The sequence below is a fragment of the Talpa europaea genome (genome assembly GCF_964194135.1).
Source record: "Talpa europaea genome assembly, chromosome: 7".
Taxonomy (NCBI): Eukaryota; Metazoa; Chordata; class Mammalia; order Eulipotyphla; family Talpidae; genus Talpa; species Talpa europaea.
The window spans coordinates 91,454,400-91,526,040 of NC_140074.1; the positions used below are offsets into that span (position 1 = coordinate 91,454,400).

Genomic DNA, 71,641 nt, shown 5'->3' on the forward strand with positions numbered 1-71,641 from the left:
CTGTATTTGTCTTTTTTAAAAAAAGATTTATTTATGTGTACAAGAACTGGGGTACAGGGCCTCCCTGGTGGCGCAAGGGATTAAGCACTGCACCATGATGCAATCCGCAGCCTCTGCAGCACAAGTTCGATCCCTGGCCAGCCAGGGAGAAACCCACATGGCGCAGCAGACCTCTCCTCTCTCACCACTGCTTCCCTCAGCAGTGTGTTTCAGTCAGTCTGCCTGTTCTGTTCCCCACTCTGTCTCTGGTGGATCCTCTCACCCCTTGCATCTCTGGCCTGTACCCCAGCTCTTGTATGCATAAATAAATAAATCTTTAAAAAAAAAAAGAAGTACTGGGGTACAGGCCAAAGGTGTGGGGGGTGAGAGGATTCACCAGAGACAGAGTATGGAGCAGAACAGGCAGATCTACTGAAATACACTGCTGAGGGGAGCAGCCAGCAGAGGTCTGCCAAGCCATGTGGCTAGCCAGGGATCAAACTCATGCCACAGTGGCTGGGGATAGCTTGATAGCACTGTCTTTAACCCCTGTGCCACCAGGAAGGCCCCCTTTGTCTTTTCTTTGTTGTACACTAATTGTATTAAAGTTTCTTTGCATTAAAGGTCTTACACAGTAGAGTACGTTTCATCTTAATGCGGCAGATGGCAGAACCTATTTAGAGTGGGGAGGTCCTGGGGCCCCTCTCCCTGCCCTGTAACAAAACAATGTGTGTACATGCAGATTCCTAAACTATCCATGGTTCCCTTTTTATCCTCCTCCCTAGCCATCCTTCCCATCATTACCATCCCTCTCCATCTTTTGCTCATGGAGCTAATATAGAACAGATCCCCAAGCTAGACTTCCTGGGTTTGACTCTCAGCCTTGCCATTTATTAGCCACTTGATTGTGAGCAAGCTAGTTGACCTCTCTGTGCCTCCATTTCTTCTTATCTAAAATGGGGAAGGGGAGAGTAGCAGGTTGTTATGAGGATGAAATGAGTCCCGTGTGTATACATGTCAGAACAAGGCCAGGAACATTTATGTGCAAACCCCTCTTACTGCAGTTTGACTCCAAGGAAGCTGGGCAGACCCTCTAGCCCTGCTGCCTTGCCCTACCTCGCTCCTTATACTTTCTCAAGGTCAAAGACCCACATTGGTCTGGTGAGTTCCCAGTAGAACTACATAGGTTCCACCTTGTGGTGGCTACAAAAAAGCAAAATGGAATTATTTTCTTTGTGGTGAGTGGTTTTCTTCACGTTCTTCAAAATTTATGAGACAATACTGGTCTTTTTTTTAACTCTAAAATGAGAAGGAAGGAGTCAAAATAAGTTTTGCTCATTAGCTCCTTCATACAAAATATTTATAGACACCTACCATGCCAGATGCCATGCTTAGGGCTGGAAATACAAATATGAATGATAGTTTCTCCCCTCTAAGCCCCCACAATCAAACTAGTGAAAAAGTGAAGTAAAGAAATCTCAATACAAGGAGAGGGACACAGATAACATAGAATGGTGCATGGGAGGAACTGACTCATTATACTGGAGCCTACTGGGAAGTCTTCACAGAAGTGGAGCCCTTTGAACTGGGTCTTGAAGGGTGAGTAGGAGTTTGCCAGATGGGTCTGTGGGCAGGGCCATTCCAGGCAAAGGAAGCAGCCTGTGGAAAATCACTAAGGCAGGAACCAGCTTGCCACATTGTTTATCTTTTGAGGAGCTGTAAAAAGCCACTGTGTGGAGAACAGAGTAGGAGAACAATGTAGGATGGACAAAGGCGAACCGGGCAGAGGGTCCCATCAAGAAAGGCCATGAAAGCAGATTAAGGGGCAGGCTTAGATATTTTCCAAGATTGATGATTCTCAGCTATCTCCACTATGTAGATTTCACTAATATTCATGAATAATGACAGGTGAATACAGAGGGAGAGAACTCATAACACAGTCAGAGGGGTCAGGAGAGTATGGGGTTATAGACCTTTTAGTGTAGGAAATTTGAAAGATCTCATTTTGTATTGGAAATTCATGGGGAATTTTGCATCTTATTTCATTCTACTTCATAATCTTGGATGCATATTTTCATAGGGAAATGATACTTGGAATAACTAAATTATTTAAGTGTTTCATCCACTGATGGTACAGCAAGGTCTTCCCCGGGAGGGACCTTCCCTGGGAGGTCGAGGTCGACCCCAACCACACTCACTGCCAATCGGCCTACATAAGAGCACTTCTTAGCCTTCACTGAAATCATCCATTTTTGTCTTTGCCTCTGAATCCCACCTCACGAGATCCTTGGAGGTAGGATCTTGCATTATCAGCCTTGACTCTGACATACAAAGTTGCCAAAGGTGAATGAAGACTCCCTAAATGGGATAAACACAGAATGAGGGACTCGTTGAATGATTGGCCCCAGGGAACTAATGCTCCACCGGATGTGGCGCTATGATAAAAAAGGGTTGCTGAGGGAGCAAATTAGTAATGTCTGCCTACATGGAGAAAACCCTCAGCAGGCGCTGAGCCCAGTTGAGTTCTTTCTTCCTCCTTTTCTTTCCTTTCCCCTTTTTCTTCCCTTCTTCAGCGAAGACAGCATAGAAGAAATGATTTAATGGACATGTGTTACATTCAGTCACAGATAAGAACAGACTTGTCCAGAATGTTCAAGGTCCATGGCAAAAGGCCAAAGGGACTGTTTTAGTGCGAGCAAAGTGGTCACAGTGATCTGATGGTATTGGGTGTTCTAGATTCAAGACAAGTTCTAACAGAAGCATGAAGTCCAATAGTTTGTATCAGTGCCTCTGGCCTCTGGCATTCCTCATTTTTGCTCCTGTGGCTTCCATGGGTACACAAACCAGAGGTTTTCTTGGACCTCTGTCTCATCTCTCTTCCTTGGCACTTCAGCCTGAGCATTCACTTCTGCCACTGGCTCTCATGGCACAGAGGCTTCTAAGAAGATGGCACCAAGACTGAGAGCCAGGTTGGGTCTTTGGGGAGATCAAATGAAAGGGTTAAGATCTGTGCACAATTTGTTTTGGGAAGACAGGGTCTGGGAGCATGTCTGTTTGTGAACTCTCAGTTGCTTTGGAGCTTTCTCATAGGAGCCCCTGAAGAAGGCTCTTGGGGGTCCTGAGGCCTACCTATGGGAAGCCCTGAATTGAGCCCAGTCATTCTCTGGAGGCACCCACTGGGCTCCCTCTACAGGAGGGAATGGGACAGGCAAGGGTAGATAGTGTTACCCTCAGGAAACTGTTCTACCTGAGGTACACAAAAATAGGAGGCTCTCTAGTTTTTGGTCTAGGTGATCTTGGGCTTCTAAGTATCTAATAGAGCTGCTTCTCACTCACCATTCCCCAGAATCATCTTCTCCAACTCACCCAGAGAACAGGCCATGGGAAGTCAGCATAGATCTCAAACCCCTAGACCCAGGGCATACAAATTGCAAGAAGAATATGACCCAGGAAACAGATGAGGACACAAAGCTCAGGGTTTGTGGTGCAGGGTCAAGCGAGCACATCTACGAGATGGAGGGTGGGTAATAAAGCAGGCAGGGAAAGTCAGCCACTCAGGGTAGTGGGGCTCACTGTGTGCCCGGACAAGTCTGCTTGGGTGAACACACATGAATGAAGATCTGAACTTGAACCATGAGTTGGACTGGGTCTAGGACTGGATAAGGGCCTTGCTGAGTCTGGAGCCAGGGTAGCCTGGGGTGGGGTTGAAGTTGGTACAGATGAGGCAGAACTGAGGCTAGAATTAAATTGGAGCCGAGACCTGGGGTGGGATGGGATGGGAGTCCTACATTACATCTCGCTTACCACTTCTGCCAAGTTGGACTCCCATCTCTCTTCCAATCCAGTCCCCATCTCTTCCCACTCTTCCCACCCCCCACCTCCTCAGTCCCCTTTCCTTGCCTGCCAAAGGTCTAGAGCCTCTCTCCTGGGTCTCTCCAGACATCCCTGTCTCCAGGACAGGGGGGGTCACGAGGGTGGGAATTACCCAACTAAAGCCTTTGATCCTGGCCTCGGTGGCTAAATATCCAAATGTGTCTTATTTGGCATTTTCTGGTTCTGTGACTTTGGCCTACATCTGTGTCAAGGTTCTTAGTTATAAGCTACGGACATTGACTCTGGCTTATTTCAGGAGAAAAATGATTGATTACAGGGCGCTAGGTAGTCTTCAGAACTACCAAGGATGTACAGCACAGACCAGGTTCAGAACACAATTTCACAGCCATTGCTGTTGCCACTGGACAGTAGGTGTCGCTGCTGGCCCTCTGTGACCACAGGCCCAGAAGCTGCTGCTGCTCAGAAATGTTCTCTGTTCCATTCACAAGCTCCAAGTCCAGGTCAGGGGCACAAGGGATACCAGGAAAGCGAACACTTGGTGTTTTCAGGATTCTGTCTCTCATCAAAAACAAAGTGGGACATCAATCAATACATTGGAATAATAATAGAAATTTCTTAAATAAAAGAGTACAAGATGTCCACTAAAATGTCCACGAAAAGCAGGTTATCAGGATGGGAATGGGGTTTGAACTGAAGGAGCAGTGTGCGTACATTCTGCAAAAGCAACTTGGACTTGATGAAGTATTAAGAGTTTAGTCCTTGAGGTCCAACTCTAACATTTTCTGGGTATCGATTTAAAGGAGGTAATTCTTCTTCAAAGGAATGTTGGTGAAACTTCACTGCAACGGACCTTGGAAAGGACCTAGCAGACGGCGGGCATTCTGCTCATGAAGTTCTTGTCTGTTTCATTTCCACCAATTTTCTAGTCATGGGTAGTTATCCCATCATTTCTACTCCAGGCCAATCTCTACTTCAGTTCTCTCTGTTCCTTATATCTTCATTGGAGAGGGGGAGCCACACCAAAAGGGGCCAGTGGTGATGTCTATCACTTCATTTCCTCCCTGCAGTAACCCACCTTTCAGCTACCGCTGGGGTTTCTGGACCCTCGGCCTGCCTTCCCAGAACCAACCTGGGACCTCACATCTAACTTAACAAACTCAGCCTCTTAGAGGTCTGACTGACAACCCCCAGACCTGCTATTCTAAGGCTGCCAGGGCCCTGCCAGGCTGGCATCTGCTTTCCAGATGAATAATGTCAACCAGGACTGGAAGCAAGGTGGGAGGAGACAGGGAGTCAGATAACAGCTTTTCCTGTAGCTATTGGGAGGCAAATTAGGCTTCCTAGAGATCTAACCCATGTAAGGCAGAGATTTCCAGACCAAGCAGAGGATCCCTGTTTTCTTTCCTTCCAGTGTCCACACTAGGGTGGAATATTTTTGCTGTTCAGCAAAATGAGGGTAGGAGTAGGGTGGGGACTGGCTGAGCCCTGGAAGAGTCACAGAGCTGCTAGGAGGGTCTGTGGGCTGAAGAGGCTGGCTGACTGCCGCTGGTAGTTTGTCCCTACCAAGGGGTGGGAGGAGGTCTATGCACACTCAGTACCCTGGTTTATAAACAGAATTCCTCTTGTCTGCTCAAGTAGACAGAATCTCCTTTGCTCTGGCTACAACTCCTTGTCAATTCCTCCACAAAGCCTTCTGCCGTTCCCCTACTTTGAAAGCATTTAAAATCTTAGGCAGCCTCTCTCCTAAGGCTTCCTTCTCTCTGTTCAGAAAAACAGCTTTATCCAGCTGTATCTACCTCTGTCTTAAGTTCTTGTCATCTCTCTTTTCTTGATTCACAACCAGGAGTCATTCCCAGTGAAGGTCACTTATGAATCTGGGTTCTAATTTTTTTTTTTTTAAGATTTATTTATTTAGGCATACAAGAACTGGGGTATAGGCCAGAGGCGTGGGGGGTGAGAGGATTCACCAGAGACAGTGTGGGGAACAGAACAGGCAGGCTGAGCGAAATATACTGCTGAGGGGAGCAGCGGGCAAGACAGGAGAGGTCTGCTGCACCATGTGGATTACCTCCCTGGCCGGGGATTGAACTCATGCTGCAGTGGCTGCGGATTGCTTCCTAGTGCTGTGTCCTAACCTCTTGAGCCACGAGGAAGGCCCCTCTGTTCTAATTTGAAGGAGGTGGTGGAACCTGACCTGGAGGAAAGTCACCTCTGGGTAGGCCCATAGCCAATTAGGTCAAGGCTTGGGCATCTGGTCATTCAGCCGCCTAGAAGGGGCATCCTGACTTAGGGGTCAACAGCTCACTGCTCCTGGGCTTAGGGATCTGGAAAGTGGAAGTTGGTGTCAAATGCTCAGGTATAGATGTTTCAGGATGGGGAGCAGTGAGTGGCAGGGTGGGGCCAGATCAGTGCCTAAACTCCATTACACAGAAAGCCTGGCTGTCCTTAGGTGACTTGTGGCTCTGAGTTTATTCCCCTAATGTCCTTGAGGAGAGCTGATTTATCTTACAGGGCTTGGGGCTAACAGCTTACCAAGTACTTACAGAATGTAATAGACCTGAAAAAGTTTACTGATTACTGGGCCTCCCTAGAGGCGCAAGGGGTTAAGACGCAACCTATGAAGCTATCCGCAGCCACTGCAGCAGTAGTTCTATCACCAGCTGGCCAGGGAGCAACCTACATGGCGCAGCAGACCTCTTCTGACTCGCCCTGTGCTCCCCTCAGCAGTGTACTTTGGTCAATGTGCCTGTTCTGTTCCCCACTTTGTCTCTGGTGAATCCTCTCACCTTCCGTATCTCTGGCCTGTACCCCAGCTCTTGTATGCATAAATAAATAAAAATCCTAAAAAAAAAAAGTTTACTGGTATCAGAATACAAAAAGAAAGCTATCTAAAATAGTGAATGCATGGTACTGGAATAAAAACAGACACACATTCCAATGGAATCAAATAGAAAACCCACAAATAAATGCACATATTAATGGAAACTAATCTTTGAGAAGGGTGCAAAGGAATATGCAATGGAACAAGGACAGTTTGTTAAATAAATGGTGCTGGGAAAACTGAACTGCTACATGCAAAAAAATGAAGCTAGACTACTACCTCACACCATGCATAAAAACCAACTCAAAATGGGTAAAAGACTTGGACATAAGACCTGAATCCATAAAATATATAGAAGAAACTATAGGCAAAACACTACATGACATACATCTCAGTAACATCTTTAAAGACACATCCCCCAAAGCAAAAAAAGTGAAGGAAAAGATGAACAGCTGGGGTTACATCAAATTAAAAAGCTTCTGTACAGCCAAAGAGACATTAGCCAAAACGAAGAGACACCCTACTTACTAATTGGGAGAAAATTTTTGCACTCCATACAACTGATAAGGGATTGATCACAAAGATCTACAAAGAACTCACACAACTCCACAAAAACAAAGTAAACAATCCAGTCCAAAAATGGGCAGAGGAGCTAAAAAGACACTTCTCCAAAGAGGAAATGCAAATGGTCAACAGGTATATGAAAAAATGTTCCACATCACTTGTAACCAGGGAAATGCAAATCAAAACCACAATGAAATACCACCTTATACCAGTGAGAACAGCACATATTAAAAAACAAAACAAAACAGGAAACAGCAAGTGTTGGTGAGGATGTGGAGAAAAAGCAGTTCTCCTACACTGCTGATGGGAGTGCAAACTGGTCCAACCACTGTGGAAAGCTGTCTGGAGGTTCCTCACCCTGCTAAAGATGAAGTTTCCATAGGATCCAGCAATTCCCCTCCTAGGAATCTACCCAAAGGACACAAAAACATTAATTCAAAAGGATACCTGCACCACTATGTCTACTGCAGCACTATATACAACAGGTAAGCTATGGAAACAACCCAGATGCCCCAAAATAGATGACTGGGTCAAGAAGTGTGGTACATATACACCATGGAATACTATTTAGCAATCAAGAAAGATAAACTCATGCCACTCACAGCAACGTGGATGGAGCTGGAAGGGATTATGCTGAGTGAAATAAGACAGAAGGAAAAAGAAAAATATCAGATGCTTTCACTTATAGGAGGACCCAAATAAGGGGGAGGACCCAAATAGGGGACCCAAATAAGGGATCAAGGGAAAAAATAATTACAGTAAATAAAAAAACAAAACTAGGGACTCCCTGGTGGCACAAGGGGTTAAGATGCAACCTATGAAGCTATCTGCAGCCACTGTAGCACTTGAGTTCGATCCCCAGCCAGGGAGCTACCCACATGGTGCAGCAGACCTCTCCTGACTCGCCAGCTGCTCCCCTCAGTAGTGTACTTCAATAAATCTGCCTTCTCTGTTCCCCACTCTGCCTCTGGTGAATTCTCTCACGCCCCACACCTCTGGCCTATACCCCAGTTCTTGTATGCATAAATAAATAAATCTTAAAAAAAAAAAACTAACAGGCAACTATTAATCAGAGACACTCTGCAGAGGAGAGGGAGGGAGAGGGATCAAAATGGGGGGGGGCTGGAGGGGGGCTGGGCAGGAATGTGTTTTTACACAAGGGACTATTATGATGGTGCAAGGGTGAATTGGTGGTGGGAATTTCATAGGAACTACACCTGAGAGGAGAAAGCATGCAGTGTACAAAAAGGAAGAATGATACATATATAAATAATAATAAATTTTTAAAATAATTAATGCATATATATATTTTTAAAGATTTATTTATTTATGCACACAAGAGCTGAGGTGCAGGCCAGAGATGCAGGGGATCAGAGGATTCACCAGAGACAGAGTGGGGAGCAGAACAGGTGGACTGACTGAAACACACTGCTGAGGGGAGCAGCGGGTGAGGCAGGAGAGGTCTGCTGCACCATGTGGGTTGCTCCCTGCCCAGCCAGGGATCCAACTCATGCTGCAGAGACTGCGATTGCTTCATAGTGTGGTGCTTAACCCCTTGTGCCACCAGGGAGGCCCTATATTTAAATAAATGTGTGTAAAACATAGCAGTCGATTAACTTCTTTGATAAATTTCCTATTTCTAATATTTTATTATATTGGCAAACAATTCATAGGTTAATTTTTCTCATTTCCCAGAATTTCCCAAATATTCAGATGGTTGCCAAGAAATCAGAGCCAATCATACTTTCAGACAATTCCTTATACGCAAATAACTTTTTTAAAATTCTTACAAAAATCTTTGTAAATATGGGTCTCCCCGGTGGCGCAGCGGTTGAGCGCTGGGCTGAGAAGCTGCCCGCAGCCTCTGCAGCGCCGGTACGATCCCTGGCCGCTGGGCAAGGGTCTCACATGGCGCACAGACCTCTCCTGCCGCCCGCTGCTCCCCTCAGCCGTGTACTTCGGTCTGCCTGTTCTGCTCCCCGCTCTGGCTCTGGTGAATTCTCTCACCCTCCCACGCTTCTGACTGTACCCAGTGCTTGTATAAATAAATCTTTAAAAAAAATCTTTGTAAATATAATATATTTATTTATTTATATATATTTTACATCATTGTTCATTTTTGTACAATGTATGCTTTCTCCTCTCAGGTGTAGTTCCCATAGAATTCCCACCACCAATTCATCTGTGCACCATCATAATAATCCCTTGTGGGGCCTCTCTGGTGGCGCAAGGGTTAAAGACAACGCTATCAAGCTATGGCCAGCCACTGCAGCACATGTTCAAACCAGCCAGCCAGAGAGAAACACACATGGCGAAGCAGACCTCTCGTGTCTTGCCTGCTGCTCCCCTTAGCAGTGTATTTCAGTAGATCTCTCTGTTCTGCTCCCTACTCTCTCTGGTGAATCCTCTCACCTCCCGGCACCTTTGGCTTACACCCCAGTTCTTGTATGCTTAAATAAATCTTTTAAAAAAATAATAATCCCTTGTGTAAAATCACATTCCCTTCCCTGTTTTGATCCCTTTCCCTCCCTCTCCCCTGCAGAGTGTCTCTGATTAATAGTTGCCTGTTAATTTTGTTTTTTTATTTACTGTAATTATTTTTTCCCTTGATCCCTTATTTGGGTCCCCTATTTGGGTCCTCCTATAAGTGAAAGCATCTGATATTTTTCTTTTTCCTTCTGTCTTATTTCACTCAGCATAATCCCTTCCAGCTCCATCCACGTTGCTGTGAGTGGCATGAGTTTATCTTTCTTGATTGCTAAATAGTATTCCATGGTGTATATGTACCACACTTCTTGACCCAGTCATCTATTTTGGGGCATCTGGGTTGTTTCCATAGCTTACCTGTTGTATATAGTGCTGCAGTAGACATAGTGGTGCAGGTATCCTTTTGAATTAATGTTTTTGTGTCCTTTGGGTAGATTCCTAGGAGGGGAATTGCTGGATCCTATGGAAACTTCATCTTTAGCAGGGTGAGGAACCTCCAGACAGCTTTCCACAGTGGTTGGACCAGTTTGCACTCCCATCAGCAGTGTAGGAGAACTGCTTTTTCTCCACATCCTCACCAACACTTGCTGTTTCCTGTTTTGTTTTGTTTTTTAATATGTGCTGTTCTCACTGGTATAAGGTGGTATTTCATTGTGGTTTTGATTTGCATTTCCCTGGTTACAAGTGATGTGGAACATTTTTTCATATACCTGTTGACCATTTGCATTTCCTCTTTGGAGAAGTGTCTTTTTAGCTCCTCTGCCCATTTTTGGACTGGATTGTTTACTTTGTTTTTGTGGAGTTGTGTGAGTTCTTTGTAGATCTTTGTGATCAATCCCTTATCAGTTGTATGGAGTGCAAAAATTTTCTCCCAATTAGTAAGTAGGGTGTCTCTTTGTTTTGGCTAATGTCTCTTTGGCTGTACAGAAGCTTTTTAATTTGATGTAACCCCAGCTGTTCATCTTTTCCTTCACTTTTTTTGCTTTGGGGGATGTGTCTTTAAAGATGTTACTGAGATGTAAATCCTTACAAAAATTTTAACTAAAAAATATTTAGTATGGAATGTGGGTGTTTTTTTAATACGCTCAGAGTTGAGTGTGTTATTATTGAGGAAATATAACCTGATGATAGGATCATGAACTCTGAAACCAGACCACCTGGGTTCAAATTCTGAACCCCACTTATCTACCAGCTCTGTGACCTAGAACAAATTGTTTAACTAACCAAAAATATGATGGTAAAATAGTAACCGATTCTGAAAAAAAAAAAAATGATGGTGATAATAATAGCACCTTGTCACTATTAACACAATTTGTTAGGTTTGTTGTGAGGATTAAAGAAGTTAATATTTGTAAAGGGTTTGGAAGAACTGCTAGCAAGAAGCAAGCATTATGTAAGAATTTTCTGAACAAATAAGCATGTGTAGGAGTGCTTTGGTTTCCTGAGTGTGTTAGCTTAAGTCGTTAAGAAAGTTCCATCCTGGTTCACCTGGGAGAGTGAACTAAGGGGAGGGTTACATGCAGCCTTAGGCCTCCCCCATCACAGGATACATGGGCCTTTGAGATAGAAGCAGAACAGTAAGGGCCCCAAGGAGAACGGAAAACTTGGAGCAGAGAGTTGCTGCCCAGTCTTGTGTTTCTCCCCGCCCTGGGCTAACCTAGGCAGTTTCCAGTTTGGTTTTATAAGCAAGTTGTCTTCCTTACTCCTCCCCAGCCTAGTTATTTATTTGGGCACTGACCTGCTTGACCCTTGAGCCGCCTTTGACTCTGCTGACCACTCTGCCTTAGACAGCTGCCTCCTGAGTCTCCCTGTTGCTTCTCGAGTCTCTGACAATCTCTTCCACTTTCAGCTTCATCTCTGTTTCCAGCTTAGGGTTCAGCATCCTGTGACACATTGGGGATGGTGATGAGAAGTGGCAGTGCCCAGAAAGCTCAGCGGGTGACAGTTTCGCATAATATCAGTCCTGGAAGGAAGGAAAGACTGAGCTGGCTTCGAGCCCCAGGCCCTTCAGGAGTAACTAAGCAGCATGTGCACTGGCAGCTCAAACCATCTCTGCCAGTTATGATGCATTTTTCTGGCTGCAGTATCAGAAGACTCCAATTCAGCTGGGCTTGAATGAAAGTACATTGCCTTATGTATCAATAAAGCTATTGATTTTATAGTCCTCCTATGAAGGGAGGATTACCCAAGCCTAGCTACATCATCAAGGAATCAGGTTCTTTCCATATTTTCAGCCTGTCGCCTTCAGACTGACTGAGGACTATGCGATTTCAAATATGGCAGCCAGGAAGGACAATGTGGAGAGGAAAATAAGCACGTCTCTTGCAGAGTGTCCCCCTTAACAGTAAGGAAAATTTTCCAACAGTCCCCAAAAGATAACCCCTCATCCATGGCCAGAATTGTGTCCCAATTACATGATTAACCAGCCCCTGATAAGGGGGTGCCTTCCTTTCATCACATCTTACCTGAGCCAGCCGCCTCCAAAGCACAAGACTATGTGGAGTACAGTGGTTCCTGAACACCAAGTAGGGTCAGGAAAAAGTAGGAATCAAAGTTGCGCAGGAAACCAAGAATGTTGGCTAAACTATCTGTGATCTCCCCATAGGTGCCTGAAGGAACTGGAAAAGTTGGAAAACCAAAGATTTCTCTAGAGGGGCCCATTCCTGGGACTCTGGATATGCATGGGGTGGGGAGGGTGTTTATTATTATTAATGTGATTTGTTTCTTCTGGTTTTTACCACAATCCCCTCCTTTTTCATCACAATGTATACACACACACACACAAAAGCAAAACAGGAAAAAACACCTACATGCTGTGTAAAGGACTTGCCATATTGTCTGGCACGAGGTGGGCATCAATATATGCATACCTCCCCTCTGGGTCTTGACGACCACACCACACCCTGACTGACCTCCCCTCTCAGGCTGGTCCCAACTAACCACTTGCTTCACTGTAACAGAGGGACTTTTTTTCAAAATTCACAGTTGACCTACCCACCAAGGCTCCCCACTGCCCTCAGGACAATTCCGGGCAGCCTAGTCAGGAGCACAAGGCCCTTTGTCTTTTGAACCCAAAGGGTCTTGTCTCCTTAGTTTCAGGCCTGAAGAAGGGTAAAGACCAGCAGAAAGAGGCACAACCTGGGTTAAAACTGGATGCAGCATACCAGTCACTTCTGAGGAGGTATTGATGAGTTTCAGCAAAGTGGCTAGATATGAGATAAATAAATGCAAAACAGGAACATTAAGTTCTTTTTCTAGCAATGGGCAGCTAAATTTCCTGATACTGTCCTCCTGGAGGTGCTGGACAGAAGGAAAAAAGTAGCGACTTAGCGAGAAGGAAAGTAGGGGACAGTCTTAGAGAGTAAGGCCTGCATGCAGAGAGGTAAGCAGGGCCAGAAGTAGACAGAACCTGAAGAGAGTGACAGCATAACACGGAGCTTCTAGCTGAATGCCCTGGTGGATGGCAAGTGACAAAGTCTTGGGTGTATATGAGGTGGGGAGTAGGAGCAGTACAGCACAGGAAGCATAACCAGAAAGATTAGAAGTTGGTCTTCTTGGCCTTGGTTCTGGGCACAGGAAAAAAAAGAAGATTTGGTTAAAATTCATAACCATAAGCCTGTTCACAAGTAAGATCTGGACACAGAGACCTGCCACATCTGAGGTCCCAGCAACGTCCAGCTGAGAGTTTAATTTAGAGTAGTCCTAGGGCCTCCCTGGTGGCACCCGGAGTTAAGCACAGCACTCTGAAGCTATCTACAGCCTCTGCAGCATGAGTTTAATCCCGGCCAGCCAGGGAGCAACCCACATGGCGCAGCAGACCTTTCCTATCTCACCTGCTGCTCCCCTCAGCAGTGTATTGCAGTTGATCTGCTTGTTCTGCTCCCCACTCTGTCTCTCACGCCCCGCACCTCTGGCCTGTACCCCAGTTCTTGTATGCATAAATAAATAAATCTTTATGTGTTAACTTGGAATTGACTGACTTTAGGCGTCTTGGCTATGCCTGTGTATAGCAGGCCTAGGTGTATTGCGGCCTCAGGCAGTGGCAGATAAATTTGTGGAAAGTGATAGAGTTAAAAGGGTTGTACCCCGCTTGTCCTGATTTATTTAATTGTGTTCTTTTCTCATTCTGAAACCTTTCTATCAAATGGCAATACACTGTTCCCATCCACCCCCACGAAGTAATCACACACCAGTGAGTAATACAATGGCATTGCTTTTTCACTTAATAAAACATAACCAGTGATGACTCATACTGACATTTCAAATTCTAAGAATTCTGGGGGCACTACTATAGGCGTTTGTCTTCCTTTCTAGCCAATGAATCACACATGTTCTTTATTCTGTTCAGATTCTTGTCCTTTCCCCCAAACCTGCAAGTAAGTCAGCTCTGAGAGGAGCTTCTATTTTCATTCCAGACGTGAAGCTGGACATGCCCAGCGCCTTACTCAGTGCAGAGCATTAAGCCAGTGTTGCAGCTGCTAAATACCCAGGTCCCCAGGGATCGTAGTAGCTTCCTCCTGCTGCAGCAGTTACATAAAGTCATGTTTTGCTAAATAATCAAGATACAGTCCGAGAAATGCCTCAGTAGGTAATTTTGTCACATGCAAACATCATACAGTGTACAAATTTCTTGCTTTGCTCGTAATAGTCACAGTGCTGGACCTCCCTGGTGGCATTAAGAAGGGGTTAAGAAGCAACCTATGAAGCTATTCGCAGCCACTGCAGCACGAGTTCCATCCCCGGCCAGAAAGCTACCCACATGGCACAGCAGACCTCTCCTGTCTCGCCCGCTGTGCCCCTCAGCAGTGTATTTCAGTCAGTCTGCCTATTTTGTTCCCCACTCTGTCTCTGGTGGATTCTCTCACCCCCCACACCTCTGGCCTGTACCTCAGTTCTTGAATGCATAAATAAATAAATCTTTAAAAAAAATAGTCACGGTGCTGGAAGGAGCCCAGTTCTGTGTCTGGGTGTCCATCCAGGTTCTTAGAAGTTTCTCCATAGCTTCTCAAATTTGCTTAGTCCCATTGCTTTCCGTGAAGGAGACAGTTTAACTTAGCTTCTTTACCTTCTGTCACGTGTTCTTGTTCTTCTCAATGAGCCACGGAAGCCTCTTCCTTTCCCTCTGCATTCTGTGTTTTTCTCAAGTCCATATTCCATGCCTCAGAGGTGGTTTTACCTCTGGTTTACTTGGTTCATGTTGTTCTAAGCTTATTTTAGAGCTTCAACTTTCTCTGTGGCTTCTTCCTCTACCTATAAATTTTCTTCTTTTTTTTCACCCTAAACTATGTAGGGTTTCCCAGAAGGCCATGGGACAACCACAAAGTTTTTTTCTTGTACTTTAGTGGAAGACAGGTGCTTTAATAAAGAGGTTTATTTGATGTGCTCCATATTCTTAATTATCGCTACACTATTTTCAGAGCTCTATGGAAAGAGCAGGCTAATCAAAAAGGAATTTCATCATCCTAGGTTAATTAGGTACTGGCAAAAAATAAATGATGTAGAGATTCTTCTGATTATATACTCTATACAATAGATATGAAGGTGCTAAAGATTTGTTAATGCCCTTGCTATTCATGAAATATACTTTTTATTTATTTTTTATTTTTGCGTAGAAGAACTGGGGTGTAGGCCAGAGGTGCAAGAGGGAAGGGTTCACCAGAGGCACAGTGGGGTGCAGAACAGGTAGATTCACTGAAATACACTACTGAGGGGAGGAGGGGATGAGGCAGGAGAAGTCTGCTGTGCTTTCTGTGGGTTAGCTCCCTGGCCAAGGATCAAACTCAGGCTATAGAAGTGATCATGCTGAGACTTAATCCATAGGCAACCAGGGAGGCCCTCTTTATAAAACATTCTTCCTCTTCAAGAAATCTTCATTAAATCATCATAAAATGGTTTTGTATTATGAACCATACTAGTCTCCTTCATTATGATTTTGCTGATTATTATAATAAATTGACTAGCTATTCAACCTTGTCAATATGAATGGTCTGTTTCTTTCTGGTGCTTGTCTGAACATCCTGTTACAAGCTATGTGGTAAAAACAAAAATGTCTCTTCAACAGAGGACAGACGTCAAGAAAGGCCTTGTACCAAGTATTTTTAAATACTATTATTTCAAGGAATGGATTCATGAGACATAGCTTAGACAACTGTCAGTACCATCATCAGTCTGAGTGAGAATTTCAGATACAAAGGACTTTCTGAAGCTTGAATGCTGACCCAACATGCAGCAGAACAAGAACTCATTAAAACAGGATTGCATAAACAAATGAGGGAAATAAACTTGCAGTTATTGGCTTGGAATATTATCAGTATTGTTTTAATGTTCTATTTTTTGATAGTTTTATAATAAAGCCCTTTCTCATTCTTCTTGGGTCTTAATTTAGTAAAATATTCTTCCAACATTTATGTCCTCACTGATCCCTCAGTAAGTGGGGAAAATTCTCTTATTAAATCTCTTTCATTTTAATGGCAGTGTAGTTACTTGCATGATTTCAGTAAGATTATGTCCTGCTTTTCACCAGGAGATTGTTTGAAAATTCAACTGTGCAATATATATATATATATATATATATATATATATTTAATTTTCTGGGGTCTCATATTTGAGAATATGCTTTATCTGATTAGGCATTTTAAGTCCATCATTAAGGAACAGGTGCTTTCAAAGTCCTCCTAGGGAGTTGCTCTGGCACCTCTTCCATGTAAAAGTCATTTCCTGATGGAGAAAATTGAATCCACCCACATTTATAGGTACCACAGGCAAAAGCTGGTAGAAGTACATTTCTTTGATTTGGTTTTATAAGCTCAGAATGAAAGAGAAAATAGCAGTAATTTTTTTAAGTCTCCAGTGATAGAAACTAATGAGATGGGACGGGGCCCAGAGCAGAGATGCTGCGGGAAGGACTGGGGAGGAGGCAGCCCTGTAAAGGGAAAGCGTGTCAGGACCAGGAGGGTGCGGGACATGAGATGGATGGGCCCACAGGGATCTGTGAGGTGATGGGGATGGACAAGAATTGTGGCATGGGGGGTGTCCTGGCCTTTGACCCCTCACAGGCCTCACAGGTCCTCATTGCATGGGTCCCTCACACCCCTGGGGAATGCCCATCACAAGGACACAAGGACAGAGGAGGAGGATGTTGTATAAAGTCCTATCATCAGAGCCAACGAGGTGGCAGGAGGACCCAGAGAGTGTTGGGGAGCCAGGTCTTTAGCAGACTCACGTCCTCCGTACTGTCAGCAGAATGAGCTTCCCGTCCAAGCCCAACTGCTCTTTCCCCAGCGCAAGCCCCAGCACACACGACCCCACATCTCTGTGGTCTCCCTGCCCCTGTTTTCCTGGGGACCTTGAATCCTCTCATCCTGGGTCCTGGCCCTCTCTGAGTCGGGGTGGGGTGGGGTGTCCCAGATATGCAGACGGGATATCACAAAGAAATCCTTCTAAACTTATTAAGGGGTGTTTTAGGATAGGCCAGTTCTCTTTCCTCTTACCATTTCTAAACCACTGGCTTTTGTCCTCACTCTCCACATTCTGGAAGTTCTCATACTTCATTGACATGCTTGGCCCAACACCGAAGCTGTCAGAGCTGAAACAGACAGAGGTAGCACAAACGGGGAGGCTGGGGCCAGCTGGTGCCGATGTCAGGGCTGGAGCTGAGGTTCCAGTTGAGAAGCGCCTGGCCTCACAGCTGGGAATGGGAAAGGACCTGGGTTTGCAGTCTGGATTACAGTGGGCTCAAGACTGGGGTTTGAACTGGGGTGGGGTGAGTTTGGGACTAAAGATGGAGGAGAAGTTGGAACAAAATATACTGCCAGGATCAGATCTATCTGTGTGGCAATCCCTGCTGGGATTGGGGCTGACCCTGATGTGGGGGCCATGGATGAAGTCGGACCTAAACTTCGTACTAAAGCTGGAAATAGTTGAGCTCATCCTCAGTTGGGACTGGGGCTAACATTCCAGTTGACTGAAGGTGGAGGTGCCATCCTGGATAACAGACCCCGCGAGGCAGGAAGAGAATGCAACACGCCCACTCACGACGTTCCATTGGGCAATGACATCTCCAAGTTGCCCCTTCTCCATCTTCCCATTTAGATCCACAGTCCTTCTCTGCTTCCTCTGACGTCCTCCCTGGTCCCTCGGTCTCACCTGCATCCCCAGCCCAGTTACCTGTGGCGAGCTGGGAGGCTGTGGCTCTCGGGATCTCAGGGCAGCAAAGATCAGAACTGGAAAAACGAAACGCTGGAGAGTGGGGTAGAGGCGAGGGAAGGAGGAGCCATAGAAGAAACTGAATTCCCGCCGGTCTTTGTGTCTGTGAGCCTGGAGTCTATCCTCTGGAATCTCCTACTTCCTCAACTATGGGCAGTAAACAAGGAGAAGGAATTGAAATCGCAACACAGGCAGAGATTGCGTGGGGGCGCGGGGTGCGGGGAGTTTGTGATGGAGCCAGCTCTGTTCTTCTCCCAGCTGTGCCTTCTCCCTTTCCACTTTTTCCAGCCCCCCAACTTCCTCATTTGTACCATATGGGTGAGGGAAGCTGCACAATTTAGCTTTTCACTTCCTGTATCTGAATTTCCTAGAACTGTTGGTGTTTCCGGGATTGCATACCTGGTCCGGAGGAGCCCACTGCTCTGCTGCTGCTCAGTCTTCACCCAAGTCCCTGGCCTTCCTCTGGAGTCTCAACCCTCAAGGTGCCCCAGCTCTGGCGGAACTCTTTTCACTCTGCGTAAAAGGAGGAGAGAGGGTGATGGAGAATAGGATTTCCTGGTCAGAATGGGAGGGGGGAAGCTGGGGAAAGGAACAAAATTTTTTGATCCTCAAATGTAATGGGAATTGTGTCAGCATTGGCTGCACATTAACCATTCAGTTCCCACAAGAATTTGGGTATTATTGTTATTACTAATTATTTAAAGTGTTTCTTTTTTTAAAAAAGATTTATTTATGCATGCAAGAACTGGGGAACAGGCAAGAGGTATGGGGGTGAGAGGATTCACCAGAGACAGAGTGGGGAGCAGAACAGGTGGACTGACTGAAATACACTACTGAGGGGAGCGGTGGACAAGACAGGAGAGGTCTGCTGTGCCATGTGGGTAGCTCCCTGGCCACGGATCAAACTCGTGCTGCAGTGGCCACAGAGAGCTTCAGTGCTGCATCTTAGCCCCTTACACCACTTGGGAGACCCCAATTTTTGGTATTATTTTGAATGACGGACCATGGCTCAGACCCACTGTGTAACTTGACCAAGATCATAGGTCCAGCAAGTGAAACAGCCAGATTTCAAGCCCAGTGCTGCGTGATACCCTGGTGTGGTCTCCTTCCACAGGCACTGTCTTCATGAACGGGTTTCAACTTCATCCAGCTCACCCATTAAATCCCTCTAAGGGAGCTTCCCTGACTTCATACGCACATTCTTGCAATGAGAAGGAAACATAGTGTGTTGAAAGGTAGAGAAGGAAAGCAAACACAAGTTAGATTATATTTTCTATGTAAATGGAATTGTTGTCTGTAACTTGCTTTTTTATACAAAAACCAAAGCATCAGGGATATTTCTCTACATCACTTCACATAATGTCCTTTATTTTTCTCCATCTCATTTCACAATATCGATCATTTATCATTTCATCATTTATTTATTAAAATTTTCCCTGTTTTGGGCCTCCCCGGTGGCGCAGTGGTTGAGCAATGGGTTGCGAAGCTGCCTGCAGCCTCTGCAGCACCGGTTCGATCCCCGGCTGCTCCCCGGCCACCGGAGGAGGGTCCCACATGGCGCGCAGACCTCTCCTGCCGCCCCTGCTCCCCTCAGCAGTGTCCTTCGGTCCTTCTGCCTGCTCTGCTCCCCACTCTGGCTCTGGTGAATTCTCTCACCCTCCCGCGCTTCTGACTGTACCCAGTGCATGTATAAACAAACAAACAAACAAACAAACAAATAAATAAGTAAATACATGCCTCTTTAAAAAAAAGATTTTCCCTGTTTTAAACATTTAAGTTGTTTCCAGCTTTGTCTTGTCTTCTTGCTTTACTTTTATTTGTTATTTTGATTGGTATTTGTCACAGGGTCTTGGAAGTCCATGCTGAGACTGAGCTTGGGGTGCAGCTATCTATTAAGGATCAATACCTGTGAAAGGAAGGGGAAAGAAGGAGGAGTGGGCACAGAGAGAACCTACACAGCCCTGAAGACCCTAGACAGCCCAGCTCATGCAACCTGGGTCAACCTACAGTGCCAGGTGCAGCTGTCCAGCATGGGGCTGAGCCAGGACCTTTACAACCCCTTGTCGCCCTGTCACCAGACACAGGCCACGCTGGCGGGGAGTGAACTCAGAGAGGGGAGACAGTGGTCTCCCCAGTCCCATGCCTGAGCAACAACTTCTTCCTGGAAAAGGGTGGGGGTGGTGAGGTCTTTGCTAGCTCCTCTCTGCATTGTACTCACACGCTAATCTGGGGATAATCACCACTTCTGCATTGTTGAAGTTCTCCCGCAAAGAACTTGGTATATTTTTCCAGTCACCTATGCACACATTTATTCATCCATTCAACAAGTACTTAGTGGATGTCTGCACACTGCCAGGCACGCTCCTTCAAAAGAGGCATACTTCAGCAGTAAAAGGACAAGAAAGCTTGTCCTCATAGTGGGTGAGCACCCTCATTCTAGTGGGAGACAGATAAACAAAATCAATGACAAAACACACACACACACACACACACACACATATATATATATACGTCTTATGGTGATAAGTGTTATGGAGGAAAATACAGCTGGGAAGTAAAAAAGGGTTGACTTCTAAAGAACTATCTAGAATAGGGTATCAAAAAAGGGCCTTATCAGGAAGGTGACACTTGAGCAAAAGTCTGAAGATGGTGAGGGAGCAAGTCATGAGGGCCTCTAGTGATGAGAAAATATTTTATTGAGCAAATGAATATAATAAATATCCCAGCAGAATTTCCAGCCCAGGTGCAATGAACATTCCAATGCAGGCATAATCAACAAGTTTGCTTACCTACAGCTCCTTTCCTTTCAAGAGTCATGGCCAGGGCCTCAGCACTCATATCTACAAGGTCGGGCAGCCGGCCAAGCTGGTCTCTCTCCAAGGCCATCCCCAAATGCCTGCATCTTTCCCCCCTTGCCTTGCCCCCATGTCTAGGGACTTTGCTGTAAATGGTTGTGCCTGCTGAAAAACGATGTTATCCATGTAACAGATATGGACACATATCTGTGGATATATATGGACACATAGCTGTGTAAAAAAGGAACCCTTGGTCTTTGAGCAGGTGCTCAGAACTTGCACAGGGCTACCCAGGTCTGGGACCTCATGCATGAGTAATAAAGCTTCTCCTGACCTCACTGTTCCTGAAGTACAGCTTGTTCTTCCTCTGCCTGGGTAAAAGGCTAGAATTTATTTCTACAACACCAGGAGGAAGAGTGTTCCAAGACAGAGGGCACAGCAAGTGCAAAGGCCCTGGGGTTGGAGAATGTCTGGTGTGTACCAGGATCATTCATTTACAGAGATGTCAGAGATTTTATAAAGAAGCAAGCAAAGAAGGAGTAATGAGTCACAGAGGAAAACCATGGATTGCCAGTTCTCTAGGGCTTTGTGGGCTATTACTAAGGATTTCTTTTATTCCAAGTTAGAGAGGTGGACTTTGGTGGGTCAGAACAGAAGAGGCAGGATTTTGCTGATTAATTGCATGTGGGTTTCACAAGAACAGTTCTCCTTCTAGTCCCCAAAATAAATTAAACTTTCAATGTTTCCCATAATTGCTGACTGCCCAGGAAAAACAACTTTATCTCACAATGCTGACGCCTAAAGATATGTATGATCTTTTGTGAATATGATAATCTCGTGAAAGAGGTTGGTCCTGCTATGTGAACAGAAAAACAAAAGCTTCTTAAAATGGATAGCCACACCGAATTCCTTTGAATGCCTGCTGTGGTTTTGTTTGCTAAGCCTGTTCTCCCAAAGTGTGATTCCCTTGCAACTTCTTTGCAAGTAAACTTCTGTTCTTCCTCACATGTTTTTGTCTCTGCAATTTCTTCCTTCCACCACCTTTTCCACGATCCCTTGCCCACTCTCAGCACATCAGATGGTCAGGTCACCTGACAGGGTGACCCAAAACTTCATTTCTATAGCCTCCAAGTCCTTTGTGATCCTGTGCTTTTTGGGTCACCGCAATCACCACTGACCTTCATGGTAATGTACACGGGGGTGCAGGTGGCATCCCACAGTAGGCTCAGTTCTTTTCCCTCCATTGTGAAGCAACAGACCCATTTCCCTTCTTGATCAGAATAGATCGCCCCCAAGAAGCACAATCATGGGCATCCCCACCCTAGTGGTATTAGGAGGCGCTCAAAGCAACCAGGGGAGTTCACCTTCAAATTTAAACCAAACCAAGGCTCTATTGCCTAGAGGGGAGCTTCTTTCCTTAGGCCCTAGGACATTCAAAATCCATTGATTCAGATTGCACAGATGAAGCATAAATATTCCTTTCATGAACTACTAGGTGTTCGCTGAGAGGAGACACGCTCTCTTCTGTCGCTCTGCTGTGCCCATGGCTGTGGGGAGACAGCATCACGTTGACCAGTGACTGAAGGCAACGCCCACTCATAGCTCAGCCTGGGAGGTCAGGAAGAGGTGGTCAAGCGAGAAGATTGCCCCACCTTGGCCCCAAGCCTAGGAATATGTCTTTCCAGATGTATTTCTGTGCACATTTCTGTGCCTGTAGGAAGATGTCCACACATGTAGCTTTCTCTGTAAGGTGCTTCTGCTTTTAAATGGGTCTTTAAAAGGGGGTTTCCCCTGCCACTGCCCACCTCCTCTGTTTAAAGGCTGCATGGCGTTCAGCGCTTAAATAGCCAAACTTTTTAAATGATGCCCTTAGTGATGCATTGTTGCAGTGCTTGCCTCTTTGGTTTTATAAATAACGTTGAAGTGAAGAAGTTTACATGTGCTGTTGCGCATGGAAGAAAGTGCTTCTCTTGGTTAGATACCTAGAAGTAGAACTGTTGAGTAGAAATACCTCTCTTAAAGTTTAAAATGGTGTAGGGTTTTCACTTACAGGAGAAATATAGGGGAACCAAAATAAGACATCAAGGGGAAAAAGTGATAACAATACAAAGCACAACAAAACAAAAACAACATACAATTATAAATCAGAGACATCCTGCAGGGGAGGAGGAGGGAGAGGCATCAGAGGGAGGGAGGGAGGAGCACAGGGGGCTGTGGTGATGGTGGACTGGTGCACTGGTGAAGGAAATTCTATGGGGACTACACCTGAGGGGAAAGGAGGGGAAAGCAAACATTGTTTAGAAACGAACAATGATGTGATAGATAGATAGATAGATAGATAGATAGATAGATAGATAGATAGATAGATAGATGAAATGGTACAGGGCCTCCCTGGTTGCACAAGTGGTTAAGTCTCAGCACTATGAAGCTATCAGCAGCCACTGCAGCATGAGCTCGATCCCCGGCCAGGGAGTTGAACTACATGGCGGGCAGACCTTTCCTACCTCACCCACTGCTCCCCTCAGCAGTGTATTTCAGTAGCTCTGCCTGTTCTGCTCCCCACTCTGTCTCTGGTAAATAATCTCACCACCACCACCACCCCCACACACACTTCTGGTCTACACCCCAGCTCTTGTATGCATAAATAAATAAATCTTTAAAAAAATAAAAATAAAAATGGTATAGATAGCTAGATTCAGAGCTAAATTGCCCTGAAAAGATATGACCAATTAATCTTGATATGAGGATACATGATGCCTCTTCCACTCAGCATCGTGTCTGAAAAGCGTCCATGTTGTTTCATGCTGTGACTTACTCATCCTCATTCATGTGGTGTCCTGGTGGTAGCAGGCACAATTACCCAGCCAACCATAGATGAGCGTTTGGCTTATTTTTAGCTTTTCACTATTTTGAATATCACTACTATAAGCAATTTTGTACATGCCTTTTTATAACTATCTGTACACATTTCTGTATTAATTATATGCAGGAGTGAAACTGCTGAGTCATAGGATATACTGTGTTTAGCCTTAGTACATATCGCCAAATGCTTTCTAAAGTGATGGCATCAATTTACAAACCAACCAAAGGTGGGTGAGGTACCAGAGCAACTCCATCCAGCGAATGGTTCATTCCTTTCTCTGTCTTTTTCACCCTTGCCACTTGGAGGATATAGAATGGTATCACTGTGGCTTTAATCAACTTTTTGAGATCTAATTCCTACACAACAAAATGCATCCATTTCGTGTACACAGTTAAGTAAGTTTTATAAATGTATATAGCGGATGAGTCCTGGTGTGTGACGGCAGATGCCATGAGATGTTGTGAGTGGTTTCCCTCCGTGGAATAGGCAGTGCCTTCGGCAGCAGAAGTGGTAGATCATCTGCTGTTGCCAATAATCATCTTTTGCCACTAGCTTGGTGCCCTGCTTGTACTTATTTGTGTTCTGTTGTATTATTTCATTATTTAGTTGTATTTTCTCTTGTGGGCCATGGCTGCAGTGTTTATGTTTTTTAAGGGAAAATTGTATATAACTTACATGTAGACTGTATAGCAGCAAACCCTGAGGGGGTGGATTGTAGGGTAAGTGATTTTCAGGCTTTTCTGCCCTCCTGCCAATAGGATTGCCCTGCCTGATGGGGCACCTGCATTTTGTTACATTGTCATAAGTTATGTTGTTTACTTCTGTGGGCCATGGCAGCAGTATTGAGATATTCACCAAGAGAAGCAGAGACAGGAGAGAGAGAGGAGAAAGAAGGCCAGGAAGCCCAGAGAGAAGACTTGTGGGGGGCTTGGAGGCCTACTGGCTCCTGGCCCCCACTGCACCCTGCCGTGTACCTCGTTGCTTCACTACACATAAAAGCTCAATAAAAGCCTGAAAAAGCCACCGAGGGCTCCAGGACTCTCCTTTACCCGCCTGGTCTGCTCGGATCATAGGAAAACTGCTCAGTGGCCTTCCTGCCCCTACAGCCATTATGAAGGAAGCTATGACCATTTGTGTACAAGTCTTTGTATAAATCTCATTTCTCTTAGTAAATACCTAAAATTGGAATTGCTAGGTTGTATGGTATGTGTGTGTTCAATTTTATAAGAAATTACCAAATTATTTTCCCCAATATTTTTACCATTTTACCTACCTAGAGGCAATATTGGAGAGTTCAGTTACACATCCTTGCCGACAAATGGTATTTTCAGACTATGAAATTGTATCCACTCTAATAGTTCTGTAGTGATAGCTCCTTGAACTTGCGTTTTCCTGATGTATTGGCCATTTGGATATATATATATATATTTTTAATAAGTATGTGTTATTTTTTATTATTTTTTAAAGATTTATTTATTTATTTATACAAGCACTGGGTACAGTCAGCAGTCAGGAGCGCAGGAGGGTGAGAGGATTCACCAGAGCCAGAGCGGGGAGCAGAGCAGGCAGAAGGACTGAAGTACACTGCTGAGGGGAGCAGCGGGTGGCAGGAGAGGTCTGCACGCCATGTGGAACCCTCACCCGGCAGCCTGGGATTGAACCGTTGCGCAGAGGCCGCGGGTAGCTTCGCAACCCAGCGCTCAACCGCTGCGCCGCCAGGGAGGCCCATGGATATCTTTTTTTGCAAAGTTTATATTCGATCTTTTTGTCCATTATTTAAATTTGGTTGTTTGTGTTCTTACTGACTTGTAAGGATTCTTTATATATTCTGGACACAAGTCTCTTCTCAGATATAAGTATTACCAGACTGTGGTTTGCCTTTTCATTTCTTTAACATTGGTTTGCAAAAAATAGATTTTTTTTTTTTCTGCTTCAGATTTATTTGTACAAATAGCACAGGAAGACACCAGTTCCTTGTAGACAGCAGTCTAGGGGTGACACCAGTCTTTCTGTCCTCACACGGGCAGACAGCGTTCTCTATTCTTAAGCCTTTGTGGGGGCCTGAGCACCTTTGGCAGCCTGTGTTCCTTTGGGGACCTGTGCTGCAGCCACATCCTTGGCCTGGGTTTGAGCCTTGCCCTTTGGCCACGAGAGCCTGAGACCCTTGGCGTTGCGGGCACGTGCATGTTTCCCAAGCTTGGGGTGAGCGATGTAGGCAAGTTGGCTGAGTTTGCGGCTCCTGCCCTTTCGGATGTTAGCCCTGACCGTCTTGGTCTTTACAAGGGCCTTGGTAGCCTCAGCATGTGCACTCATAGCCCTGGCATTATTGGCCTGCATCTTCTTCAGGCCCTTCTTGTTATGCTTCTTGGCAAAGCGCGTGTTCCTTAGGAACTTGGGATCCACCCCCTTAAGAGATTCTTATCTTTGGGATCGGGGTTTCTTGATGCCATTTCTGTGCCATTTTCGGGATTGGTTGTGCGTGGTGTGGTCCTTGGACATGGCCATGTCTGCACCCAGGGCCGCAGTTCCCCAGGCGCCTTGAGCTGGAAACGAGGCAAAAAACAGATTTTTAAAATGAAGTCCAAATGGCAATCTTTTCTTTTATGATTCATGTTTTTTGGGGTTTTTTTGGATTTATTTTTATTTATTTATACAAGCACTGGGTACAGTCAGAAGCGCGGGAGGGTGAGAGAATTCACCAGAGCCAGAGCGGGGAGCAGAGCAGGCAGAAGGACCAAAGTACACTGCTGAAGGGAGCAGCGGGCGGCAGGAGAGGTCTGCGCGCCATGTGGGACCCTCCTCCGGTGGCCGGGGAGCAGCCTGGGATCGAACCGGTGCTGCAGAGGCTGCGGGTAGCTTCGCAACCCAGTGCTCAACCGCTGCGCCACTGGGGAGGCCCTGATTCATGTTTTTTTATACTCTAAGAAAACTGCCTACCCACATTTGCAAAGATTTTGTTTTCTTTTATAGTTCTTATAGTTACAGCTTTTGTATGTGTCTATAGACATTCAGAGTTACATTTTTTTCCACATATGTGGTTGTTCTAGCACCATTTATTGAAAATACTTCTTTGTCCATTTAATTACTTTGGTTCCTCTACAAAAAAATCAAGTTATGTGGGTCTCTTCCTGTACCTTCTATTCTGTTCCATTGATTGTATGTCTAACTTTATATATAGGCAAATATTAATGTGTTGTTTACTGTAGCTTTTTTTTAAAAAAGATTTATTTATTTACTTATGCAAGCACTGGATACAGTCAGAAGCACGGAAGGGTGAGAGAATTCACCAGAGCCAGAGCAGGGAACAGAACAGGCAGACTGACGAAATACACTGTTGAGGGGAGCAGTGGGCATGGCAGAAGAGGTCTGTTGCTCTATGTGGGACCCCCACTGGTGGCCGGGAATCGAACCGGTGCTGCAGAGGTTGTGGGCAACTTTGCAGCCCAGCGCTCAACCACTGCACCACCAGGGGAGGCCCTGTTTACTGTAGCTTTATGCTGGCTTGAAGTCAGATAATGTGAGTCTTGCAATCTTACTGTTTTTGTTTTGTTTTGTTTTGTTTTGTTTTTCATAATTATTTGGGCTATTCTAGATTTATTATGTTTCCACATACATTTTAGAATCAGTTTGTCAATTTCTACCCAAAAAAACCTGCTGAGGTTATTCTTGGGTTTGTTTTGATTCTACATATGATGTTTTGGAGAATTGGCATGACAACATTATTAAGTTTTTCAATCCATGAACATATTAAATCAATTTGCTTAGATTTTTTTTTTAGTTGTCTATACATTTCAGCACTCATCCCTGAGTCACATAAGTGGATCTAATCTTCAATTAGTATACCAAAGACCCTGAGAACTGAAATAATGGATAAACTGATATCCATGTCCCCCCGATAACCTCAGAATTGAACTGACATTGAAACCATAACCTACAGAAGTGTGTTGGAACTTAACACCTGAACCTTACCAGGTCAACTGCTGCTAAAACAAAAATATCAATATCCTCCATAGATCTTAAAGAAGACCCACAATCACATAACTTAATATTCAAAATGTCCAGAATACAATCCAAAATTATTTGACATATGGAAAACCACAAGAAGTTCAACTCAGATGGTAAAATGTAATAGATACCAATGCCAAGATGACAAAGATGTAGGAATTCTCTGACAAAGACATTAAAGAAGATATTATAAAAATAATTGAAGTCAATAACGCACTTGAAACAAATATTAACATAGAAAGCCTTAGCTTTTGATTCTAAAGAAGAATCAATTACATGGCAGCACTAAGTATGACATTTAAAATTAAAAACCAGATTAGGTTTATCCCAAGACTACAAAATTGACTTGATATTCAGAAATTTATTAATATAAGCTACCATATTAGTAAGCTAAGAAGAAAATCCACAAATTATATCAATTCACTCAGAATAAGCATTAGACAAAACTCACTACCCTTTCGTGATTTAAAAAAAAAAAAAAAACTTTTCAGCAAATTAGCAGCAGAAGGAAACTTCCTCAACCTAATAAGGGGTATCATATAACTAATAAGTCATTGCACTGTTATTAAATATATTTTCTTGGAATTTTCTGTAGCCATACTTCTAACAATACTTCAGCTATAACATCAGTCTTAATTTCAGATCTCAAAAGTCTAGTCCAGATTAAAGCAAAACTTTAATCTCACATCCAATCAAATCTTTATGCAGTAACAACTCAGGCTGGTCAATGACAGCGCTGCAGCAGACACGATAAGGGTTTTGTTCAGATCCTTTCAGATTCCTTCTTCCTTTTCATGCACACTGGCTTCCAGTGTGATTTTTTCTGAACAGGCAGAATTTATGTCCCTTTGTCACAAGACTTCCCTCCAGCTTCCAGACCAAGCTTCACCTGGCCAGAGAGCATTCACAGAATACTCAGAATTTACAATCTGACAACCACAGGCAGCACTTAACCAATGACTGCAGGTGCTAAGGTATTGATACTCCAGATCCCTTGTGTCTGACTGGAACAATTCTGAGATGAGTCCTGTTGAGCTGTTGCCCCACCACCACAGGACTTGGCTTGGTGTTGCCTAAGAATTCTTCCCACTCAACCACTTTCACAAAAGTTCTCCTTCATGGCCCACTCCCATCACACTCTCACTTCCTCTGTCCCTCATCATCCTGCCTCTACTCACTTTTCCTAGGAAGACTTTCTAACATGACTTCCACAAGGATTCTCATTTCTGACTCTGCTTCTGGAGAACTTTGGGCTGTTCTGATCCTCCTTTCTCCTCCTTTTCTCTTCTCCTCATTGATCCTCAAGAGTTGGGACAAAGGGAGATGAGAATGCAAGGTCAAGAGACCCATGATGTGGTGCTACTGTGGAAGTGAAGATGCTCTTCACAGTAGGTCCCAAGGTGGGCCTCCCCTCAGTCTACTGGTGGTGCTTCAGAGACCCCTTTGGGGCCACTACACAGTCCTCTGGCTGGCACTACACAGTCCTCTGGCTGGCACTACACAGTCCTCTGGCTGGCTTCTGTGGGGGTCGCCATCAGTTCCTGCCCCAGAGTACAGTTGTGTGCCCACAGCATCTTTCCGCCACACTCTGCCCCCAGTTCTTCCCCAATGGGCCTTGCTACATGTCTCAAGCCTGACATCTATGGAGACCATTAGGATCACAGGTTTTCTGACAGACAACCAAGTGCAGCTGGGTAAACTGATGAATGAAACAGCTCCAGCCCAGTATTTTGCTTCCAGACTTCTGTCAAGAAGCAGAGATGAGTCTTCATGATTAACCCCAAAACTCCTAAGGAATTATCCATGCCTCCTGCAAAGACCGCCTCTCAGAGACTATTCCCAACAGAGTGTCAGCTTCACTGCAATCCGGCCCTTCTTACCCCCTTGCACTCAATCCCACTCTCTACAGTGGTTCTCTTTGGATTCTATCATCTGACTAAGGAGTTACAGAGGAGCATTCCCCTCCCCTACATCTAAGAATTCCCTTGACATAATCTACTAACTCCCTTTCCTTCTCTTACAGAGGCTGGTTTTGCTACCTTTTAATAGAGCTTGGTAAGTCCTGACTAGATGTGTCCAGTTTCTCCTCCTTGTTCCCCAATTTAATAGAGATATAATTGACATATGACATGGTGTAAGTATAAGCTCTATAATGTGTTGATCTAATACACTTACATATTGCAGAATGATTACCACCATAACATTGGTTATCACCTGCCTCCTTTCACATCATTACCATCATTTGGGTATTCACACCATATTATGAGGTGTAGTCACCATGATGTACATTAGATCCCCAAACTTGTTAATCTTGTAACTGGAAGTTTATGCCCGTTGATCAATATCTCCCCATTTCCCTGCCCCTCAGCTCCTCTCTACTTTAAATTTGTGGGCGCTTATCAAGAATCATTCTTAGTTTTAGGACTCTAGCCAAATTTCCATAAAAACAGGAAAAGTGCTCTTTAACCTACTATTTCACACAATCATGTCAGTTTTCTCAGTTCTTTAATTGGGCCAGCCAGGATTTTACTGACATTAGTCTTCCTGGAAATGGAGCTTGTTAAGAACAGAGGAACATAAGCTACAGATTTGGAGAAAATATTTGAACACCATAATTCAGCTAAATACTGGTATCTAGAGAACATAAAAACAAGTCTCAAAAACTCAGTAGTAAGGGAAAAAACAATCCAGTTAGAAAATGAGTAGGGGCCTCCCTGGTGGCCTAGGGTTAAGTGTCAGAGCTTTCACCCAGATGCCCTGAATTCGATCCCTGGCCAGGCAGCTGACCATATGGCACAGCAGACCTCTCTGTCTCACCCTCTGCTTCCCTCAGCAGTGTATTTCAGTAGATCTACCTGTTCTGCTCCCCACTCTGTCTCTGGTGAAAGATCACCCCTGCACCTCTAGCCTACACTCCAGTTCTTCTACACACACACACACCTCAAAAAAATATAAACAAGAAAAAAAAAAGGGTAAAATACAAGAAGTTACACTTCTCCAAAAAAGACATACCAGTAGAAAACTACATAAACACGTGAAAAGATGGACAACATCATTACAATATCAGGGAAATGAAAACTAAAATCACAATAACATATCATACATACCTGCCAGGTTGACTAAAAGAAATTTTTTTAAGTGACAGCAACCAAATGCAGGTGAGGGGATGAACAAACTGTTGATGGGGAGATAAAAGGTACAACTACTCTGGGAAAAAAAAATTTATAGCTTCTCCTAAAATTAAACATCCAATCAATCACTACATGACCCAGCAATTGTACTCTTAGGTACTTATCACAAAAAAGCAAAAGTTTATGTTCACAATAAAACTTGTACGCGAATGTCCATAACAGTTTTATTTGTAAGAGCCCAAAGCTAGAAACAACCCAGTTGCTATTTATGGTTCAACGAGCTGTGGTACATCTATCCCATGGAATGCTACGAGGCAAGAAAGAATCAACCACTGACACCAGCCAGAACTTGAACAAATCTCCAGGGAATGATGTTGAGTGGGGGGAATAAAGTCAGTTCTAAAGGGTGTGGCTCCATTTATCTGACATTCTTGAGATTACAAAAACTGTGGAAATACACAGCCAGTTAGTGGTTGTCCAGGGTTTGGAACGAGATGGGATGGAGAATGGAGGTAGCTGTGGCTCCACAGGGGATTCTTTTTTTGGTGTGTCTAGAAGAGCTGGGGTGTAGGACAGAGGTGGGGGCGGTAAGAGGATTTACCAGAGACAGAGTGGGGAGCAGAACAGGAGGGTCAACTGAAATACACTGCTGAGGGGAGCAGTGGGTGAGAAAGGAGAGATCTCCTCACCATGTGGGTCAGCTCCCTGGCCGGGGATAACTCAGGCAGTAGTGGTGATAGCTCTGAGACTTAACCCTAGGCCAGCAGGGAGGCCTCCCCAAGGGATTCTTAAGGGGTTAAATGCTCTGCATCTTGACTGGATCATGCCAATATCCTGAACACCATATTATACAATAGTTTTGCAAGATGTTACCATTGGGGGATATTGGGTAAAGGTTACATGGGATCTCTCTGTATACAACTGCTTATGAGTCCAACTATTTAAAAATAAAAATTTTACTTTAAAAATGGGTTTTAGTTTTCTTCATTCTACTAATTTTTGGAAATTTCTAATATTCTCTTTTTATTTATTCCCTCCTACTACTACATTTTGGAATATTTTATTTATTTTTTTAAAGATTTATTTACTTATGCATACAAGAACTGGGGTAGAGGCCAGAGATGTGGGGGGTGAGAGGATTCACCAGAGACAGATTGGGACACAGAACAGGCAGACTGACTGAAATACACTGCTGAGGGGAGCAGTGGACAAGACAGGAGAGGTTTGCTTTGCCATGTGGTTTCTCCCTGGCCAGTCAGGGATCAAACTCGTGCTGCAGAGTCTGTGCATTGTTTCATAGGGCCGTCCTTAACCCCTTGTGCCACCAGGGAGGCCCATTTTCAAATATTTTTTATAGCTGACTTTCCTGATTTTTATGTTGAACACCGGCTTATTTATTGTCAATCTTTAACTTTTACTTATATAAACACAATGCTGCACATTTTAGTCTGAGTTTAGCTTTCACTACATTCCATAGGTTTTGATATATTTGATTCGCTTCTAGATTATTTTCACTTGAATCATGGTAGTACGGAAAAGTATGTACTTTCATTTACAAAGATCTAAAATATTCTGGTCCTGCTTTATTATTTACATATCACTTTAATTATAACATGAGATGAGGCCTTAAAAATCCCTCCTTTTTGGCATTCATTGAGGTTTTTCTTTGATAGATTGCATGGTAAATCATTTCTAAAATATTGTGAAACAATTTTTGCTTTTACTTATTGTTATAGGAAGCTATTGACTCCCACAAATTTTTTCATCTTTCAAAGGCAATTTTATTTTATCCATGTTTTTGTTTCCAAGCATAGGACATGCTTAAGTCTGCTTCTTTTTTAAATTATGAAATTGACAGCTAAATGAGCTACCATCGATTAAAATAACCATTGTCACTTTCCACTCCAATGTTCTCTCCTTCACACTTTATTCCATGTCAGTTGGCTTCTTTTTCATCCAACGGAGAGGTTGAGTTGGAAATACATTTGACTGGAACTGAGAGGGGCATCAGTTTGCAGTCGTGTTGTGTATGCTAATGGTTTCCCATCTGCACAGGAATGGCTTTCAGGGTGTGTGTATGGGGAGAGGGGGTACTTCTACCACCCACTATGCAGACTTACTTGTGGGGGATGACACAGAGGTGGGACACAAACACACCCTGAAGCACCTGACATCAGTAATAAGGAAACAATTCTCTTTCTCTTCTCTCTCTGGAAAATCACCTTACAACTCCTTGTCACATGTGGAAGTAAACAATGAGTATACAACAAAAGTTAAAAATCAGGCAGGGAGATAGATATTAGAGATGTGTCTAGATTACTTAAAATATATAATTTATCTAGATTTTGTGATGCTGACTGTGGTTTTCAGATTTTTAAATTTGTCCTTTAGGGCCTCCCCTGGTGGTGCAGCGGTTGAGCGCTGGGTTGCGAAGCTGCCCGCAGCCTCTGCAGCGCAGGTTCAATCCCCGGCTGATCCCCGGCTGCTCCCAGGCCATCTGAGGAGGGTCCCACATGGCGCGCAGACCTCTCCTGCCACCTGCTGCTCCCCTCAGCAGTGTACTTCGGTCCTTCTGCCTGCTCTGCTCCCCGCTCTGGCTCTGGTGAATTCTCTCACCCTCCCGCGCTTCTGACTGTACCCAGTGCTTGTATAAACAAATAAATAAATCTTTAAAAAATAAATAAAATAAAAATAAATTCGTCATTTAAACACTAACTTTTATGCTTAATTTTGTATTTTCTTCCTAAGGAGGGCTGTTCACAATTGTGTACATTTGTGTGAAGGACTCCTAAAACTTGGATTCCTGCCAGTGGTTCTCAGGGGAAAAAGCACAACTGAAATACTGATTGTGTGGCCAGTTTGAAAATTTTATTGTGAGTTTTTTCACAGCTAAGTCTTTGCAATAGGTTCACAGAATATAAAGCAGGGAGCTGGGGATATGTGGAGAAAAACAAAGAATATAAGGCAAAATTATAAATGAAAAAATGATTAACTTCAGAAAAAAACATGCAAGAAAGTAAACGTAGTAAGATGGCTTGGCAATTAATAGATTGCACCTCATTTCAACATAGTGACTAAGTTATGTCTATAATCAATAAATATGTGGATATCCATGAGTGTATTCTTTAGAAATATAGGTGTCAATACTGGAAGAGACTGCTAAAACACAGAAACTTGTTTATGTGAACAGCAGGAATGGCTGAAGGAAGTAAATGAGGTGACTATTCTAGCCCCATAAGACTTTTATGTGTATTATTACTTTAAAATTTTATTTAATGCCAACCATGCATATTTTGAAGAAGTCCTAGAAAATTTTGCAGCTGAAAATTAAAAAGTCAACCTAGCATAAGCTGAGAAATAAAAATTGATTGAAAACAACTAGCATGTGGCAAAATCTAAAGCAACTACTTGTCTACTACAGAGTACCATTAAATAGCATGTGGCACATCCACACTTTGTAATCTACCCCTGTTAAATTCAATGAGGTAAAACCAGCCAGGGAATAGCATAGATTGGATTGATGTCCAAAGACAATGTAAAGTGACAAAAGCAGACAATATAATGATATGCAGTGTCATGAATATGCACATACATAGGAAATCCCCAACAACCATCTATCATGGTTCATTTTATGTGTCAACTTGACAGAGACAGAAGGACAAAAATATTTGGTAAAACATCATTCTGGCTATGTCTGTGAAGGTGTTTTTGGATGGGATGAATATCTGAATTGGTAGGCTGGGTAAAGCAGATTAGTCTCCTAGGTGTGGTAGGCCTCACCCAATCCACTGAAGCCTTGAATAGAACCAAAAAGATAAGCCTCCCATAGTAGAACAGTAATTCCTGCCTGGAACACTAGTTTTTTCCTGCCTTCAGACTCATACTGAAATAATGGCTCTTCCTGCATCTAGAGCCTGTCGCCTTCATGCTCAAGCTACCCCATCAGCTCTCATGGGTCTCCAGCTTGTTAACTCAGGACTTGCCACCCTCCACAGTTGCATGAGCCAGTCCCTAATAATAAATCACTCATGTGTATGTGTACATGTATATGCATGGGTGTATGTATATGTATGTGTGGATAGATACATACATACATACACATCTTACTCGTTCTTTCTTTGGCAAACCCTGACCAAAACAGTATCTGTGAAATATTTAACTGGGGAAAATGGGAGGGGCTGGGAAAGTTACTCATTGCCTGTAGTGTGTGTGTGTATTTGAGACATAGTTTACTGATAGTATATGTTACTTTTGTAATAAAAATTAAAGCAAAAATCAAATTGCTTAAAGATCCTTTCAAAGTCACTTTCAGAATGATCTTCAAAGGCCATATTTTCCCACTGTACAAGTTGCTGCTGACAATTTCTGTGCTGGAGATAGGTCCAGAAGTGTTTGTGGTCCCAAAAGACAGCCATGCTTCCAGTCAGCCATACTGGAAAAGTGTCTTACTACTGGGTGTCAAGGAACAACTATCTAGAACATAAAACTTTCTCTTTTTTAAACCATGTCCTCTCCTTCTTTGCACCCTACATTCCCAAGCCCAAATAATCAATCCACACAGAGTCTGAAGTATGTTTCTTTTGTTCCAACTCCACTGATGGCTCAAAATTCTAATTCCAATGAATTGCAGTAGGAGATAGGTTCTCAGCCTCTCAGATCTGAGGTTCTTAATCCACGCCCTTCTATCTATCTTTCCTCATGCCTCTGACTCTATTCTTCCTTTCTTCAAAATCCCTATAAAAAAGCTGGGACAGGGCTGGGTAGGGTGCAGATCAGAAAGACATGCCGGAGGACGGGCTCCTAGCTGGTGATGTTCAGCTTCATCTCACACACCCAGCGGTACATCTGCAGGCAGAAGTCGTCGTTCCAGCGGCCATCCGGCCTCATCTCCACACAGTCCTCAGTTCCACCCACCTCGTGCCCCGTCCAGTTGTCTGGCTGCATGGGAGCCCAGTTCCTAAGAAGGCAGGACAAGCTCTGAGCTCCCCTCCATCCCAGCAACCCACACCTCCACCTCACCTTGGGCTCAGGGTGCAGAGTTGTAGCCTTGAATGTTCGGGGTTTGAGGGGGAGAGGGGAGGGATTTGGTTCCTGAAGGATGAGAGGGAATGGACTGATGTATTGGGGTGAAAGACCAGGTGGCTGTCCCAAGGCCTAACTAAGGGGTTGGAGGGAATTTGCCTGTAGTTAAGCCTGTGGTCTGTGCCATCCACCCATCTCCAGGTGCCATCACTGTCAGTGAGGCCTATCCAGGTTTGGAAGGGCTCCGTGTGCTGTGTAATGAATTGCTGAAAAGACCAGGGTGGGGTTAGAAGTGCTTCCAGCCTGGTACTGCCATGCAGGCATCAGCTGGGCTTCCCTCAGCCCTCCCCACCCTAACCTGCTTTAGGCTGAAGCATCAGCTCCCGCTACCACTAGTTCCATGTTTCTCTTCTGTGACCGTAGCTGTTGTCAGCTGAATGTGCACACACTGGCTGGACCGCAAGCTAGACGCTTTACAGGGCTTACTTTATTTAATGCTCATGAGACCTTCTAAATCGGGTGGCTTCATGAGGCACACATTACCCATGAGAATAAGTAGAGCCCTCAAAGTTAATCTAATGCCTGAGCTCACAGCAACTGTACCTTGGCCTCCCACTTTACTCCCAACTCACAGCGCCACTGGACTCAGGTCTTCTCGCTGTCTCTGCCCACACTTCTAACTCTTGGAATCTCAACTCTGGCCCCTGGCCCTGCAGCCCCCATGCACCCTGGCATTACTAAGGAACTTGGCCTCACTCGCCTCTCAGATACATCAGTTTCTATGTAGCTGACATTTTCAGAGGTTTGCTAGGCCTTGAGTTTCCAAGCTTGGACCCAGGGCCCAAGGCCCTGTTAGGACTTGGCTACCTTGGGTCTGGCCAGCTGTCCTGCAAATGGGATGCTGCCCTGGGTGTGAGGAGCAGCCCAGTCAGCCAGTTGGTTGGGGCTGGGCTGAAAGTGGTGGCTTAGATAGCTCCCTAGGACTCAAGTACACCCCTTAGGCCTCAGACCCCCGAGTGGCCTCCTGTACAGATATTGCTACTTCTGGCAACTTAAGTCCCATGGTTTGAAGGTAGCAGGGAGAGGGTATGATCACCTGGTTTTGTGGAGGAAATAGAGGGATGGGCTGACCAACACACACGCCTAGCAGTTCCCTTTGACAACATGTGAAGGGTCTCCAATGGCATTTGAAGGGAAATTTCCTAATTCCTTTCTCACTTCCTAGAGACCCAACTAAGGTTGCAGTTAACTCTCTCATCTATGGGCAGACATATCACACCCCTGAATTCTAGAATCCAGCAAATAGGACAATGTCCTGTGCATGAAGGGGCAACCCTCAGAAACTGGTGGGTTTGCTCCCTGCATCAGAGGGGCAGCAGAGGTTGAGGGAAAGTGTCTCAGGACTAAATATTCCATCCACTGCTGCCTGTTGCCCTAGTCCCTACTTTCTTCACCACAAGAAGGTAGACAAGGAATACAAATCATCAATAGCCAGTCCTCTGTGATGCAGAAAGAACAGTCAAGTAGCACCAAGTGATCAGAGCAGAGTCTAGGTGAGTTCATCTCCCCTACTCATGGGTAGATAACAGACAAGAAAGACAGACAGATTATTCACAAAAGTAGCACAGCAAAATATTATCTTGGAAGTGATGCAAAAATAAAGATGAGGGTCCTCCCTGGTGGTGCCATGGGTTGAGCACAGACTATGAAGCTATCCAGAGCCACTGCAGGAGTTCGATCCCTAGCCAAGAAGGTGACCCACATGGTGCAGCAGACCTCTCCTGTCTCCCTGCTGCTCCCCTCAGCAGTGTTATTTCAGACAGTCTGCCTGATCTGTTCCCTACTCTGTCTCTGGTGAATCCTCTCACACATACCCCACTCCTCTGGCCTGTACCCCAGTTCTTATATGCAGAAATAAATAAATCTTTTTTGAAAAATAAAGATGAAAGGGAGGAACGAGGGAGGAAGAATAAACTATCAAAAATGGAGGTGAAAAAAATACTTTGAAGGGGAATCCCTGGTGGTGCAAGGGGTTAAGACGCAACCTGTAAAGCTGTTCGCAGCCACTGCAGCACTGACCCAAAATGTGCAGCAGACCTCTCCTGTCTCCCTGCTGTTCCCCTCAGCAGTGTATTTCAGTCAGTCTGCCTCTTGTCTTCCCCACTCTTCCCCACACCTCTAGCCTCTACCCCAGTTCTTGCATGCATAAATAAATAAATCTTAAAAAATACTTTGGAGGGGCCTCCCCAGTGGCGCAGCGGTTGAGCGCTGGGTTGCGAAGCTGCCCGCAGCCTCTGCGGCGCCGGTTCGATCCCCGGCTGCTCCCCGGCCACCGGAGGAGGGTCCCACATGGTGCGCAGACCTCTCCTGCCGCCCGCTGCTCCCCTCAGCAGTGTACTTCGGTCCTTCTGCCTGCTCTGCTCCCCACTCTGGCTCTGGTGAATTCTCTCACCCTCTCGCGCTTCTGACTGTACCCAGTGCTTGTATAAACAAACAAACAAACAAATAAATAAATAAACATGCCTCTATAAAAAAATTTTTTTAAAAATAATTTTTAAAAAAATTAAAAAAAAAAGAAAATAAGGAGATATTGGAGAACAGCTCACATCCTCCAAAAAATTAGAGAGATGAATGACATGTGACATCAAAGAAAAATAGTAACACAACAGTAAATAAAGGGAAGAAACTGAGAAGAGAAATTCAAACTACATAAACAAAAACCAGCCACTCAGCAGAAACCCACATCTGATATATGAAAATGGGCTAAGCACAGGCCCCAGGCTGCAGAGAAAAAGATCCAAGGAATTATGGTCATGGACTGTGGGCACTTTGATGGTGAGAGAGCTACGGAGACCACATCTGAGGGGAGAAATCATATACGATCCCAAAATCAACAACGATGTAAGAAAAAGGAACTTATTTAAAAATTAATTAATTTTTTTAAAAAAGAAATCAAGACCTATTCTATTTATATCCCATAAAGCTGAATTCAAGATAAAAAACATTAAAAGGGTCACTGACCTGCATTTCTCAGGATGAAAATACAACCTAAGTGGCCTCCCCAGTGGCTCAAGGTTAAAGTCTCAGCGCTATAAAGCTATTGCCAGTCACCACATTCTGAGTTCGATCCCTGACCAGGGAGATAACCCACATGGCACAGCAGACCTCTCCTGTCTTTCCCACTGCTCCCCTTAGCAAGCAGTGTATTTCAATCAGTCTGCCTGTTCTGCTCCCCACTCTGTCTCTGGTGAATCCTCTCACACCAACCCCAAACCTCTGGCCTACACCCCAGTTCTTATATGCATAAATAAATAAATCTCTAAAAAAAGAATAAAATAAATAAAAATTAATTTATTTTTAACCTCCCAGAACCTTTCTAGAGTCTTCCTTAGGTTAAAAAAAAAACCTTAATAAGGGTCTCCCCGGTGGCGCAGCGGTTGAGCGCTGGGTTGCACTGGGTTGCGAAGCTGCCCGCAGCCTCTGCAGCGCTGGTTCAATCCCTGGCTGCTCCCCGGCCACCAGAGGAGGGTCCCACATGGCACGCAGACCCCTCCTGCCGCCCCCTGCTCCCCTCAGCAGTGTTCTTCGGTCCTTCTACCTGCTCTGCTCCCCGCTCTAGCTCTGGTGAATTCTCTCACCCTCCCGCGCTTCTGACTGTACCCAGTGTTTGTATAAATAAACAAACAAACAAATAAATAACTCTTAAAAAAAAAAGAAAAGAAATTAAAAAAAAAAAACCTTAATAAAGCAAGCCTGAACCACCCCCCAGAGTGCACACCCCAGGGTTCCTCCTGCCTCCACCCAGGCTCCAGCTTCACCTGCTCCTCCCTGGTGTTGATGACCACCAGGTGGGCGTTCTCCAGCCGGCAGTACTTCTCGGCCTCCGGCCAGGTCTTCCCAGAGCGAGAGAACCAGTAGCAGCTGCCTCCATGCTCCAGCCAGTTAACGGGGCAGCACTCTGTGCCTGTGAGGGGGCAGCGGGAGATGAGATCCTGCTGAGGGGACAGGCACAAAGGGACCAGGGACCGCCCCTCTCCCTACCATTGCTGCGGAAGAATGCCATCTGACAAGACAGGGTGCGCAGATCCACTGAGAAGTGCTTCAGGTGAAGGAGCAAGGTGGAATGATCTAGAGGGACAGAGGGACGGGCTACGATGTGGGCTGTGTGGGTGCCTCTCTGCCCCTCCACCCTCACGACCCGGCACAGACCTTGGGCTGTGGACGCACACATGCGCAGCACACTCACAACACACTCACACCACGCGGGCGCACACCTCTCCCGCACTACCGAGGGGTTTCTCACATGTTTTCAGGTCCAACAGCTGTTTGTTCATTTTGGTTTCTAGAGATGTCACTTTGTTCCCAGAGCTGCCTCCTGAAAAAAAAGGGACGGGGCCGGGAGAGGAATTAATCTTTCCTCTCAGTTCTGTCTCCTTAACTCCGTGCATCCTCACCTCCCTGGGGCATAGTCCTGGCCACCATCACCTTGACCTGGGATGTTGCGGTCCCCACCCCCTGGAGCCCCAACATCTAGGAGGCGCCCTGAGCTGCCACAGAGACTTTCTGAAGCACACACCTGCTCAGGTCGCTCCCCTGCTTCAATCCCTTCAATAGGTCCCCATTCCCTCCAAATAAAGCCTCACATCATCACTGTCATCATTAACCTGCATGATCTAGCCCTGACCTGCTCCCTGGTCTCTCAACACCTAGTTCTGCCAGGCTGGAGTTGTTTAGTCTCTCTCACGCCTGGTGCCACAGATTCTGTTTCCCCTACCTGGTATTAATCCATCCTCTCTCTACCTGCCTGTAAGGGCAGGACAGGCCATGACTACAGGTTTTCTGATCCAGCAGATGGGGTGAATGAGGAGAGTCCTGGAGTCCTCGGTGGCTTTTGCAGGCTTTTCTGGGATTTACTGGGTACACAGCAGGCAGGGGTGCTGGGAGGCTGGGAGATTGGCAGGCCTCCCAGACCCCAGCAAGTCTTTACTCTTTCTGGGCTCTCTGGCATTCTCTGGCGTTATCTCTGCATCTCCTCTGCTGCTACTTCTGCTTCTGTTGGCGTCGGAGACCACCCTTAAAAGCCCAGTCTTAGCCCAGGTGAATCCCATCTACATATGCCCACACCCTACTCCAGGTGCCTACTATCTGGCATGCATTCGGGACCACAGGGTTCCGTCATCTATCCTAATGGAGGGAGGGCAGAAAAGCCTGATACTTTTACCTTACCCTACACTGCCTCACCCAGTTCATCCCTCAGCTCAGATTCAGTGCCCCTGAAGCTTACCCAGTATCTCAGGCTGGGTGATCTGCCCCAGCCCACAGCCCACAGCACCAAGCACACCCCGATTGCAGACTCAGCACTGGACACCGGCACCGACCCTCACAACAGGTGCCTGGGCCATCGGATCCACACCACCCACCCCTCACGGGAGTGCCCACTCACCATGGAAGCTCAGAGCCTCCATCTCCACCAGGGTGCTAGAGGAGAAGTTGCCGAATATTTCTTTTAGGGTCCACAACTCCATCTGCAACTGCGTTCCTTGTCAGGAGACAGTGGGGACAGGACAAAGTGAAGGGGGCTGTGTCCCGTATGAGAGCCCCCATTGTCATCTGATCTGTGTGCCTATCCCCCTCCCTACCCACCACTGCCCCCATATTTGCCCCAGCACTGCCCATTTCTCTTTCCCCATCACCTCCCCCACCCCTCCTGGTCCCTGTGACCCTCACTTTGGGACCCGATCACACACGTGGCTACCAGCAGCAGGATGTTGACGCTCAGGGCGAGCAGACTGAGCCTGTGCCTGGAGCAGAAACGCTGCCGCAGGAGGGGCTGAGGCAGGGGAGTCCCTGCAAAAGAAGGGAAGACAGGAAGAGGAGGGTCAGAGCGGGGATCTAGATAATGGAAGGCAGAGAAAGTATAACTGAGAGTGGTGGGGGAACCAGATGCCGGGGCAGCTTTAGGGGAGTCAGGGGCTTTGACCCCAGCCTCTGGGCATTGCATACACATGCCTTTGCACTCTGGCACCCACCAGGAATACTGCCTGTACCAGCCACACTCAAAAACTAATAACCCACAGGGCAAGAAGTTCATGCCTTGGGTATACTCTAGACCCACCTAATCATAAAAGTAGACTCGAATCAGTCAAATTGACTCCAAGTTACCTAACTACATTCCCAAGCAAAGCTCAAGAATATTTAGAGCAATACCAATATATCCAGCACCCAACAAGGTAAAATTCACAATGTCTGGAATCCAATCAAAGATTGAAAGAAGCCAGAAACACAACTCATATCAGGAAGTTAATAATCCATCTAAACGGACACAGATGACAGTATTAGCAGACAGGAACCAAAAAACAAAACAAAACAGATATTAAGCTTAAAAAACCCCAGATATTATAATGGTATTCATATTTTTAAAAAATTGTTCAAATATGAAGTAGTATCATGACAGACATCTAAAAGTTCCAAGTTGAACTTATTGGCATGAAAACTACAATATCTGAAAAGAAAAATGTGTTAGGTAGAATCAATGGAAGATTAGGCATGCATAAGGTAAGAACTGTGAACCTTAAAAAAGCTATATTAAAAAAAAGAGAAAGTCAAGAAAAAGAAAAAAGGTAAATCCATCAGTGTGCTGTGGGACCATTAGTATGTATGTAATTGAAGTCCCTGCAGGAAAATGGAGAAGGGAAGACAGAAAAAATATTTGAGAAAACAATGACCAGCACGAACATTTTCAAATGTGTTGATAACTAGAGGCGTGTCAGCTTTAGGACAAGGGCAGGGCGGACCTATCAGGCAGTGGGCCAAGGATAGAGGCCAGTGTACGTGACCAGGCCCTCCCAGGAGCAGAGGCTGCTGGAGAGAAATGACTGCCCACCCCACTCAGACCACCCCCTCTGTGTTGCCCATCAGGTCTTTAGGGTGAGTGAGCTCCCTCTTCTAAAAAGTCTAAAATCTCTGTACTCTCTCCAAACCTCTCGCTTAAACTCTGAACCCTCTCTCCTGCAGAAGATTCCACAATATTTAAAATCATTTTTGAGTGTTACCGTCTACCAGGCATCACGTGGGCACTGAGGATGCAGAATGAGGCACGTCAGGGCTGCCTGCTCCTGGGAAAGGCCTGATGGGCATGTGAGCCCTCCCAGACTCCTGCCCTGTCAGCTCACACCCTCGCCTGCAACAGCAGAGAGCTGCCAGCCTTGGGGATGTGGGGCCACTCCTCCCAGCCCAGGCTAGCCAATGCCCCTCCCTAAGCTCTAAGCCCTAACACCTGCCTCCACTGAGCCAGGCTCCATCACTGGCCCCCATCACCTGACACCCTTCGCCCCTAGGAGCCCTGACTCCTGCTCTTCAACCCAGAACAGCACAAATCCCTCCCATGTTAAAACTTTTCCCCCAGACCTCCCTGGTGGCACAGGGGTTAAGCACCGCACTATCAATCCCCAGCCTCTGCAATATGAGTTCGATCTCCGGTTTGCCAGGGAGAAACCCACATGGCGCAGCAGACCTCTCCTGTCTCACCCGCTGCTCCCCTCAGCAGTGTATTTCAGTCAGTCTACCTGTTCTGCTCCCCACTCTGTCTCTGGTGAATCCTCTCACCCCCCTGCATCTCTGGTCTGTACCCCAACTCTTGTATGCATAAATAAATAAATCCTTTAAAAAAAAAACTTCCCCAAATTGGGGCCTTCAGTCAAGATTTGCTACAGAAGGATTCAGGCAGGGGGGCTGGGAGGAGGGGATGGGCATCTTCCAGGACCTCCTGTGCCCCAAGCCAAGCCCCGACCCAGCCCCCCACACATGCATGCACACTCTCCTGTGTGTTTCTCTTGCACACACATACAGATGTGCGCGCACACACACACACAGAGCACACTCTGCTCAGGTCAGAAGGAGAAGGGAGGAGTCGTCCCCAGCGCCTATTTTTTCCCTGCGCTCTAACACACGCCCTTTTCTGGGGCCCTGTGGGCAGAGAGAAGGCGAGGTCAGGGGCAAGCAGAGGCATCAGGCACCTCCCACCCAGAGGGGCCTTGTCCCTGGTCATGGAGTGAATATGACAGAGACCTCAGAGAGACAGAGAGCCACGGGGAGCTAGACAGCTAGAAACTGAACACTTGCCTTTCCAAAACGGGTCTTCTTTCCTGGGGTTGTCCTCATGAGTTCCTGGCCTCTCGCCTCCACCCAGCTGGTGGTCATCTTCTTCAGGGTCCAGCTGCTGGATGTCTTGAAAGTCCTTCTCCATGTTGGTCCAGGCTGGAGCTGGAGTTGGCGGGTTGGGTCGGTGGTAGGACCGAGTCTGGGGCTGATGCTAGTGCTCAGATGCTAATTCAGGGGGAGGCAGATGATGGACTTGAACATAACATCTGAGTGGGTCAAGGCCATGATCTGAGCTGCGTCTGAGTTGGGAAGTGAGTTTGGGGCTGGGATGTGGCATACACTGGGTGTCCACCCTCTCAGGCCATTACTTGGGACCTGACCCAGCTAGGACCCTTCCCTCCACACTCTCACGGAACAAACCACCACACACCTCCCCATCTGGCCTCCACTGTGCCTGAACCAGAGTCTCCTTAATTCCAAACTCCCCAATCGCACATGCCTACCAACCTGGGTTACCTGTTCAAGGTGTGGGGGCTGATTCCTAGGTCCCTCAGGCAACCTGGACCCCAGGGCAAAGGAGAGGCTAAGGTTGCAGAAGTGGGGCAGGCAGCGCTAGATGAGGAGAGGGGAGGAGGGGTGACCCCAGGAGGGCCCTGAGCCCGTGCGTCTGTCCGAGTGGTTCTAACCTGGCATCTCCTGCCCCTGGGACTTTGGACAATAAATAGAAGTAGAAATGGAGTTGGAACTCAGGCAAAGTGTAGTGGAGGGGGGGGGACAGAACCGTCTCTGTTTCCCCAGGGAAGGGGAGCTCCTACTCACCCCACACCTCCATAGGCCAGTCACTTCATTCCTCATTGCACAGGTCAGGAGGGGTCCTAGCCAGAAAGGGCCAGGGGTACAGTTTCCTCTTTCCCTTCTGTCCCTCCCCCTTCCACATCCTGCCTCTGAGTTTCCCAGAGTTACATGTGTCTCCAAATATCCCTGACCAGGATCAGAGGGGCCCAATCTCAGCTCTTGCCCAATCCAGACCCATGACCCTGGCGGGCCCCAGCTTCCTGCAGGCTCAACCACCGGGCTGCCCAGCTTAGGCCTGACTGGCTTCACTGTCCTGGGGAGGAGAGCCCTCAAAACCAGAGTGGAGGTAGCAGGGGAAGGAGAGAAGAGCTTCACAGAGGCATCGTCCCCTGCAGCAGGAATCTAACCTCAGTAAGCACCTTCTGCGACCCAGGCACCACCCTGCCTTCACACCACCCACTGCTGTGAAGATCTGCAAGGTCACCTCACCTGAGAGCTGAAGTCGTGTCTGGGGACCCTGCTCTCTGCTCTGACAGGTGGGAAGGAAGTTCAGAACCCTGGCCCAGACTCAGTCAGACTGAGGGCCCGAGCACATGAAGAACTTATGAGAGGGCTTCCCTGGTGGTGGAGGGGTTAAGTCTCAGTGCTGTCACCTCTACAACCTGAGTTCAATCCCCAGCCAGTGAGCTAACCCACATGGTGCAGCAGACCTCTCCTGACTCGCCCATTGCTCCCCTCAGCAGTGTATTTCAGTAGACCTGCCTGTTCTGAGCCCCACTCTGTCTCCGGTGAATCTTTCACCCTCTGTACTTCTGGATCTCACCCCAGTTCTTCCACACATAATAAATAAATAAATAAAAGACCGTGTGAGAATGCCTGTGGTCTCAGGAGAACAGCCTAAGCATCAGCGCTGCTCCTGCAGGTTGCCCCCTTCAGTCACCTGCATCAGGTCTCCCTCCAAGCTGAGAATTTTCCCTGATAGTTTTCTCTTTACAACCCCTCATCTAACCTTAATGGGGCCGGAGGTAGAGGTAACAAAGAAGGATTATTAGTTAAAGGTTAAACGTCCCGCTATAAGATGAAGAGGTCTTAGGAGCTAATAGGAAACAAGTGATTATAGTGTAAAACACTGCGTGTATAATTGAAATTTGCTGAGAGAGAAGAATTTAAATACTCTCACCAAAAAACCAAGATGAAGATGGCAGGTGATGGATGTGTTATTAATTAGATGGGAGGAATCCTTTCCCAATAAATAAGCCAATCAAATCACAACATACACTTTCAATATCTTACAGTTTTATATTTATAGCTCATAAAACTGAAATTAAACTTAGGAACTCTATCTAGTCTTTTGAAAGTTAAAGAGAAAAATATTCAAATTACGACAATGCTCCAATCTCCTGGGGGGTACCCCCTCCCATGGGGTCTCGTGAGGTCCAGGGCAGGTCCTCCTAGCCCATGATGCTCACGCTGGTCTCACAGACCCAGCCGTAGGCCCTCTGGCAGACATCGTCATTCCACCCGCCGTCAGGGTGGAGGTGGGCACAGTCCTCCCCTCCGCCCAGTCCGTGCCCTTGCCAGTCGTCCGGCTGCCCTGGCTTCCAGTTCCTGAGGGGGGAGGACAGCAGCACAGTAGGAAGAGTGGAAGATGGAAGAGAAACCAGGTCTGGGAAGGAGGGGCTGAGGCCCAGACCCTGGGTCACTGAGCCCCGGGAGGAAGGGGGCAGGCCAGAGCACACTCACTTGAAGTTGGTCTTGTAGTCTGTCCCATCTGCCCATTTCCACTCTCCGTTGGAATCGGTGAGGCCTATCCAGGTGAATGTGTTGACTAAATGTTTCTGGACAAAATTCTGGGATGACAGAAAGGACATTGTGTGTGGCGGGTGGGATGGACTCCAAGGACAGAGCCCCAGCCTACCCCTTGGACTAGCAGTTCACTAAAGCAGTTGAGGTGCTCTGGGGTGTTTATCCCTATGGTGGCTCACGGAGTCTCTGAGGGTGAGCCGGGGATGGCAGTTGTCCTCAAAGCTCCAGAGCTGATTCCAGCGTACAGCCAGGGTTGAAAACCATTTCCGTAAATGGGACATGTCTTGGGACCTGGGATCCACAGTCACCTGCTCATCCCTGGAATTGAGGACCGCCAGGTGGGCGTTCTCCAGCTGGCAGTACTTCTCAGCCTCGGACCAGGACTTCCGAGAGCGAGAGAACCAGTAGCAGCTGCCTCCATGCTCCAGCCAGTCAGTGGGACAGCAGGTAGTTTGAGAGCCTGAGGGGCCAGGGGTGGGGAGGGTCTCAGATGCTGCTCAGGGGGATGTGGACAGCCAGTGAGGCCGGGTAAGCCCCCCCTCTACTCCTCACTGTTGCTCTGGAGAAGAGTCATCTTGCAAGTCAGGGACTTCAGGTCTTTGACCAGCTGCTGGACCACAGGGAGCATTTCGGAATAACCTGGGACATACGGAGATGGGCTGTGGGGACGGTGCCTGGTTGTGGTTGTGGCTTCTGCTCAGTGAGTCCCTGGAGGCCAGCAGCACCTGGGGACCCAGCTTAGGAACCTCCAAGTTGTCCCACACACATCGTGGCCAAGTGGAGGGGAGCCAAGGTCTGACCTGCTTTGAATTCCGCCTGCTGTTCCTCCAGCTTTTTCTCCAGAGAAAACACTTTGTTGTTCAAGCTGCGGGCTGGAGGGGGGGGGACGCTCAGCATCTTGAGGCTGCTCTAGCCGCCTCCTCTCTGCCCAGAAAGCCCAGCCCCCACCCTACCACACACCTGCTGAGGGGTCTCACCTGCTTGCAGCTCCTGCTTGTGGTTCTCCACCTCAGCGCTCAGAGACGTCAGAGCTCCTTGAGCACTGTCACCTGGAAGACACGGGGTCCCAAGGCTCAGGCCAGGCTGCCTCCAGCCCCTCCCCCACCGCCCCATGCCCAACAGAAGCTCACCTCGAGAGTTCAGGGACTCGACCTCAGCCGTGATGTTGCTGAAAGTTGTTCTCAGGGTCACCAGGTCCCCCTGAAACTTGGAATCTGAGCAGGTGGAAGGGACCATTGGCGTTAATGTGTCAGGTCTGCTGTGTGGGCACTGAGCAGAACGCCTGACACGCATGTCTCATTTGGCCTCACAGCGCCCCAACCCAAAGGATGGGGGCAAATGGTATCAGTATTGCAGATGCGGCAACCACGGCTCAGAGAGGCTAAGCCACTCGACTGCATTACCTGGCTAATAAGTGGCAGGGCCAGCAGCCACCCTTATCCATCACTACCCCTCAGTGCCCCCACTAGTAAACCCATGATTGCTTCACTGCCCACCAGCGACCCCCTAACCTCTACCCCTCACCTCCCCTGCGCCCCATCCCCACCCCCCACCTCCACTCTTAACATCCACCCCTCCACCACCCAACCCTGCGCCTCACTTTGGGATCCAATCACACAGATGCCAACCAGCAGGAAGAGGTTGAGGGCCAGGCAGAGCAGGATGGGACGGGGCCCAGAGCAGAGATGCTGCAGGAAGGACTGGGGAGGAGGCAGCCCTGTAAAGGGAAAGCGTGTCAGGACCAGGAGGGTGTGGGACGTGAGGTGGATGGGCCCACAGGGATCTGTGAGGTGATGGGGATGGACAAGAATTGTGGGACAGGGGGTGTCCTGGCCTTTGACCCCTCACAGACCTCACAGGTCCTCATTGCATGGGTCCCTCACACCCCTGGGGCATGCACATGACAAGGACACAAGGACAGAGGAGGAGGATGTTGTATAAAGTCCTATCATCAGAGCTGACGAGGTGGCAGGAGGACCCAGAGAGTGTTGGGGAGCCAGGTCTTTAGCAGACTCACGTCCTCCGTACTGTCAGCAGAATGAGCTTCCCGTCCAAGCCCAACTGCTCTTTCCCCAGCGCAAGCACTCATCTGCCGCCCCAGCACACACGACCCCACATCTCTGTGGTCTCCCTGCCCCTGTTTTCCTGGGGACCTTGAATCCTCTCATCCTGGGTCCTGGCCCTCTCTGAGTCGGGGTGGGGTGGGGTGTCCCAGATATGCAGACGGGATATCACAAAGAAATCCTTCTAAACTTATTAAGGGGTGTTTTAGGATAGGCCAGTTCTCTTTCCTCTTACCATTTCTAAACCACTGGCTTTTGTCCTCACTCTCCACATTCTGGAAGTTCTCATACTTCATTGACATGCTTGGCCCAACACCGAAGCTGTCAGAGCTGAAACAGACAGAGGTAGCGCCAGAGGCCATGCTGCGGAAGAAGTTGGCACAAACAGGGAGGCTGGGGCTGGCTGGTGCCGATGTCAGGGCTGGAGCTGAGGTGAGAGCTGAGGTTCCAGTTGAGAAGCGGCCTGGCCTCACAGCTGGGAATGGGAAAGGACCTGGGTTTGCAGTCTGGATTAGATGTGGGCTCAAGATTGGGTTTGAGTGTCTCCCTGGTGGCGCAGTGGGTTGAGCACAGAGCTGTGAATCTGTCTGCAGCTTCTGCGGCACCAGTTTGATTCCCGGCAGGCCAGGGAAATTCCCACATGGTGTGGTAGACCTCTCCTGTCTCACCCATTGCTCCCCTCAGCAGTGTATTTTGGTCCTTCTGCCTGGTCTGTTCCCTGCTCTGTGTCTGGTGGATTCTCTCACCCTCCCCAGCCTCTGGTCTGTACCCCAGTGCTTGTATAAATAAATAAAAAATCTTAAAAAAAAATAGAAAAGATTAGGTTTTGAACTGGAGTGGGCTGAGTTTGGGATTGAAGATGGATGTGACGTTGGAAAAAATATATTGCTAGGATTAGATCATTGCAGCTAGAATTGAGGCTGCGCCTCCTGCTGGGATTGGGGCTGACCCTTATGTTGGAGCCATGGATGAAGTCGGACCTAAACTTCGCACTAAAGCCGGAAATAGTTGAGCTCATCCCCAGTTGGGACTGGAGCTACCATTCCAGTTGACTGAAGGTGGAGGTGCCATCCTGGATAACAGACCCCGCGGAGGCAGGAAGAGAATACAACACGCCCACTCACGACGCTCCATTGGGCAATGACATCTCCAAGTTGCCCCGTCTCCATCTTCCCATTTAGATCCACAGTCCTTCTCTGCTTCCTCTGACGTCCTCCCTGGTCCCTCGGTCTCACCTGCATCCCCAGCCCAGTTACCTGTGGCGAGCTGGGAGGCTGTGGCTCTCGGGATCTCAGGGCAGCAATGATCAGAACTGGAAAAACGAAACGCTGGAGAGTGGGGTAGAGGCGAGGGAAGGAGGAGCCATAGAAGAAACTGAATTCCCGCTGGTCTTTGTGTCTGTGAGCCTGGAGTCTATCCTCTGGAATCTCCTACTTCCTCAACTATGGGCAGTAAACAAGGAGAAGGAATTGAAATCGCAACACAGGCAGAGATTGCGTGGGGGCGCGGGGTGCGGGGAGTTTGTGATGGAGCCAGCTCTGTTCTTCTCCCAGCTGTGCCTTCTCCCTTTCCGCTTTTTCCAGCCCCCCAACTTCCTCATTTGTACCATATGGGTGAGGGAAGCTGCACAATTTAGCTTTTCACTTCCTGTATCTGAATTTCCTAGAACTGTTGGTGTTTCCGGGATTGCATACCTGGTCCGGAGGAGCCCACTGCTCTGCTGCTGCTCAGTCTTCACCCAAGTCCCTGGCCTTCCTCTGGAGTCTCAGCCGTCAAGGTGCCCCAGCTCTGGCGGAACTCTTTTCACTCTGCATAAAAGGAGGAGAGAGGGTGATGGAGAATAGGATTTCCTGGTCAGAATGGGAGGGGGAAAGCTGGGGAAAGGAACAAAATTTTTTGATCCTCAAATGTAATGGGAATTGTGTCAGCATTGGCTGCACATTAACCATTCAGTTCCCACAAGAATTTGGGTATTATTATTATTATTATTTAAAGTGTTGCTTTTTAAAAAAGATTTATTTATTTGTGCATGCAAGAACTGGGGAACAGACCAGAGGTGTGGGGGCGTGAGAGGATTCACCAGAGACAGAGTGGGGAGCAGAACAGGCGGATTGACTGAAATACACTGCTGAGGGGAGCTGCAGGTGAGACAGGAGAGGTCTGCTGTGCCATGTGGGTAGCTCCCTGGCCGGGATCAAACTCGTGCTGCAGCAGCTATGGAGAGCTTCAGTGCTGCATCCTAGCCCCTTGTGCCACCCGGGTGGCCCCAATTTTGTTATTATTTTGAATGACAGACCATGGGTCAGAGCCACTGTGTGACTTGACCAAGATCATAGATTGGCAAGTGAAAGAGCCAGATTTCAAACCCAGTGTTGCGTGACACCCAGATGTGGGACCCCTCCACAGGCATTGTTTTCATGAATGGTCTTCAATTTCAACCAGTTCACCCATAAAATCTCTCTAAGGGAGCTACCCTGAATTTATACACACATCCTTGCAATAAGAAGGAAACAGAGTGTGTTGAAAGGTAGAGAAGGAAAGCAAACACAAGTTAGATTATATTTTCTATATAGATGGAATTGTTTTCTGTAACTTGCTTTTTTATACAAATAACAATGCATCAGGGACATTTTCTCTACATTACTTCATATAATGTCCTTTATTTTTCTCCATCTCATTTCACACTATCGATCATTTATCATTTCATCATTTACTTATTAAGATTTTCCCTGTTGATAAACATTTAAGTTGTTTCCAGCTTTGTCTTGTATTCTTTTTTTTTTTTTTTAAAGATTTATTTATTTATTTATACAAGCACTGGGTACAGTCAGAAGTGCGGGAGGGTGAGAGAATTCACCAGAGCCACAGCAGGGAACAGAACAGGCAGACTGACAAAGCACACTGCTGAGGGGAGCAGTGAGCGTAGCAGGAGAGGTCTGCGCATCATGTGGGATTCTTGCAGGCAGCCGGGGAGGAACCAGTGCTGCAGAGATTGCAGGCAGCTTCGCAGCCCCGCACTCAACCGCTGCGCCACCAGGGAGGCCCTAGATTTTTTTTTTAATTAAATATTTATTTATTTTTATACAAGAGCTGGAGTACAGGCCAGAGGTGTGGGAGGGTGAGAAGATTCACCAGAGACAGAGTGGGGAGCAGAACAGGCAGACGACCAAAATACACTGCTGAGAGGAGAAATGGGTGAGACAAGAGAGGTCTACCATGCCATGTGGGAATCTCCCTGACCGGCAGGGAATTGAACCCGTGCTGCAGAAGCTGCGCACAGCTCCACAGCACTGCGCTCAATACGCTGAGCCACCAGTGAGTCCCTTGTTTTACTTTTATTTGTTGTTTTGATTAGTATTTGTTACAGGATCTTGGAAGTCAATGCTGAGACTGAACTTGGGGTGCAGCTATCTATTAGGGATCAATACCTGTGAAAGGAAGGGGAAAGAAGGAGGAGTGGGCACAGAGAGAACCTACACAGCCCTGAAGACCCTAGACAGCCCAGCTCATGCAACCTGGGTCAACCTACAGTGCCAGGTGCAGCTGTCCAGCATGGGGCTGAGCCAGGACCTTTACAACCCCTTGTCGCCCTGTCACCAGACACAGGCCACGCTGGCGGGGAGTGAACTCAGAGAGGGGAGACAGTGGTCTCCCCAGTCCCATGCCTGAGCAACAACTTCTTCCTGGAAAAGGGTGGGGGTGGTGAGGTCTTTGCTAGCTCCTCTCTGCATTGTACTCACACGCTAATCTGGGGATAATCACCACTTCTGCATTGTTGAAGTTCTCCCGCAAAGAACTTGGTATATTTTTCCAGTCACCTATGCACACATTTATTCATCCATTCAACAAGTACTTAGTGGATGTCTGCACACTGCCAGGCACGCTCCTTCAAAAGAGGCATACTTCAGCAGTAAAAGGACAAGAAAGCTTGTCCTCATAGTGGGTGAGCACCCTCATTCTAGTGGGAGACAGATAAACAAAATCAATGACAAAAAAACATATATCTGTATATCTATAGATAGATATAGATAGATAGATAGATAGATAGATAGATAGATAGATAGATAGATAGATAGATAGAACATCTCATGGTGATAAGTGCTATGGAGGAAAATATAGCCGGGAAGTAAAAAAGGGTTGACTTTTAATGAACGATCTAGAATAGGGTATCAAAAAAGGGCCTTACCAGGAAGGTGACATTTGAGCAAAGTCTGAAGATGGTGAGGGAGCAAGTCATGAGGGGCTCTCGGAGGAAGAGTGTTCCAAGACAGAGGGCACAGCAACTGCAAAGGGGTTGCTGTAAATGTCTGGGGGTGGAGAATGTCTGGTGTGTACAAGGATCATTCATTTACAGAGATGTCAGAGATTTTTAGAGAAGTGAGCAGAGAGAAGAGAAGTAATGAGTCACAGAGGGAAACCATGGATTGCCGGTTCTTGAGGGCTTTGTGGGCTATTACTAAGGATTTCTTTTCCTCCAAGTTAGAGAGGTGGACTTTGGGGGGCGGTCAGAACAGAAGAGTAACGTGTGACCTCACTTAGAGGTTAGGTGCAACAATATGACTGTTACACTGACTTTCATGAAAGGGGACAAGGGTGGAAAATGGAGAGTCCAGGTAAGGAGCTATTGTCACATCCAGGTGGGAGATGATGGTGTTATGTGCATGCAGGTTGGGAGGAAGGTTCAGATTCTGGATATATTGTGATGGTAGAATTGACAGGATTTTGCTGATTAATTGCATGTGGGTTTCACAAGAGCAGTTCTCCTTCTAGTCCCCAAAATAAATTAAACTTTCAATGTTTCCCATAATTGCTGACTGCCCAGGAAAAACAACTTTATCTCACAATGCTGACGCCTAAAGATATGTATGACCTTTTGTGAATATGATAATCTCGTGAAAGAGGTAGGTCCTGCTATGTGAACAGAAAAACAAAAACTTCTTAAAATGGATAGCCACACCGAATTCCTTTGAATGCCTGCTGTGGTTTTGTTTGCTAAGCCTGTTCTCCCAAAGTGTGATTCCCTTGCAACTTCTTTGCAAGTAAACTTCTGTTCTTCCTCACATGTTTTTGTCTCTGCAATTTCTTCCTTCCACCACCTTTTCCACGATCCCTTGCCCACTCTCAGCACATCAGATGGTCAGGTCACCTGACAGGGTGACCCAAAACTTCATTTCTATAGCCTCCAAGTCCTTTGTGATCCTGTGCTTTTTGGGTCACCGCAATCACCACTGACCTTCATGGTAATGTACACGGGGGTGCAGGTGGCATCCCACAGTAGGCTCAGTTCTTTTCCCTCCATTGTGAAGCAACAGACCCATTTCCCTTCTTGATCAGAATAGATCGCCCCCAAGAAGCACAATCATGGGCATCCCCACCCTAGTGGTATTAGGAGGCGCTCAAAGCAACCAGGGGAGTTCACCTTCAAATTTAAACCAAACCAAGGCTCTATTGCCTAGAGGGGAGCTTCTTTCCTTAGGCCCTAGGACATTCAAAATCCATTGATTCAGATTGCACAGATGAAGCATAAATATTCCTTTCATGAACTACTAGGTGTTCGCTGAGAGGAGACACGCTCTCTTCTGTCGCTCTGCTGTGCCCATGGCTGTGGGGAGACAGCATCACGTTGACCAGTGACTGAAGGCAACGCCCACTCATAGCTCAGCCTGGGAGGTCAGGAAGAGGTGGTCAAGCGAGAAGATTGCCCCACCTTGGCCCCAAGCCTAGGAATATGTCTTTCCAGATGTATTTCTGTGCACATTTCTGTGCCTGTAGGAAGATGTCCACACATGTAGCTTTCTCTGTAAGGTGCTTCTGCTTTTAAATGGGTCTTTAAAAGGGGGTTTCCCCTGCCACTGCCCACCTCCTCTGTTTAAAGGCTGCATGGCGTTCAGCGCTTAAATAGCCAAACTTTTTAAATGATGCCCTTAGTGATGCATTGTTGCAGTGCTTGCCTCTTTGGTTTTATAAATAACGTTGAAGTGAAGAAGTTTACATGTGCTGTTGCGCATGGAAGAAAGTGCTTCTCTTGGTTAGATACCTAGAAGTAGAACTGTTGAGTAGAAATACCTCTCTTAAAGTTTAAAATGGTGTAGGGTTTTCACTTACAGGAGAAATATAGGGGAACCAAAATAAGACATCAAGGGGAAAAAGTGATAACAATGCAAAGCACAACAAAACAAAAACAAACAGACAATTATAAACCAGAGACATCCTGCAGGGGAGGAGGAGGGAGAGGCATCAGAGGGAGGGAGGGAGGAGCACAGGGGGCTGTGGTGATGGTGGACTGGTGCACTGGTGAAGGAAATTCTATGGGGACTACACCTGAGGGGAAAGGAGGGGGAAGCAAACATTTAAAAACTAACAATGATGTAAAAAATAATTAATTAAATGGTATAAGGTCCTCCCTTGGCACAAATGGTTAAGTCTCAGCACTATGAAGCTATCAGCAGCCACTGCACCATGAGTTCAATCCCCGGCCAGGGAGCTGAAACACATGGCACAGCAGACCTCTCCTGCCTGGCCCACTGCTCCCCTCAGCAGTGTAGTTCTGCCTGTTCTGCTCCCCACTCTGTCTCTGGTGAATACTCTTACCACCACCAGAACCCACATACACACTTCTGGCCTACACCCCAGCTCTTGTATGCATAAATAAATAAAATAAATCTTTAAAAAAATAAAAATAAAAATGGTATAGATAGCTAGATTCAGAGCTAAATTGCCCTGAAAAGATATGACCAATTAATCTTGATATGAGGATACATGATGCCTCTTCCACTCAGCATCGTGTCTGAAAAGCGTCCATGATGTTTCATGCTGTGACTTACTCATCCTCATTCATGTGGTGTCCTGGTGGTAGCAGGCACAGTTATCCAGCCAACCACAGATGAGCATTTGGCTTATTTTTAACTTTTCACTATTTTGAATATCACTACTATAAGCAATTTTCTACATGTCTTTTTATAAATATCTGTACACATTTCTGTATTAATTATATGCAGGAGTGAAACTGCTGAGTCATAGGATATACTGTGTTTAGCCTTAGTACATATCGCCAAATGCTTTCTAAAGTGATGGCATCAATTTACAAACCAACCAAAGGTGTGTGAGGTACCAGAGCAACTCCATCCAGCGAATGGTTGATTTTTTTTTTCTCTGTCTTTTTCACCTTTGCCACTTTGGAGGATATTGTGGTTTTAATCAACTTTTTTGAGATCTAATTCCTACACAAAGTGCACCCATTTTGTGTACACAGTAAGTTTTATAAATATATGTAACTAAATAACCATCATAATCAAAATAAGGAAAATTGCCATCACCCCAAAAGTTCCCTCGAGCCACTTCCAGTCAACCACCCTTGATGCCTGACATCCGGTAACCAATGACCTACATCTTATCATTGCACAATAGGTTTTCCTTCTCCAGAGTTTCAGATAAATGCAGTGACACCGTATATACATTTGAGGGCTTCTTTCACTCACCACAATGTTTTTGAAATTCATCCATGTTGTTACAAGTAGCAAGAGTCCTTTCCTAAATTCTATATTGTTAAGTAATATTCCATTATATGAATTCAGTCATGTGTGTGGATTACCAATGTTTGGGTCAATGACAGGTTATACATACATATAACCTGTCTCTTCTCAAGTCTCTTCTCAGATATAAGTATTACCAGACTGTGGTTTGCCTTTTCATTTCTTTAACATTGGTTTGCAAAAAACAGATTGTTTTTTTCTGCTTCAGATTTATTTGTACAAATAGCACAGGAAGACACCAGTGCCTTGTAGACAGCAGTCTAGGGGTGACACCAGTCCTTCTGTCCTCACATGGGCAGACAGCATTTTATTCTTCAGCCTTTCTGGGGGCCTGGGCACCTTGGGCGCCCTGAGCACCTTTGGCAGCCTGTGTTCCTTTGGGGACCTGTGCTGCAGCCACATCCTTGGCCTGGGTTTGAGCCTTGCCCTTTGGCCACGAGAGCCTGAGACCCTTGGCGTTGCGGGCACGTGCATGTTTCCCAAGCTTGGGGTGAGCGATGTAGGCAAGTCGGCTGAGTTTGCAGCTCCTGCCCTTTCGGATGTTAGCCCTGACCGTCTTGGTCTTTACAAGGGCCTTGGTAGCCTCAGCATGTGCACTCATGGCCCTGTCATTGTGGGCCTGCATTTCTTCAGGCCCTTCTTGTTATGCTTCTTGGCAAAGCGCATGTTCCTTAGGAACTTGGGATCCACCCCCTTAAGAGATTCTTATCTTTGGGATTGGGGTTTCTTGATGCCATTTCTGTGCCATTTTCGGGATTGTTTGTGCTTGATGTGGTTCTTGGACATGGCCATGTCTGCACCCAGGGCCGCAGCTCCCCAGGCGCCTTGAGCTGGAAGAGAGGTAAAAAACAGATTTTTAAAATTAAGTCCAAATGGCAATCTTTTCTTTCATGATTCATGTTTTTTATACTAAGAAAACTGCCCATATTTGCAAAGATTTTCTGTTTTCTTTTATAGTTCTTATAGTTACAGCTTTTGTATGTGTCTACAACCATTCTGAGTTGTATTTTTTTTCACATATGTTGTTGTGTGTTTTTTTCACATATGTTGTTGTTGTTCTAGTACATGTGGTTGTTCTAGCTGGGTAAACTGATCATTGATCCTTTTTACTGCAAATACTTCTTTGTCCATTTATACACTTTGGTCTTCTATAAAAAATATCAGTTATGTGGGTCTCTTCCTATACTTTCTATTCTGTTCCACTGATTGTATGTCTAACTTGATGCATATGCAAATATTAATGGGTTGTTTACTGTAGCTTTATGCTGGCTTGAAGTCAGATAATGTGAGTCTTCCTATCTTATTGGGTTGGTTTTTTTTTTCCATAATTATTTGGGCTATTCTAGATTTGTTATGTTTCCACATACATTTTAGAATCAGTTTGTCAATTTCTACCCCCAAAAACCTGCTAAGGTTTTTCTTGGGTTTGTTTTGAATCTACATATGATGTTTTGGAGAATTGGCATGACAATATTATTGTTTTTCAATCCATGAACATGTTAGATCAATTTGTTTAGATTTTCTTTAGTTGTTTATAAAGTTCAGCGTTCATCCCTGAGTCACATATGTGGATCTAATCCTCAGCAGTATACCAAAGACCCTGAGAACTGAAATAATGGATAAACTGATATCCATGTCCCCCCGATAACCTCAGAATTGAACTGACATTGAAACCATAACCTACAGAAGTGTGTTGGAACTTAACACCTGAACCTTACCAGGTCAACTGCTGCTAAAACAAAAATATCAATATCCTCCATAGATCTTAAAGAAGATGCAGAATCACATATCTTAATATTCAAAATGTCCAGATTACAATCCAAAATTATTTGACATATGGAAAACCACAAGAAGTTCAACTCAGATGGTAAAATGTAATAGATACCAATGCCAAGAAGACAAAGATGTAGGAATTCTCTGACAAAGACATTAAAGCAGATATTATAAAAATGATCGCAGTCAATAACACACTTGAAACAAATATTAACATAGAAAGCCTTAGCTTTTGATTCTAAAGAAGAATCAATTACATGGTAGCACTAAGTACGAAATTTAAAATTAAAAACCAGATTAGGTTTACCCCAGGACTACCAGAGTGACTTGATATTCAGAAATTAATTAATATAATCCACTGTATTAGTAAACTAAGAAGAAATCCACAAATTATATCAATTCACTCAGAATAACCATTAGACAAAACTCACTACCCTTTCGTGATTAAATAAAAAACGTTTCAGCAAATTAGCAACAGAAGGAAACTTCCTCAACCTGATAAGGGGTATCATATAACTAATATGTCATTGCACTGTTATTAAATATATTTTCTTGGAATTTTTTTATAGCCATACTTCTAACAATATTTCAGCTATAACATCAGTCTTAATTTCAGATCTCAAAAGTCTAGTCCAGATTAAAGCAAAACTTTAATCTCACATCCAATCAAATCTTTATGCAGTAACAACTCAGGCTGGTCAATGACAGCTCTGTAGCAGACACGATAAGGGTTTTGTTCAGATCCTTTCAGATTCCTTCTTCCTTTTCATGCACACTGGCTTCCAGTGTGATTTTTTCTGAACAGGCAGAATTTATGTCCCTTTGTCACAAGACTTCCCTCCAGCTTCCAGACCAAGCTTCACCTGGCCAGAGAGCATTCACAGAATACTCAGAATTTACAATCTGACAACCACAGGCAGCACTTAACCAATGACTGCAGGTGCTAAGGTATTGATACTCCAGATCCCTTGTGTCTGACTGGAACAACTCTGAGATGAGTCCTGTTGAGCTGTTGCCCCACCACCACAGGACTTGGCTTGGTATTGCCTAAGAATTCTTCCCACTCAACCACTTTCACAAAAGTCCTCATTCATGGTCCACTCCCATCACACTCTCACTTCCTCTGTCCCTCTTCATCCTGCCTCTACTCATTTTTCCTAGGAAGACTTTCTAACATGACTTCCACAAGGATTCTCATTTCTGACTCTGCTTCTGGAGAACTTTTGGGCTGTTCTGGCTGGCTTCTGTGGGGGTCGCCATCAGTTCCTGCCCCAGAGTACAGTTGTGTGCCCACAGCATCTTTCCGCCACACTCTGCCCCCCAGTTCTTCCTCGAGGGGCCTTGCTACATGTCTCAAGCCTGACATCTATGGAGTCCATTAGAATCACAGGTTTTCTGACAGACGAACAAGTGCAGCTGGGTAAGCTGATGAATAAAACAGCTCCAGCCCAGTATTTTGCTTCCAGACGTCTGTCAAGAAGCAGAGATGAGCCTTCATGACTAACCCCAAAACCCCTGAGGAACTATCCACGCCTCCTGCAAAGAACCCCTCTCAGAGACTAGTCCCAATAGAGTGTCAGCTTCACTGCAATCCAGCCCTTCTTACCCCCCTGCACTCAATCCCACTCTCTACAGTGGTTCTCTTTGGATTCTATCATCTGACTAAGGAGTTACAGAGGAGCATTCCCCTCCCCTACATCTAAGAATTCCCTTGACATAATCTACTAACTCCCTTTCCTTCTCTTACAGAGGCTGGTTTTGCTACCTTTTAATAGAGCTTGGTAAGTCCTGACTAGATGTGTCCAGTTTCTCCTCCTTTTCCCCCAATTTAATTGAGATATAATTGACATATGACATGGTGTAAGTATAAGCTCTATAATGTGTTGATCTAATACACTTACATATTGCAGAATGATTACCACCATAACATTGGTTATCACCTGCCTCCTTTCACATCGTTACCATCATTCAGGTATTCACACCATATTATGAGGTGTAGTCACTATGATGTACATTAGATCCCCAAACTTGTTAATCTTGTAACTGGAAGTTTATATCGTTGATCAGTATCTCCCCATTTCCCTGCCCCTCAGTTCCTCTCTACTTTAAATGTGTGGGCGCTTATCAAGAATCATTCTTAGTTTTAGGACTCTAGCCAAATTTCCATAAAAACAGGAAAAGTGCTCTTTAACCTACTGTTTCACGCGATCATGTCACTTTTTTCAGTTCTTTAATTGGACCGGCCAGGATTTTACTGACGACCTTAGTCTTCTTGGAAATGGAGCTTGTTAAGAAAAGAGAAAAAGGGCCTCCCCTGGTGGCGCAGCGGTTGAGCACTGGCCTGTGAAGCTGCCCGCAGCCTCTGCAGCGCCGGTTTGATCCCCGGCCACTGGCGAGGGTCCCACATGGTGTGACAGACCTCTCCTGCCGCGCCCGCTGCTCCCCTCAGCAGTGTGTTTCGTCAGTCTGCCTGTTCTGTTCCCCACTCTGGCTCTGGTGAATTCTCTCACCCTCCTGTGCTTCTGACTGTACCCAGTGCTTGTATAAATAAATAAATAAATCTTTAAAAGAGAGAGAGAGAGAGAAACATAATAGCAGCACTATTTACAATAGCTAAGCTATGGAAACCACCCAAATGCCCAAAAATAGATGACTGGATCAAGAAGATGTTGTACATATACACCATGGAATATTACTCAGCAATCAAATAAGATAAACACATGCAGTTTGCAGCAACATGGATGGAGCTAGAAGGGATCATGCTCAGCGAAATAAGCCAGAAAGAAAAAGAAAAATGCCGATGGTCTCACTCATAGCAGGAATCCAGAAAACCTAAATAAGGGACCAGGAAAAAAACTAATTAATACAAAGTAAAAATCAAAATCAACAAGCCACTATAAACCAGAGACACACTATGGCGGGGTGAGGAGGTGGAGAGGAAGGACTAGGGTCAAAATAAGGGGGGTGTGCAATTGTACGGGGACTATAACCAAAATGAAAATGCATACATTGTGCAAAAATGAAAACTGATGTAAGAATTATATAAAATAAAATATTTAAAAAAAAGAAAAGCGATGGAGGGAAGCCTATACATTGAGTAAGAGTTGAAAGACATCAAACTTTAAAAGGGCACAAACTGAATTGTAGTATCTATAATAGACATTTATGTGATAAAAATTAAAAAAAATAAATGGAAAAGATGAATATATAAATGAACATAACAATTACTTTGGGAGGATAAAAGGAATAATATAATTAAGAATAGTCATGAAGAGGAATTAGGTGACTAAGAGTGTATTTCTAGATCTAGGTGGTGGTTATAACAGAAGGTGTTTTACAATAATTAAGCTTTAAATTTGTTTGTGTAGTTTTTTGTACCTCCTTTATTTTATAATAAAAAATTGATAAAAGTTTTAAAAAAGAAAAGAGAAATATAAGCTACATATTTGGAGAAAATATTTGAAAAACCATAAATTCAGCTAAATACTGGTATCTAGAGTACATAAAAACAAGTCTCAAAAATTCAATAGTAAGGGAAAAAACAATCCAGTTAGAAAATGGGTAGGGGTCTCCCCGATGGCCTGTGGGTTAAGTTTCAGAGCTTTCACCCAGATGCCCTGAATTTGATCCCTGGCCAGGGAGCTGACCCATATGGCGCAGCAGACTTCTCCTTTCTCACCCTCAGCAGTGTATTTCAGTAGATCCACCTGTTCTGCTCCCCATTCTGTCTCTGGTGAGAGGTCACCCCCTGCACCTCTGGCCTACACCCCAGTTCTTCTTTCTTTTTTTAATTTTATTTTTATATTCCCCATACAATTGCAACGCCCTTATTTTGACCCCAATCCCTCCTTTCCTCTCCCACCCCCCATAGTGTGTCTCTGGTTCATAGTTGTTTGTTGATTTTGATTTTTTCTTTCTTATAGTTATTCTTTTTCCTGGTCCCTTATTTAAGTTTTCTAGATTCCTGCTATGAGTGAGACCATCCAGTATTTTTCTTTTTCTTTCTGGCTTATTTCGCTGAGCATGATCCCTTCCAGCGCCATCCATGTTGCTGCAAATTGCATGTGTTTATCTTTTTTGAATGCTGAGTAATATTCCATGGTGTATACATACCACATCTTCTTGATCCAGTCATCTATTTTTGGGCATTTGTGTTGTTTCCAAAGCTTAGCTATTGTAAATAGTGCTGCTATAAACATAGCACCCCAGTTCTTCTACACACACACACCAAAAAAAAAAAAACCCCACGGGTAAAAGACAAGAAGTGACACTTCTCCAAAAATAAACATACAGGTGGAAAACTATATAAATGTGAAAAGATGGACAACATCATTATAACATCAGGGAAATGAAAACTAAAATCACAGTAATGTATCATACATACCTGCCAGGTTGACTAAAAGAAATTATTTTAAGTGACAGCAACCAAATGCAGGTGAGGAGATGAACAAACTGTTGATGGGGAGATAAAAGATACAACTATTCTGAGAAAAAAATTTGCAGCTTCTCCTAAAATTAAACACCCAATCAATCAGTACATGACCCAGCAATTGTACTCTTAGGTATTTATCACAAAAAAGCAAGTTTATGTTCACAATAAAACTTGTACGCGAATGTCCATAACAGTTTATTTGTAAGAGCCCAAAGCTAGAAACAACCCAGTTGCTATTTATGGTTCAACGAGCTGTGGTACATCTATCCCATGGAATGCTACGAGGCAAGAAAGAATCAACCACTGACACCAGCCAGAACTTGAACAAATCTCCAGGGAATGATGTTGAGTGGGGGGAATAAAGTCAATTCCAAAGAGTGTGGCTCCATTTATCTGACATTCTTGAGATTACAAAACTGTGGAAATACACAGCCAGTTAGTGGTTGTCCTGGGTTTGGAACTAGATGGGATAGAGGATGGAGGTAGCTGTGGCTCCACAGGGGATTCTTTTTTCGGTGTGTCTAGAAGAGCTGGGGTGTAGGACAGAGGTGGGGGCGGTAAGAGGATTTACCAGAGACAGAGTGGGGAGCAGAACAGGAGGGTCAACTGAAATACACTGCTGAGGGGAGCAGTGGGTGAGAAAGGAGAGATCTCCTCACCATGTGGGTCAGCTCCCTGGCCGGGGATAACTCAGGCAGTAGTGGTGATAGCTCTGAGACTTAACCCTAGGCCAGCAGGGAGGCCTCCCCAAGGGATTCTTAAGGGGTTAAATGCTCTGCATCTTGACTGGATCATGCCAATATCCTGAACACCATATTATACAATAGTTTTGCAAGATGTTACCATCAGGGGATATTGGGTAAAGGTTACATGGGATCTCTCTGTATACAACTGCTTATGAGTCCAACTATTTAAAAATAAAAATTTTACTTTAAAAATGGGTTTTAGTTTTCTTCATTCTACTAATTTTTGGAAATTTCTAATATTCTCTTTTTATTTATTCCCTCCTACTACTACATTTTGGAATATTTTATTTATTTTTTTAAAGATTTATTTACTTATGCATACAAGAGCTGGGGTAGAGGCCAGAGATGTGGGGGGTGAGAGGATTCACCAGAGACAGATTGGGACACAGAACAGGCAGACTGACTGAAATACACTGCTGAGGGGAGCAGTGGACGAGACAGGAGAGGTTTGCTTTGCCATGTGGTTTCTCCCTGGCCAGTCAGGGATCAAACTCGTGCTGCAGAGTCTGTGCATTGTTTCATAGGGCCGTCCTTAACCCCTTGTGCCACCAGGGAGGCCCATTTTCAAATATTTTTTATAGCTGACTTTCCTGATTTTTATGTTGAACACCGGCTTCTTTATTGTCAATCTTTAACTTTTACTTATATAAACACAATGCTGCACATTTTAGTCTGAGTTTAGCTTTCACTACATTCCATAGGTTTTGATATATTTGATTCGCTTCTAGATTATTTTCACTTGAATCATGGTAGTACGGAAAAGTATGTACTTTCATTTACAAAGATCTAAAATATTCTGGTCCTTCTTTATTATTTACATATCACTTTAATTATAACATGAGATGAGGCCTTAAAAATCCCTCCTTTTTGGCATTCATTGAGGTTTTTCTTTGATAGATTGCATGGTAAATCATTTCTAAAATATTGTGAAACAATTTTTGCTTTTACTTATTGTTATAGGAAGCTATTGACTCCCACAAATTTTTTCATCTTTCAAAGGCAATTTTATTTTATCCATGTTTTTGTTTCCAAGCATAGGACATGCTTAAGTCTGCTTCTTTTTTAAATTATGAAATTGACAGCTAAATGAGCTACCATCGATTAAAATAACCATTGTCACTTTCCACTCCAATGTTCTCTCCTTCACACTTTATTCCATGTCAGTTGGCTTCTTTTTCATCCAACGGAGAGGTTGAGTTGGAAATACATTTGACTGGAACTGAGAGGGGCATCAGTTTGCAGTCGTGTTGTGTATGCTTATGGTTTCCCATCTGCACAGGAATGGCTTTCAGGGTGTGTTTATGGGGTGAAGGGGTACTTCTGCCACCCACTATGCAGACTTACTTGTGGGGGATGACACAGAGGTGGGACACAAACACACCCTGAAGCACCTGACATCAGTAATAAGGAAACAATTTTCCTTCCCTTCTCTCTCTGGAAAATCACCTTATAACTCCTTGTCACATGTGGAAATAAACAATGAGTATACAACAAAAGTTAATAATCAGGCGGGGAGATGGATTTTAGAGATGTGTGAATATTACTTAAAGTATATCATTTATCTAGATTTTGTGATGTTTACTGTCATTTTCAGATTTTTAAATTTGTCATTTAAACACTAACTTTTATGCTTAATTTTGTATTTACTTCCTAAGGAGGGCTGCTCACAATCATGTACATTTGTGTGAAGGATTCATAAAATTGGATTCCTGCCAGTGGTTCTCAGGGGAAAAAGTACAACTGAAATACTGATTATGTGGCCATTTTGAAAATTATATTGTGAGATTTTTTTACAGTTAAGAAAGTCTTTGCAATAGGTTCAAAGAATTTAAAGCAGGGAGTTGGGGATATGTGGGGAAAAACAAAGAATATAAGGGAAAATTGTAAATAAAAAATGATTAACTTCAGAAAAAATAAACATTATGCAAAAAAGTAAACGTAGTAAGATGGCTTGGCAATTAACAATAGATTGCACCTCATTTCAACATAGTGACAAATTTATGTCTATAATTGATAAAAAAGTAGATTTCCATTTGTGTATTCTTTAGAAATATAGGTATTAATACTGGAAGAGACTGATAAAACACAGAAACTTGTTTCTCTGAACAGCAGGAATGGCTGAAGGAAGTAAATTAGGTAACTGCTTCTAGCCCTATAAGACTTTCAATTATGTGTATTATTACTTTAAAATTTTATTTAGGGCCTCCCCTGTGGCTCAGGGGGTTGAGCGCTGCGCTGTGAAGCTGTCCTTAGCCTCTGCAGTGCCGGTTCAATTCCAGGCCGGCCAGGGAGAAACCCACATGATAAGGCAGACCTCTCCTGTCTCACCCGCTGTTCCCCTCAGCAGTGTATTTCAGTCAGTCTGCCTGTTCTGTTCCCCACTCTGTCTCTGGTGAATCCTCTACCCCCCGCATATCTGGCCTGTACCCCAGTTCTCATATACATAAATAAATCTTTTTTAAAAAATTTATTTAATGCCAACCATGCATATTTTGAAGAAGTCCTAGAAAATTTTGCAGCTGAAAATTAAAAGGTCAGCCTAGCATAAGCTGAGAAATAAAAATTGATTGAAAACAATTAGCATGTGGCAAAATCTAAAGCAACTACTTGTCTACTTCAGAGAACCATTAAATGGCATGTGGCACATCCACATTCTGTAATCTACCCCTGTTAAATTCAGAGAGGTAAAACTGGCCAGGGAATAGCATAGATTGGATTGATGTCCAAAGACAATGTAAAGTGACAAAAGCAGACAATATAATGATATGCAGTGTCATGAATATGCAAATGCACAGGAAACTCCCTGACAAGGACTTATCATGGTTCATTTTATGTGTCAACTTGACAGGGACAGAAGGACAAAAATATTTGGTAAAACATCATTCTGGGTATGTCTGTGAAGGTGTTTTTGGATGGGATGAATATCTGAATTGGTAGGCTGGGTAAAGCAGATTGCACTCCTCGGTGTGGTGGGCCTCACCCAATCCACTGAAGCCTTGAATAGAACCAAAAAGATAAGCCTCCCATAGTAGAACAGTGATTCCTGCCCGGGACATTAGCATTTTTCCTGCCTTCAGACTCATACTGAAATAATGGCTGTTCCTGCATCTGGAGCCTGCCGCCTTCATGCTCAAGCTACCCCATCAGCTCTCATGGGTCTCCAGCTTGTCAACTCAGGACTTGCCACCCTCCACAGTTGCATGAGCCAGTCCCTAATAATAAATCACTCATGTGTATGTGTACATGTATATGCATGGGTGTATGTATATGTATGTGTGGATAGATACATACATACATACACATCTTACTCGTTCTTTCTTTGGCAAACCCTGACCAATACAGTATCTGTGAAATATTTAACTGGGGAAAATGGGAGGGGTTGGGAAAGTTACTCATTGCCTGTAGTGTGTGTGTGTATTTGAGACATAGTTTACTGATAGTATATGTTACTTTTGTAATAAAAATTAAAGCAAAAATCAAATTGCTTAAAGATCCTTTCAAGGTCACTTTCAGATTGATCTTCAAAGGCCATATTTTCCCACTGTAGAAATTGCTGCTGACAATTTCTGTGCTGGAGATAGGTCCAGATGTGTTTGTGGTCCCAAAAGAGACAGCCATGCTTCCAGTCAGCCATACTGGAAAAGTGTCTTACTACTGGGTGTCAAGGAGCAACTGTCTGGGACATAAACTTTTTCTTTTCTAAACCCTATCCTCTCTTTCTTCTTTGCACCCTACATCTCCCAAGCCCAAATAACCAATCCACACAGAGTCTGAAGTATTAGTTTCTTTTGTTCCAACTCCACTGAAGGCTCAAAATTCTAATTCCAATGAATTGCAGTAGGAGATAGGTTCTCAGCCTCTCAGATCTGAGGTTCTTAATCCACGCCCTTCTATCTGTCCTCAACACTTCCTCATGCCTCTGACTCTTTTCTTCCTTTCTTCAAATTCCCCAATAAAAAGCTGGGACAGGGCTGGGTAGGGTGCAGATCAGAAAGACATGCCGGAGGACGGGCTCCTAGCCGGTGATGTTCAACTTCATCTCACACACCCAGCGGTACATCTGCAGGCAGAAGTCGTCGTTCCAGCGGCCATCCGGCCTCATCTCCGCACAGTCCTCAGTTCCACCCACCTCGTGCCCCGTCCAGTCGTCTGGCTGCATGGGAGCCCAGTTCCTAAGAAGGCAGGACAAGCTCTGAGCTCCCCTCCATCCCAGCAACCCACACCTCCACCTCACCTTGGGCTCAGGGTGCAGAGTTGTAGCCTTGGAGGTTGGGGGTTTGAGGGGGAGAGGGGAGGGGATTTGGTTCCTGAAGGATGAGAGGGAATGGACTGATGTATTGGGGTGAAAGACCAGGTGGCTGTCCCAAGGCCAAACTAACGGGGTGGGAACTAACGAGGGAACTTGCCTGTAGTTAAGCCTGTGGTCTGTGCCATCCACCCATCTCCAGGTGCCATCACTGTCAGTGAGGCCTATCCAGGTATGGAAGGGCTCCGTGTGCTGTGTAATGAATTTCTAGAAAACAGAACAGGGTGGGGTTAGAAGTGCTTCCAGTCCCTGGTACGGCCATATAGGCATCAGCTGGGCTTCCCTCAGCCCTCCCCAGCCTAACCTGCTCCAGGCTGAAGCATCAGCTCCCACTACCACTAGTTCCATGTTTCTCTTCTGTGACCGTAGCTGTTGTCAGCTGAATGTACACACACTGGGCTGGACCTCAAGCTAAACGCTTTACAGGGCTTACTTTATTTAATGCTCATGAGACCTTCTAAATTGGGTGGCTTAATGAGGCACACATTACCCATGAGAATAAGTAGAGCCCACGAAGTTGATCTAGTGCCTGAGCTCACAGCAACTGTACCTGGCCTCCCACTTTACTCCCAACTCACAGCACCACTGAACTCAGGTCTTCTTGCTCTCTGCCCACACTTCTAACTCTTGGAATCTCGACTCTGGCCCCTGGCCCTGCAGCCCCCATGCACCCTGGCACTGCTAAGGATCTTGGTCTCACTCTCCTCTCAGATACATCAGTTTCTATGTAGCTGACATTTTCAGAGGTTTGCCAGGCCTTGAATTTTCAAGCTTGGACCCAGGGCCCAAGGCCCTGTTAGGACTTGGCTACCTTGGGTCTGGCCAGCTGTCCTGCAAATGGGAGGCTGCCCTGGGTGTGAGGAGCAGCCCGGTCAGCCAGTGGGCAGGGGCTGGTTTGAAAGGGGTTGCTGAAATAGCTCCCTTAGGATAGCAGACCCCCCGAGTGGCCTCCTGTACAGATACTGGTACTTCTGGGAACATAAATCCCCATGGTTTATGAAAGTAGCAGGGAGAGGGTATGATCACCTGGTTTTGTGGAGGAAATAGAGGGATGGGCTCACCAACACACACGCCTTGCAGTTCCCTTTGACAACATGTGAAGAGTCTCCAATGGCATTTGAAGGAAATTTCCTGATTCCTTTCTCACTTCCTAGAGACCCAACTAAGGTTGCAGTTAACTCTCTCATCTATGGGTAGACATATCACACCCCTGAATTCTAGAATCCAGCAAATAGGACAATGTCCTGTGCACGAAGGGGCAACCCTCAGAAGCTGGTGGGGTTGCTCCCTGCATCAGAGGGGCAGCAGAGGTTGAGGGAAAGTGTCTCAGGACAAAATGTTCCATCTGCTACTGCCCATTGCCCTAGACCCCACTTTCTTTCACCAGAAGAAGGTAGACAACGAATATAAATCATCAATAGCCAGTCCTCTGTGATGCAGAAGAAATAGTCAAGTAGCACCAGATGATCAGAGCAGAGTCTAGGTGAGTTTATCTCCCCTACTCATGGGTAGATAACAGACAAGAAAGACAGACTGAGATTATTCACGAAAATAGCACAGCAAGAATATTATCATGGAAGTGATGCAAAAATAAAGATGAGGGTCCTCCCTGGTGGTGGAAGGGGTTGAGCAAAGACTATGAAGCTCTCCGCAGCCACTAAAGGACCAGTTTGATCCCTGGCCATGGAGGTGACCCGCATGGCGCAGCAGACCTCTCCTGTCTTGACCCCTGCTCCGCTCAGCAGTGTATTTCACACAGTCTGCCTATTGTGTTCCCCGCTCTTCCCTGCACTCTGGCCTGTACCCCAGTTCTTGCGTGCATAAATAAATCTTAAAAAATACTTTGGAAAGGAGTGTGTCAGAAAAAAAGGAGATATTGGAGAACAGCTCACATCCTCCAAAAAATTAGAGAGATGAATGACATGTGACATCAAAGAAAAATAATAACACAACAGTAAAAAAAGGGAAGAAGCCCAGGAGAGAAATTCAAACTACATAAACAAAAACCAGCCACAGAGCAGAATATGAAAATGGGCTTGAGATATGAAAATGGGCTAAGCACAGGCCCCAGGCTGCAGAGAAAAAGATCCAAGGAATTATGGTGATGGACTGTGGGCACTTTGATGGTGAGAGAGCTACGGAGACCACATCTGAGGGGAGAAATCATATACGATCCCAAAATCAACAACGATGTAAGAAAAAGTTACGTCCTTTAAAAATTAATTAATTTTTTTTTGGGCCTCCCCGGTGGCGCAGCGGTTGAGCGCTGGGTTGCGAACCTGCGCGCGGCCTCTGCGGCGCCGGTTCGATCCCCGGCTGCTCCCCGGCCACCAGAGGAGGGTCCCACATGGCGTGCAGACCTCTCCTGCCGCCCGCTGCTCCCCTCAGCGGTGTGCTTCGGTCCTTCTGCCTGCTCTGCTCCCCGCTCTGGCTCTGGTGAATTCTCTCACCCTCCCGCGCTTCTGACTGTACCCAGTGCATGTATAAACAAAAAAACAAACAAACAAACCAGCAAACAAATAAATAAAGCATGCCTCTATAAAAAAAAAATTAATTAATTAATTTTTTAAAAAATCAAGACCCATTCTATTTATATCACATAAAGATGAAGTCAAGGCAAAAAACATTAAAAGGGTCACTGACCTGCATTTCTCAGGATGAAAATACAACCTAAGTGGCCTCCCTGGTGGCGCAAGGTTGAAGTCTCAGCGCTATAAAGCTGTTATTGCCAGTCACCACATTCTGAGTTCGATCCCTGACCAGGGAGCTGACCCACATGGCACAGCAGACCTCTCCTGTCTTTCCCACTGCTCCCCTCAGCAGTGTATTTCAATCAGTCTGCCTGTTCTGCTCCCCACTCTGTCTCTGGTGAATCCTCTCACACCAAATCCAAACCTCTGGCCTACAACCAGTTCTTATATGCATAAATAAATAAATCTCTAAAAAAAGAATAAAATAAAAATTAATTTATTTTTAACCTCCCAGAACCTTTCTAGAGTCTTCCTTAGGTTAAAAAAAAACCTTAATAAAGCGAGCCTGAACCACCCCCCAGAGTGCACACCCCAGGGTTCCTCCTGCCTCCACCCAGGCTCCAGCTTCACCTGCTCCTCCCTGGTGTTGATGACCACCAGGTGGGCGTTCTCCAGCCGGCAGTACTTCTCGGCCTCCGGCCAGGTCTTCCCAGAGCGAGAGAACCAGTAGCAGCTGCCTCCATGCTCCAGCCAGTTAACGGGGCAGCACTCTGTGCCTGTGAAGGGGCAGCGGGAGATGAGATCCTGCTGAGGGGACAGGCACAAAGGGACCAGGGACCGCCCCTCTCCCTACCATTGCTGCGGAAGAATGCCATCTGACAAGACAGGGTGCGCAGATCCACTGAGAAGTGCTTCAGGTGAAGGAGCAAGGTGGAATGATCTAGAGGGACAGAGGGACGGGCTACGATGTGGGCTGTGTGGGTGCCTCTCTGCCCCTCCACCCTCACGACCCGGCACAGGCCTTGGGCTGTGGACGCACACATGCGCAGCACACTCACAACACACTCACACCACGTGGGCGCACACCTCTCCCGCACTACCGAGGGGTTTCTCACATGTTTTCAGGTCCAACAGCTGTTTGTTCATTTTGGTTTCTAGAGATGTCACTTTGTTCCCAGAGCTGCCTCCTGAAAAAAAGGGACGGGGCGGGTTGAGGAATTAAACTTTCCTCTCGGTTCTGTCTCCTTAACTCCGGGCGTCCTCACCTCCCTGGGGCATAGTCCTGGCCGCCATCACCTTGACCTGGGATGTTGCGGTCCCCACCCCCTGGCGCCCCAACATCTAGGAGGTGCCCTGAGCTGCCACAGAGACTTCTGAAGCACACACCTGCTCAGGTCGCTCCCCTGCTTCAATCCCTTCAATAGATCCCCATTCCCTCCAAATAAAGCCTCACATCATTACTCTCATCATTAAACTGCATGGTCTAGCCCCGACCTGCTCCCTGGTCTCTCAACACCTCAGTCTGCCAGGCTGGAGTTGTTTAGTCTCCCTCACGCCTGGTGCCACAGATTCTGTTTTCCCTACCTGGTATTAATCCATCCTCTACCTGCCTCACCCCAGTTCATCCCTCAGCTCAGATTCAGTGGCCCTGAACCTTACCCAGTATCTCAGGCTGGGTGATCTGCCCCAGCCCGCAGCCCACAGCACCAAGCATGCCCCCACTGCAGACTCAGCACTGGACACCGGCACCAACCCTCACAACAGGTGCCTTCCCACTCACCATGGAAGCTCAGGGCCTCCATCTCCATCAGGGTGCTAGAGGAGAAGTTGCTGAATTTTTCTTTTAGGGTCCACAACTCCATCTGCAACTGCGTTCCTTGTTAGGAGACAGTGGGAACAGGACAAAGTGAA

General features: G+C 45.7%; 4 protein-coding genes across 4 annotated transcripts in view; all 4 read right to left on the reverse strand.

Annotated features, from left to right (window-relative positions):
- Positions 1–25,591: 25,591 nt before the first annotated feature.
- LOC311174269 (large ribosomal subunit protein eL29-like) lies at positions 25,592–26,053 on the reverse strand (the record flags this gene model as incomplete). Its single annotated transcript, XM_084238514.1, is given in 2 exon segments — positions 25,592–25,966; positions 25,970–26,053. Coding segments are annotated over 2 exon segments (459 nt in total).
- A 9,431-nt stretch (positions 26,054–35,484) lies between these two features.
- Positions 35,485–43,951, reverse strand: LOC311173812 (asialoglycoprotein receptor 2-like; the record flags this gene model as incomplete). Its single annotated transcript, XM_084237908.1, has 7 exons — positions 35,485–35,641; positions 35,866–35,972; positions 39,525–39,670; positions 39,748–39,834; positions 41,150–41,245; positions 41,434–41,553; positions 43,828–43,951. 7 exons carry the CDS (start codon positions 43,949–43,951, stop codon positions 35,485–35,487), a joined length of 837 nt encoding a protein of 278 aa, XP_084094034.1.
- A 2,101-nt stretch (positions 43,952–46,052) lies between these two features.
- On the reverse strand, positions 46,053–48,772 carry LOC311173813 (C-type lectin domain family 10 member A-like; the record flags this gene model as incomplete). The annotated part of the gene is made up of 9 exons (XM_084237909.1): positions 46,053–46,209; positions 46,345–46,451; positions 46,716–46,867; positions 46,960–47,046; positions 47,208–47,279; positions 47,385–47,456; positions 47,538–47,621; positions 48,008–48,124; positions 48,706–48,772. 9 exons carry the CDS (start codon positions 48,770–48,772, stop codon positions 46,053–46,055), a joined length of 915 nt encoding a protein of 304 aa, XP_084094035.1.
- Positions 48,773–66,968: 18,196 nt separating this feature from the next.
- The window catches only part of LOC311173814 (asialoglycoprotein receptor 2-like), a gene marked incomplete at both ends in the record, with an annotated part of 6,258 nt that continues 1,585 nt past the window's right edge, over positions 66,969–71,641 (reverse strand). The window contains 6 exons of the mRNA XM_084237910.1: positions 66,969–67,125; positions 67,360–67,466; positions 70,361–70,506; positions 70,584–70,670; positions 70,831–70,917; positions 71,511–71,606. Of these exons, the coding sequence (XP_084094036.1) occupies positions 66,969–67,125; positions 67,360–67,466; positions 70,361–70,506; positions 70,584–70,670; positions 70,831–70,917; positions 71,511–71,606 (680 nt within the window). The remainder of the gene's footprint in view (positions 67,126–67,359; positions 67,467–70,360; positions 70,507–70,583; positions 70,671–70,830; positions 70,918–71,510; positions 71,607–71,641) is intronic.